Here is a 72,089-nt window from a genome sequence, read left to right as displayed (position 1 = left end):
TGTCTCAAAAAAAAAAAAAAAAAAAAAAAAAACAAATTATTATTAACTTAAAAAAGTTTTTTTTTTATTTTTAAAATTACTTTAAGTTCTGGGATACCTATGCAGAATGTTCAGGTTTGTTACATAGGTATACATGTACCATGGTGGTTTGTTGCACCCATCAATCTGTCATTTAGGTTTTCAGCCTCACATGCATTAGGTATTTGTCCTAATGCTCTCCCTGCCTTTCTCCCTCACCCCGCAACAGGTGCCGGTGTGTGATGTTCCCCTCCCTGTGTCCATGTGTTCTCATTGTCCAACTCCCACTTATGAGTGAGAACATGCAGTGTTTGGTTTTCTGTTCCTGTGATAGTTTGCTGAGAAAGATGGTTTCCAGCTTCATCTATTTCCCTTCAAAGGACATGAACTCATTCTTTTTATGGAATATGTTATTCCATGGTATATATGTGCCACATTTTCTTTATCCAGTCTATCATTGATGAACATTTGGGTTGGTTCCATGTCTTTGCTATTGTAAATAGTGCTGCAATAAACATACGTGGACATGTGTCTTTACAGCAGAATGATTTATAATCCTTTGGGTGTATACCCAGTAATGGCATTGCTGGGTCACATGGTATTTCTGGATCTCGATCCTCGAGGAATCGCCACACTGTCTTCCACAATGGTTGCACTAATTTACACTCCCACCAACAGTGTAAAAGTGTTCCTATTTCTCCACAGCCTCACCAGCATCTGTTGTTTCCTGACTTTTTTTTAATAATCGCCATTCTTTCAAAAATTTAACCTAACAGCATTTAAATGCAATTCAAAAGAAAATCAATTGGTCAGGCACAGTGGCTCATACCTCTAATCCCAGCACTTTGGGAGGCCGAGGCAAGCAAATCATTTAAGGTCAGTAGTTCAAGGCCAGCCTGGCCAACACGGTGAAGCCCCGCCTCTACTAAAAATACAAAAATTAGCCGGGCGTGGAGGTGTGTGCCTGTAATCCCAGCTACTTGGGAGGCTGAGGCAGGGGAATCACTTGAACCTGGGAGGCGGAGGTTGCAGTGAGCCAAGATGGTGCTCCAGCCTAGGAGACAGACCAAGACTCCATCCCCAAAAAAAGAAAAAAAGAAAATCAATTGACTGGACAGGTGTGAAACAAGAACAAAAATATATATCTCTTCAATAGATTTATTTTCTGAACATAATGAGACAGGTTATAATACTTATAAAAATTCTTGCACTCATTAATTACACTTCGCATTGTCTACTTTTAGAAAAGTAAAAGCTGTAAAACACCTAAACGAGGTTATCGCTATGTGATTATATTACCTTCTCTATCCTTCCGCCCTTCGCCCAAGCACATACATTTTAGAATGGAAAAGCAGCATGACAGGAAGCTTCATGCATCAGGCATCAGACACCTAACAAAGAGGTTCATTAAGCTCAACGGTTGTCTTGTACCACATGTGGCCAACTGGAACTGCTGGAGGTTGTGAGCGAGATGATGGAGGTTCTGGTCCCTCTCATGTTGGACAGATTGCTGACAGCCATGGCTGAATGCAGGGAGACAGGAGTGGAAAGCCTTTGTTCTAAGAGTTCTAGGTTTTGCATATGAATACATAGCTGAATTGAAGTGAAAGGTAGAGAAGGAATATGTAAATCTTTGGAAATTTTTGGAAAACAATGTTTTCTTCAATTAGCGCTTTTGTGAATAACAGGAGGCATTAGGTGTCAGGAGAGACTTTTAAAAAAATTGTGCCAATTTGTGGGTAAGGCTCAGAGCTAAGAACAAGGCATTCCAGTTACTGCCACCTCTCAGGACACCTTGGTTCCCACAGGCTTGGTGGGAGTCCTGAATTCAGGAGAACAAACCCTCCCCCAGAATCTTGTCCCACAGTGGACATCAGAGCAGGACCTAGGGTGGAGGAATGGTCACCTAGTTGGGGAGTTCCTGAAAAGATCCTAGTCTTGTTCATCTCCCTAAAGCCAAAGGATATAGCCCTAGGAGAAAGGATTACTCCTGGAGATTGGGAACCTAAACCCTAAAGTTCGGAATGGGTGAGTGAGTACCTCACTGGGAAGTTGCTAAGCTACACACCTGGCAGAGAAGATGAGCTGCTGAGGCTGGAGAAAAGGGAAGAAGAGAACATGGAGAGCTGAGAAAGCAGTCTTCAAAGAGCAGCCATTTCTAGCATGGGTCATGGCAAAGGTCCACGCAATGGCTATGGAGTTAACAGCGCCACAGCAGGAGGCTGAGGTTAAGCCATCTTGCTGGCTCCACCATCTTCACACAAATGCCTACTGAGTAAGGGAATCTCTGCAGAAGGAAGTTTGGTCAGAAGCTGGGGAGAGATGTGACGTCAGTTTGGAAAGGATCTTCCACACCAATGAACTTTGCAGAAACGAGGCCCTGGGCTCGGAAGATCTTGCAAAGATCCCAAAAATTCACTCCTTGAAGGAATCATCATTTGTGCACCTGCCACACGAAGGGAACCCATGGCCAGTCGAGAAAGGGGACTGCACCCACACCACAGGTGGCCGAGGCAAGGGATAGGTCTGTCCTGCTCCTGCTAGAGAAGGGAGGGATGTGTGAATAGAAGGCCTCTCCTTATTTTCAGGGTGCATGCGCATGTGTGGGGAGACACGCGTGGACACACACACACGAGGAGAAAGAGGTCTTTCATTTAAAAGTGAGTGAACATAAGAGTGCAATTTAAACTGTAACTTCTCCCACCCAAGTCATGACAATCAAAAATGTCTCCAGACATTGCTAAATGTCCCCTGAGGGGAAAATCCCTCCAGATTGAGAACCCCTGGTCTAGAGAAATACCTTATCACGGAGTGGCAGCAACTGTTTTTTTTCTTTCATCTGTTACTTACACATTCTATGCCACAAAGTGAAAATTAAAGGGAATAAACCTACTGACAAGTCATGAATGAACAGATGCTTTCTGGCAGAATCGGGAAAAAAGCCAGTGGTGCATTGGAAATTACTAGAATTTCTCCTCTGTGGGAGAATCTTGGCAGGCAACCTCAGGAGGCATGGGACTAGATGTGCTTGATTTTTATGCCAAATATTGATTGATTTTATTAGGTGTTTTTTCAACTAATGTCCAGACTGAGCAGAAAGGCAGCCTGTCTTTGCATGTCATAAAATGAACCGTAGACAAATTTGCAGGTGACATAGAAATAGTGTTAAAATGCATAGACATTAAGTTTTCAGCCTGGGGTCATGTTTATATGTTCTAAATGCTCTTTTCTCCACTTTTTGACACGTAAATAACCATTTTTCAGGCCTAGGTCACACGAAGCCCCTCTGTGGCATGATCCTGTTCCCACAGGAACGTGCTGTCTGTCACTTTTCTGGGCCTACCCAGAGCTCTGCCCTGGCACTCTGTACTTACCTGAACGTATATGCATGTCTTCCTCTAGATCTATGATCTATAAATTTACAATCTTTGTGTCCAGCAGTTAGCACATTTCCAGGCACAGTGAGGTGCCTGATTAGTACTTATTGAATGAATGAATGAATCATCAGCTGAAATGTATGCACATCCATGTTTCAGTTATGCCCCACATGGCAGGGCTCCCTTTTCTCACTCTTACATAACAGAGAAACAATATTCAGTGACACTCATTAAAGCCCCGTACAAGAGACTTTGCTGAAGGAGGGATCTATGGAGTCCCATGGGTGTAGGGCCCATGGCAATGGGATTTCTTAGTGGAGGAGAGAAACTGGGCTGCAAATACAGCATGGGCAAGTGGGAATTTATAACCAAGGGCATGGTGGGGGCCAGTGGATGGAAAATTACTAAGAGGAAACAGCAGGACTGGGGGATTCTGGCTACACCTATTCCCTAATAGGATTCTTGCTGAAGACAGGCCAGGCTGATGAGGCATCACCTGGGGGATGGTGGAGGGTGACAAACCTGATTGGGTATTGCGGGTGATCAGATATTGAGGGCGGGGAGTTCTTACTAAACTGACTTAGCAGGGTTCTTGCTAAACTGCACTTTATGAGGAAGTGCACAGATGGGCCGTGGGGAAGGTTCAGGGGCATGAAAAAATGTTGGTCAAGCCAAGAATCTGTCACCTAAAAGGAGTCTCTTTTTCAGTTGGGATCGGGGGCATGCAGGGGTCTCAGCCTCCTGTCTCCCCAGCTTGGTAGCTGTGGGCTGGTCCACCTTCCTCCTTGCTTTGTGTTCCACGGGGTGCATGGATTTGGTCCCCACACTTCCTGCCCCACAATGACCTCATGTTCCTTTTCCCGGAAGGAACGCTCATTGGCTGGGCCCACCTGGAAACTGAAGCCATCCGCAGCCCACACTGCTGTTTCTTCCACAGCAGCTGTGCCCCTGCCTCCACCCTTACTTACTTGCCATTGGAGCCTTGCTTTGGCCCATGTCTGCTAAGAGACGGTGACCCAATTTCCAGCCTAGGAGCAAAGTCACCATGAAGTCACGCTGACCTTATCACGTTTGGTTTAGGGGGAGCCTCTGACCGAATTCCGGCAATGGAGCCATGAGGAATCTGGGAGCCCCTGAGAAAGAGTTCCGCACCCACATAAAAAAGTGAGAGAAGAGGTTCACAGCTCTCCTTCCACTGGTGCTGTCCTGACTGACGTGAGGTCACCTTCGGACCAGCGAGGAGCGAGCCCGAGGGCAGGACGTGTACTGGGGATGGCAGTGCCAACAGATGGAGGTAGGCGGTTCCGGTAGCACCACAGACCCTGGAGCGGACTGACCCTAATCTGCTCTCTCTTCCAGATCCTTGCCTGTGAGATTTAACTGTTTAAACCAGGTGAACAGGGTTTTCTGTTAACTTACAGGTGACTGTACCTTGCACAAAAAGATTGTTTACTGAAACATTCTTGGAACCATACAAACCCCTCAGTATCAGTAGGTGGGGGTCCAGGGAAGGGCCATGAAGCTGGTATCATGCCCAGATTTAGCTTAACCAAGGAGCAAAACATTCCTGCTTCTGCCTTTGAAAGGAGGGGTCCCTTGTTTCTTTGCTGTTTTTACACTTGAAAAAAATCTGATCAGCAGTTCTTCCTATTGCTCAGTATATACACATGAGGGCAGGTGGTTGGGGGCTGAGGCAGGGTGAATGGAACTATAGGCAAAAAGGAGACCAATACTGAAAATCTGTTGCTGAAGTCACAACTTCCTTTCGAGGTTGGAGACCTCAGGGCTCAGCTCTTGGCTGCTTCGCTGTCCTCTCTCACAGCCTTAAATCCCAGCCAGAGTCTGATGTCTCTGCAGGATTTCCCTCCCGCTGCATCTCCTGTGAGCTCCTGGTGACACAGTCCTCAGCCCTCTCCACACATCCACTCGGATGTCTCAATGTCATGTCCAAGTTAATGTGTTCAAACATGAACTCCTGGTTTTTACTTCCCAAATCTCCTTCCCTTTAAGCATTTCCAGTCTAAGAGGCCGCAAGTCATCCACCCACCCATTCAGGCCAAAATGTCACAGTTGTCCTAGGTTCTTCCTGTTCTTTCAAATTTACATGAAGTTGATCATAAAATCTATAGACTCTGACTTCACTCTCCTTCTGAAATCTTACCCCATTTCACCTCTACCCCCACCTTGGATCAAGTCACCATCTCCTTTTGCCTGGGCTGCCAACACGGCCCCCACCTGGTATCCTTGCCTTGGCCTCTGTCCACCTTCAGCTTATTCTCTTGCAGCTGCCCAGTTTATCTTCCTAACTCATAATTAACATTAAAGTCCTCCAGCATATTTGTATCACACTTGGAACAAAATATAAGAGCCTTTCCTCACTGTGCCACTCTGTGATGTATTCTAAATGTTACATTGCATTGACCTAATGAGCCTGAAAAAAGTGTCATGAGCAGATACATAAGCATTCCTGGATTGGCCGTGGGTACATCAATTCATATGGATACATGGTGCAAATCCTTAGACTAATTGATGTGTCTAGAGAAATAATAATGTAATGATGCACATTCTGGTCGCTGATATTTGAACCTTCCAAACCTCATGTTGAAGTTTGATCCCAGTGTTGGAAGTGGGACCTAATGGGAGGTGTTAGGGTCACGGAGTCAGATCCCTCGTGAATGTCTTGGTGCTGGGGAGTGGGGGTCATGAGTGAGTTCTTGCTCTGTTAGCTCCTGCGAGAGCTGGTTGTTTTTTTTGTTTTGTTTTGTTTTGTTTTTTTGAGACGGAGTCTTGCTCTGTCTCCCGGGCTGGAGTGCAGTGGCCGGATCTCAGCTCACTGCAAGCTCCGCCTCCCGGGTTTACGCCATTCTCCTGCCTCAGCCTCCTGAGTAGCGGGGACTACAGGCGCCCGCCACCTCACCGGGCTAGTTTTTTGTATTTTTTTTTAGTAGGGACGGGGTTTCACCGTGTTAGCCAGGATGGTCTCGATCTCCTGACCTTGTGATCTGCCTGTCTGGGCCTCCCAAGAAAGCTGGTTGTTAAGAGGAACCTGGCACCTCCCCTCTCTCCTGCCTCCTCTCTCAACATGTGATCTGTGCACATTCCACCCCACCTTCCTGCATGAGTGGAAGGAGCTTGAGGCCCTCCCAGGTGCACACGTCAGTGCCATGCTTCTGGTACAGCCTGCAGAACCATGAGTCAAATACACTTCTTTTCTTTACAAATTACCTAGCTTCAGGTATTCCTTTATAGCAATGCAAAAATGAACTGAGGCACTGAGTGACTCAGAGCACCCTTTTATCAGCTACTCTGCTGATTCCATCAGGAACTAAGACCTGTTTTGGTCTTATATCACTGCAGTGAGCCTTGCCCCGTCACTTGTGTGTATTACCTAAACACTAAAAACTAAGTGACTACTTTGTGGGCAAACGTAATATCAATTCCATCAGAGTTACTGGAAATACATTTTGTATTCAAGCTTTTCCAATCACTAAACATTTTCTGTGATATCAGTCCCTGTGGTAATAAACTGTTGCTCATCCAATCTGGGAATGTGATGCATCACTAAAGTCTAATAAAGTTTTGGAAAAGATTCACACATTTCTGAATTTCATAAAGGTCTAATTATTTTGCCATTTCTCTCATCCTAAATATAATTGAAATGCAACGAGTGAGAGCCCACAGGGATTCTCTTAGTGTCCAGACGGGCATTTCTGCTTTTCCTTATGACGGGCTGGACTGTTGAAAATTAATTGGTATTTTCAGCTGTGCCAGGTTGTCAGCCAGCTCACATATATAACTGATGACTTAGTACTCACAAACCATTTATCCTTAAACAGTAATTCCACATTAATAATTTGTTCCAACTCATTTAGATATCAATTCTTAAGCTAGAAAAAATCTCACATAAAATGTAAAAAGTTGACTGACTAGTAACTTCTTAGTCATCTTTGAATAAACAAATCAAGAATGTTGCTGGCCTATATGAAGTACTGCCTGTATTCAGAAAAGTTTCTGGAGTGGCCAGGCATGGTGGCTCATGCCTGTAATCCCAGCAATTTGGGAGGCCGAGGTGGGCGGATCACGAGGTCAAGAGATCAAGACCATCCTGGCCAACACAGTGAAACGTCGTCTCTACTTAAAAAAATACAAAAGTTAGCGGGGTGTGGTGGCACACGCCTGTAGTTCCAGCTACTTGGGAGGCTGAGGCAGGAGAATCACTTGAACCTGGGAGGTGGAGGTTGCAGTGAGCCAAGATTGTGTCACTGCACTCCAGCCTGGGTGACAGAGCAAGACTCCATCTCAAAAAAATAAAAATAAAAATAAAAAATAAATGTTTCTGGAGCATGGGAAATGGCATTTACGTACTAAGATGTAATTCCTACAGATCCAAAATATTTTAAGTTGTATTCTTATTTGTTTACACAGCTTTGGAGGGTTAATAGAGAAAAAATATAAACCTAGACATTTATGAGTAATAAAATTTTACTGTTGAGTATAATTTTTGTTTGAACTAAATGCTTTGAAATACTCAAAAGCTTTTGTGTGTTATGGTGGTTATGGTGTGTGTGTGTGTGTATGTCTAAATTGTATAAAGGAGTGTGAGGAGTGTGAGTCAGTCAACTAACACAAAGTATTTTCTTCTTGTTTTTGATATCAGAGCTATAATAATTCAGTAATAAATATCACGACTGTATGTCAATCTTCTAAAATTTGTTTTATTTGGGAAACAGTGAAAATGTGCAGGAAATACGATTTTCATATCATATGTTCTCACTCATGTGGATGATAAAGAGGTTGACCTCACTGAAGTAGAGAGTAGAATGATAGATTTGAGAGGTTGGGAAGGGCGTGTAGGTCAGGGGGATGGGATAATGAGGAGAGGCTAGTCAATGGGTATAAACATACAGTTAGAAGGAATAAATTCTAGGGTTCAATCACCGAAATATTAGTAGGGTGACTATAGTTAACAATGAAGTATTGTATATTTCAAAACAGCTAGAAGAAAGGACTTGAAATATTTCCAACACATGGAAATGATAAAAGGTGGTGGACACCCCAAACACCCTGACTTTATTATGAAATATCACACGTACCCCATAAATATGTAGAAATATTATGCCTCAATTAAGAATAAAATACAGTTTTGGGTAATTGAGTAAAACAATTGTTTTCAAACTTTGTTTTGGCTCAGGGAGAATTGATTAGAAGCATTCAGCAAGATTTAGCGCTTAGCTATTTTAATGTAACCACACATCTACTATTATTTGGATAATTAGGCTTGTGACAGTTTAAATGGTCGTATCAGAACAGTCGAGAAGTAGAGAGATCTTAAACCTAGTTCAATGATTTGTTTAGTTTTTTGCTTCAGAACATGTCTTTCAAATGAGATGTCACCTGCAAGTTGGATGAATAAAGCAGCTTGAAGCAAACATTCTTGGGGCAGGAAGGGTGCTGGGACCCGGACCGTTCCTCCATCCCCTCCTCTCCCTGTGGCAGGTGCTGTGCTGGGTCTAGGGAGCAGCTTCCTGTGGTGAGAACCTTGGTGCACACTGTCACAGAGACAATCTCTCCCGCTCAGTGACGTGGCCGCTGCAGGGCCCAGCTGCCAGGACTCAGCCCATGGCTTGTTAAGTTTTCTTATTTAAAACATGCTTTTTAAAATCGAGTTTAAATCTAGGCTCCTTGTAATTACCTAGTTAAATAACCTGACATTAGTAATCTTGTATCCACCAAGATACCTGACATGTTAACATGACTTATGTGTAAAGTGCAGTGGTGAAAAATGTAGTTTGTTCTGCTCTTGCTCTAACATATGTAACACTCCTTGAATACAGATATGAATTGGGAAATGGAACATTATTCATGTAATAGATATTACATTCAAGTTAAAACCGCATGCACATAAGTAGAGTATGCACAGGCTCTAAAGGCCAGAAGCAAACAAAGAAACATAATTTGTCAAAGAGATCTTCAATCTGAAAAACAAGAAAATGATGTGGACCCACCAATGAGTAAAAATACGAGACAAAATAAAATAGAGGATGGAGTTTCTTCTTACTTGGAGGAAAGGGGTGAGATCAAGAAGGAGCTCACAGAAGACTACAGAAAGTGAGAATGTTTATTTTTATTTTGTTTTTTTTATATTGTTTTATTTTATTTTTGAGGAGTCTTGCTCTGTTGCCCAGGCTAGAGTGCAATGGTGCAAACTTGGCCCACTGAAACCCCCGCCTCCCGGGTTCAAGCAATTCTCCTGCCTCAGCCTCCCAAGTAGCTGGGATTACAGGCACCCACCATAACACCCAGCTAATTTTATATTTTTAGTAGTGATGGGGTTTCACCATCTTGGCCAGGCTGCTCTCAAACTCCTGACCTTGTGATCCACCCACCTCGGCCTCCCAAAGTACTGGCATAACAGGCATGAATTGCTGTGCCCGGCTGAGAATGTTTATTTTTAAAACTGAATCGGTACATTCATGCTGATTATGTTGTCATTGTATGTAAGTTGTACAGATTTTATGAATATTATTTTGTATCTGTGCCTACTTGATTCCCTTCCAGAGTTACATATGCTATGTAAACTAATGAAAATACTGCTTAAAATATTTTGGATTTGTAGAATACATCTTATGATGTAAATGCAATTTCCCATGCTCCAGAAATGTTTCTAAATTGGTTCTGTTTGCGTCTTTTTGCGTATTATATAAATGGAAGAATATTGCATGTATTGTCATGCAACATTACTTTTTTTTTTTTTTTCTGAGATGGAGTCTGGCTCTGTCGCCCAGGCTGGAGTGCAGTGGCGTGATCTCGGCTCACTGCAAGCTCCGCCTCCCGGGTTCACGCCATTCTCCTGCCTCAGCCTCCTGAGTAGCTGGGACTACAAGCGCCCACCACAATGCCCGGCTAATTTTTTGTATTTTTAGAAGAGACGGGGCTTCACCATGGTCTTGATCTCCTGACTTCGTGATCCGCCCGCCTCGGCCTCACGAAGTGCTGGGATTACAGGAGTGAGCCACCACGTCAGCCAACATTACTTCTTTCATGCAATGTTATGTTTCTGATTTTCATGTACATTGTTTCTCACAGCTGCAATGCATTCTTTTTCTCTACTGTATGGTATTCCACTGGGTGCGTATCTATGATTTATTGATCCGTTCTGTGGATAATGTACACCGAATTGTTTTCATTCATTTGAGTAAAACAAGCAATGTTTCAGTAAATATCTATGTACGGTGCCTTCTGATTCTGCAAGTCCTCTCCAAGATACAAAACTAAGAGAGGCAGATTTGAGTGGTAGGGTATGTATATCTTCTACTATTTGAATGAATATAATATTGTATTCAAAAGTGTTTGTAGCAATCAATACTCCCTCAACAATGTGTGTCTAGGTTGCTCCACATCCTTGTTAAGTCTTAATGCCATCCAACTTTTCAACTTTTGCCAATTGGGTGGGTTCCTGATCAGAAAAGAAGTTAATTGTGAAAGTTTATTATCAATATAATAAACCAGTGGTCACAAACCAAATCTCATAATTGAGGAGGGACATGGTTCTAATTTCACTCAGATACAATTCATTTCAACATTCTAAAAAAAAAAACACAGTTTATGAATGCGAGACATTGGTAGGTTTATTGTCAGATATCTCATAAGGGAGGACAAGCGCTGTTTTGGTGCTTGAAAGAGTCTCAGACTGTACATGCTTCATCTGTGGTTTTCTTCAATTAAGAGCATTTTGCCTGGTCGCATTTTGACTCAAAAACCTCTATGGTACCCATCAAATGAGTAACACACACACACACACACACAGGCACACACACTTTTATCCTATAAGAATGGTACTCTAGGCCGGGTATGGTGGCTCACGCCTGTAATCCCAGCACTTTGGGAGGCCGAGGCAGGTGGATCATGAGGTCAGGAGATCGAGACCATCCTGGCTAACATGGTGAAACCTTGTCTCTATTAAAAATATAAAAAATTAGCCAGGCGTGGTGGCGAGCACCTGTAGTCCCAGCTACTTGGGAGGCTGAGGCAGGAGACTGGTGTGAACCTGGGAGGTGGAGGTTGCAGTGAGCTGAGATTGTACCACTGAGCTCCAGTCTGGGTGACAGAGCAAGACTCAGTCTCAAAAAAAAAAAAAAAAAAGAATACTACTCTATTCTCATTTGGGTTTGCAGAAGGTTGTTTTGCTAGACTGGAGAATCTAACAAATGCTCTTGAGAGGGGCTTTGGTCTAAGGACCTGGAGCCTGAATTCAAAGAAAACAGCTCTGGTTCTGTCACATGCTAGCTTTGTGGCTTTGCAATTATTTTCTCTATATATCTCAGGTTCTATCTCATTAAAATAGAGATATCTTTGCTTACCATGAAGGGTTCCTGGGACAACTGCCGGGGATACAAATATGAATGGTTAACATAGTGACAGACTTAATAAATCATGTTATTGTTATTATGTGAGGGCTTAAAATGAAAGTTGAAGTCACAAGAAAACATCCCCAAAGCACTGAATCATGAATGTGAAAATAGGAAACCAGTCCAGAGATTACTAGAGATGACTCTGATTTCAGGCCAGTGACTTTCTACCATATGAGGCCTAATGATCTTTGGTTATTCAGGTTTGCAGGCTTCCATTTGACCTTGTAAGTTTCCAAAAGCGGAAGTAGTCTTGGCTTCTCTTTCTGACGTAACTTTGCCAAGAGACAATTTTATTTGAGAAAAGAAAAGAACTTTTATCTGAGACATGCAAGTCCTTTTAATTATCAGGCCCAAAGAGACATTAAAATGAGGCAGCAGTCACGTCCTCTTTCCTGCTTTGAGCTCTGTATTCCTCTCGTGGAACGGCTTGCTTTTACCACAGCAGCTATAAATTAACTTAATAACGCCACACCCTACAGCTTGAGGCTGAATAGCAATCATTAACCAATGTTATTTCTCTAAAGCAGTAAGGATTCCTGACAAACCACTTTGTATCAGCCCACTCCCTGTCCCCCATTTTTCGCCTTTATAAACCCACTTGTAACTGCTGCTAATTTTAGTGTATATGGTGGCAACTTCAATCTATGCTCCCGTGTTGCAGTCTCAAGCTTGGCCCAAATAAACTCGACTGATACTAATTTTGCCTCAGCTTCTTCCTTTTAGGTCAACACATTTCTTGCTCTAAGTCACTCTCAAGGTGTTTTATGTTTTATTTCATTTTACTTTTTTTTTTTTTTTGGAGACAGAGTCTCGCTGTATCTCCCAGGCTGGAGTGCAGTGGCATGATCTTGGCTCACTGCAACCTCCACCTCCTGGGTTCAAGCAATTCTCCTGCCTCAGCCTCCTGAGAAGCTGGGTTTACAGGCTCCTGCCAACATGTCCGGCTAACTTTTGTATTTTTAATAGAGGCAGGGTTTTGCCATGTTGGCCAGGCTGGTCTCCAACTCCTGACCGCAAGTGATCCACCCACCTCAGCCTCCCAAAGTGCTGGGATTACAGGTGTGAGCCACCGCACCTGACCATATCAAGGTGTTTTAAAACATAGGTTTCATTGCTATGCAGGTATAGCAAAGTCAAAAAATCAGGAGATGACGGCACTTGAAAAGGCAGCTTGTTACTCACAGTTGGGTGGGGGGGGGTTACACACAGTTAGGGTGGGGGGAGTGGGGGTAGTGGTACTCCATGCCACACAGGGCCACCTGGGGAAGCACCAGGTTGGTCGGGAGGCAGAGGGAGCAGGAGGAAAATGTGGGCCCTAGCCTGTATTGTGATTTCTGTGGGAAAGAATGAGTGAGGCAAGGTAAGCAGATTTAGGATTGGCTATTTGAATAATTTTGGTGGGCTCTGGGGTGTAGAGGCTGTCCAGAGTTGTTTGGTTCCCGTGTCTCAGATGACTTGGTGCAGAGGAATATTGGTTGGATGTCTGAGCCTGATGAAAGAGTGGAGGGCTCTGGGCTGTGGGTTGTCCGGTTTGCATATGAAAGGCGTGCTTCTGGGTGGTGTTTGCTCTCTCTAGGAGTGAGCTTTACCCTTGAGGGGCAGTCCTTCCACAGTCAGTGAGGTCCAAACGCCAGAGCACCAAGAATATAGAAAATAAGAAACTACAATTAATACACAAGGTATCAATGTAATATTGGGTTTCTTTCATTGCATAACCCATTTATTCATTTATTTACTTTACTCTCACCAATTATTCTTTTTTTTTTTAATTTATTTATTATTATTATACTTTAAGTTGTAGGGTACATGTGCATAACGTGCAGGTTTGTTACATATGTATACTTGTGCCATGTTGCTGTGCTGCACCCATCAACTCGTCATTTACATCAGGTATAACTCCCAATGCAATCCTTCCCCCCTCCCCCCTCCCCATGATAGGCCCCCGTGTGTGATGTTCCCCTTCCTGAGTCCAAGTGATCTCATTGTTCAGTTCCCACCTATGAGTGAGAACATGCGGTGTTTGGTTTTCTGTTCTTGTGATAGTTTGCTAAGAATGATGGTTTCCAGCTGCATCCATGTCCCTACAAAGGACACAAACTCATCCTTTTTGATGGCTGCATAGTATTCCATAGTGTATATGTGCCACATTTTCTTAATCCAATCTGTCACTGATGGACATTTGGGTTGATTCCAAGTCTTTGCTATTGTGAATAGTGCTGCAATAAACATACGTGTGCATGTGTCTTTATAGCAGCATAATTTATAATCCTTTGGGTATATACCCAGTAATGGGATGGCTGGGTCGTATGGTACATCTAGTTCTAGATCCTTGAGGAATCGCCATACTGTTTTCCATAATGGTTGAACTAGTTTACAATCCCACCAACAGTGTAAAAGTGTTCCTATTTCTCCACATCCTCTCCAGCACCTGTTGTTTCCTGACTTTTTAATGATCGCCATTCTAACTGGTGCTCTCACCAATTATTCTTTCTTTTCTCCATTTATCAGTTAGTTTCAATTTTTTTTTTTTTTGAGACGGAATCTGCTCTGTTGCCCAGGCTGGAGTGCAGTGGAGCGATCTCGGCTCACTGCAAGCTCCGCCTCCTGGATTTACACCATTCTCCTGCCGCAGCCTCCCAAGTAGCTGGGACTAAAAGCACCTGCCTATTTTTTTTGTATTTTTAGTAGAGATGGGGTTTCACCGTGTCAGCCAGGATGGTCTCGATCTCCTGACCTCGTGATCCGCCTGCCTCAGCCTCCCAAAGTGGTGGGATTACAGGCGTGAGCCACTGCACCCGGCCTTTTCTTTCTTTCTTTTTTTTTTTTTTTTTTTTTTTTTGAGATGGAGTCTTGCTCTGTCACTCAGGCTGGAGTGCGGTGGCTCGATCTGGGCTCACTGCAACCTCTGCCTCCCGGGTTCAGGCCATTCTCCTGCCTCAGCCTCCCGAGTAGCTGGGACTACATGTGCCCGCCACCACGCCCGGCTAATTTTTGTATTTTTAGTAGAGATGGGATTTCACGGTGTTAGCCAGGATGGTCTTGATCTCCTGACCTCGTGATCTGCCTGCCTTGGCCTCCCAAAGTGCTGGGATTACAGGCGTGCGCCATTGTACCCGGCCAGTTAGTTTTAACTTTCTTCCTTCAGAAGGGATGTTAGGTGAGGCCCCTGTGCTGGTTTGGATTGCCAGAAGCAACACTAGTGTAGCAAGTGCCTCTGCGTCCATTCCCATGCCCATGGGGCAGGGTTACATAGGTATAGAACCAGCGGACTATCTTGACCACTAGGCAGTACAGTGGCATTCCTTGTCAACTCCAGCCTTGTCAGAGCGGGTGAAGGTACAATCTCCTCTACCAGTTTCTTAGGAATTGTGACATCAAAGTTTAAAAGTATAGTGACAGATTCTTGTTTTAGGGGCATTCCTATTTCTGGCACCTGCAGTTGCAGCCATTGTCCCAGAACACGGCATCAGGTAGGAAAAAAGAAAGGTGAAGTGATGTGGGGAGCGATTTGCAAAGTGTTGCACTGGTATCTTCTCACTGTGAGAAACACTGTATAGCCACACCAGCGTCCTCCCCTACCTCCTCTTCTCCAGGTCCCCCGGAACGGAGAGGAATCGCGCCAGGGGAGACGTGCCGTTGGTGCCCCTCATGTTCGGTGTGGCCACATACTCAGAGGCATACAAGTTAGCGCTTCATGCTTTTCTCTCTCATGGTGTTAAGTAACACATGTTTCAGCTGCCCATCCCAGTTCTCTACGAACTTACTACTCTGAGAATAATAGCTCTATAAAATGTATTCCATAGGCTGAAGAAATGTGACTCAGTGGCTCAAATTGGTGAATTTATTATGTTATAATAAATAAAAGTATACAGCTAACATGTTGAAAGAAATATTAATCACTTTTTAGTGAAAAAGACCCACATAAATGATGGCAACAGACTCAGATATTACCACATATTTTATTTAATGCTTTATCGGCCAGCATGCACAGCTACAGATAAAACTTGGATGTAGTGAGATGTAATGTCATGAAATCGTATGAAAAGGAAGACAGAAATTCGTCACATAAATGATATTCAACTCGACATGGGTTGTATGATTCACTAGTGTAGAGTGGGTCTTGTGACTTTCAAAAAGAGTTGAAAAATAGGTAGACAACTGAAAGAAAAAATATATTTTGTGGGCAAAGCTATCAAGGTCGTGGGATTAAAGAAGGTTGGGCTGAACTGCCAAATACAATTATGTTGTGTTCCTTTTTCTAGAAAGTCTGTGGACAGTGATTTTTACATTAAACCAACATGTGGTTAATAATAATTGTCAGCAAGATCATTTCTGCAGCATCATTGTATCTGATCTGTTCTCAATTTTTAAAAAAATCATTTTTTCTACATCAGTTTCTCTTTATTTTTCCCTATCCTTCAGAGTGAAACTTTCTTCGTCTCTTTCCAAGAGAAGTCCTGCCACCAGAGCAATGTCACACTTTCTCCTCTCAGAAAAATTTGTAATTTTTCAAGTACTGATGGACTACCTACTATAGAGGTCTGTCACGTGCTGGGCACTGTGATAGGCACCTATGGACGGGATCCTGTGCTGGAAAGTAAGGTACAAGATGTAGAGGGGAGAAAATCATGTATGCGAATAGCTGTAACACAGAACAGAATGGGATAGCTGACATAAAGACACACAGAATGTGTGGGCTGTAAGTGCCTGTTTATGGGGGCAGTTGCAGGAGCTGAGGTTTGATTACGGGCAGGATAAGGACGCAGGCATGTTCTATGGCCCTGCCAAGAGAACAAACGGGCAGAGGCATGCATACAAATATAGAGGCAGCTGCTCCAACTCCTAAGTAGTGTAACCAAACAGCCCAGCCTGAAAAGGCTCTTCAAAACTTATTTCTCCTTTTTCCTTTCTTCCCAGTCTCAAGCTGAAACCTTGAAACAATCTCTAGAAACCTTTTTCCTTAGTCTTAAAATATAGCCTTGAAAGATACTTTGAAACCCCACTTCCTTCCCTTTCTCACCATATTTTCCTTTACCCTAGGCGCGTTTATCTAGCTGTATGGTTGTATAGCCCACACACGTTTATCTAATTCATCTAAGCACATTATGTATCTAGTTATGTGCTGATTTAGAAGTTCCAGGGCCTAACCTTAAGACAGACCAAGCACGGAGCCCCAGCTGCAAAATCCCAGAGACGACCTCAAGGTGGTTAGTCAACAACTCGTCAGTCGTGGAGCCTGCGCTCCAAGTGGACCACAGCTTGAAAGAGGCACCAGAACAAGACAGCAGACCTTGTGCAAAGCCCTCTACCACGGGCCTCCCGGTCCACTTCCCCCCCCCCCTTTTTTTTTTTTTCCCGAGACGGAGTCTCGTTCTGTCGCCCAGGCTGGAGTGCAGTGGCATGATCTCAGCTCACTGCAAGCTCTGCCTCCGGGGTTCACGCCATTCTCCTGCCTCAGCCTCCCAAGTAGCTGCGACTACAGGCACCTGCCACCATGCCTGGCTATTTTGTTTGTGTTTTTAGTAGAGACTGCATTTCACTGTGTTAGCCAGGATGGTCTGGATCTCCTGATCTTGTGATCCGCCCGCCACGGCCTCCCAAAGTGCTGGGATTACAGGTGTGAGCCACCGTGCCCGGCCCCATTTTTCTTTTAACACAATACTTTCTGCTTTTACATAGGATTCTATACATGTTTAATGAACAAAAAAAAAAAATAGTTTCAATAAAAACTTTATTTGAAACGATGAATTAAACGTGTTACCAGCCTCCCAAGTAAGATGCCAGAGACTCCCAACACTGCTGTTTTCTCAAGGATAAGATCCAGTTAACATGGAATCATTCTCTCTTCTTCAACAGCTGCTTACGGTAATTAAAATCTCTTCCTCCTTTTAATATTTTACATAAGAGAACATTTTAAAGTTTTATTCTAAAAAAACAAATGCATGAGAAAGAATGATAGGCTTAAGTGAGTTTTCTCACTGTGCTTGTAGCCCTTCCCAATTTTGTGTTCTGTTTATTTAGGGTGGCTGATGGGTGGGAAGACCAAGGAGCCAGAGCTGCAGCACAGCTGCTGTGCCTGCCAAAGGAGAAGCAGGTGTTCCGGTTTTTTGTTCGTATTCTTTAAGGTCAGTGAACTGGCTGGTTTCCATTTCTCATCTTAGCCTACATCGCTCTTAAAGGTTCTGTCTCACAAGGAAATTGTTCAAGAGCTTAATCAGTGAGTGTGACTATCCCAAGTGAAATGGAGAAATAGACCAGCATCCCTCATGAGCCAGGCACAGTCCTCACTTTTACCATAAAATACTGACATTGTGAATGTAATTGTTTCTCTATAAAGCATCTGCACAAATTCCGTGTCTTAATGTATTAGTTCGGTGTTTCTCGTTATTTGGAAATCAAGCCTGTTTTGATAAGCATGTAAGAAAATAGCATCGTCAGAAACAATGTCAGATATGTCAAGAGCAGGAGAGCGACAATGGGCAGAGCTTTCTTCCAGGCTTTGGGGGTCGTTGACAATAGGCTAGCTGAAAGATTAAAAAGGAAAGGTTATGATGGGTCACCCTAAGGGAGCTGGTAAACTAGTTGTGAGGTAAAATAAGAGGTCTGGGACCAGAGAAACAGAAAGAATGGGACTGATCTAGGCTAGAAGTAAGATCTCAATTAAAAGAACAAAACAAATTAAGGCTCTGATTCCTTCTCTGGAGAGACCTCAATGTGTGCTTGTCAAAGTGCGTTGTTTTTTGTTTGTTTGTTTTGTTTTTTTTCTGTTATGAATAGTTAAAAGTGCAGGGGAAAAGAGATTCTTTTCCTCAGCCATTGCTACGTTCGTGACTGAGGCCCCTATCACAAAAGACAAATAGACAAGAGAAAAGCATAAAACTTTCTAATAAGTTTTACATGACAAGGGAGACTTCATGAAAAATAAAGAACCAAAGAAGTAGAAAACCAGGGTATTGGTCAGGTGTGGTGGCTCACGCCTGTAATCCCAGCACTTTGGGAGGCCGAGGCGGGTGGATCACGAGGTCAGGAGATCAAGACCATCCTGGCTAACACCGTGAAACCCTGTTTCTACTGAAAATACAAAAAACTTAGCCGGGCATGGTGGCGGCACCTGTAGTCCCAGCTACTGGGGAGGCTGAGGCAGGAGAATGGCGTGAACCTGGGAGGCGGAGCTTGCAGTGAGCTGAGATGTGCCACTGCACTCCAGCCTGGGCAACAGAGCGAGACTCCATCTAAAAAAAAAAAAAAGAAAGAAAGAAAAAAGAAAACCCATGTATTTCTTATGCTACATTTGATGTACAGTCATGAAGAAAATATAACTGGACAAGGTGCATAGACCTCATGGTAACACACTGAAGGAAACTTAGCAAGGCTTTTGTGCAGGTTATTCTCTGTGTCCCTGTGTCTTCGGAAATAAGGATGCTCCTTTCCTCTGGGTATAGGGAGAACCTCTCAAATAAGAGTCCTATGACCTACTTCAGAGAACGTCAGAAAATCCATCCTAGGTTTTAGGACATGCTTTTAGGAAGGAGGATCAGGGAGAGTCATAGAGTGATCTTCCAGTTTCCTCAAATGGCAAGGTACCATATTTTATGGTAACATACCCCGGACCCAATTAAAAGAAATTAGCATGTTACTTTTTGAGGGGCAAGGCTTCGCCTGAGCTACAATGTTATGGGTTTTGTAGGGGTGAAAAAGCAATACTTTTTCCTCACCCATCACAAGGGTCATGACTGACACCTTATAACAAAAGACAGATTAATAAGAGAAAAACATAAAAAATTTATTTAACTAAAGTTTTGCATGGCACAGGAGGTTTCAGAAATGAAGATCTAGAGAAAAGTGTGTATTTGTACGCTTAGGTTTGATATAGAATAAACAGTCATGTAGAACTGTGATTGAATGAAAGGGTGTGATGTAATGGTAATAAACTGGGGGGAACTTAGAAAGGTTTGTTTTTCAGATTCTCTTTGACCTTTCTTTCTTTTTTTTTTTTTCTTTTTTTTCTTTCTTTTTTTTTTTTTTTTTTTAAGACAGAGTCTTGCTCTGTCGCTCAGGCTGGAGTGCAGTGGCGCGATCTCGGTTCACTGCAAGCTCCACCTCCCGGGTTCACGCCATTCTCCTGCCTCAGCCTCCCGAGTAGCTGGGACTACAGGCGCCGCCACCTCGCCCGGCTAGTTTTTTTGTATTTTGGTAGAGACGGGGTTTCACCGTGTTAGCCAGGATGGTCTCGATCTCCTGACCTCGTGATCCGCCCGCCTCGGCCTCCCACAGTGCTGGGATTACAGGTGTGAGCCACCGTGCCCGGCCTCTCCTCGGCCTTTCTGAGTAGCATTCCTTCCCCCGGGAATGGGGCGGACTCCTCTGGAGTGAGGGTCTCACAACCTAGTTTCAGGTGATGAGGGTCAGAGAAATGGTTTATGTTTTACACGGAAAGGTGGGACGAGGTCGGAGTGACTTTCTTGTTCTGCAGTTTCCTCAATTGCCAAGGCACCATATTTGGGGGTATCATGTTCTGGTCCCCAACAAGTTATATGGGGTACTGTGCATTTGTTGCCCCTACATAGTTTTCAATATATCCTAATTCATGGGTGCCGCAGAGCACAGACTGTAAGCGCCTGTTTCTGGGGACCTGTTGCTCAATCTCTAAACTTGGCTCATTCATCTTGCATGTAAAATGAGAATATAAATCTCATTAAGAAAAAAATAGTCTTGAGTTAAGAGATGATTCACGCGTAAGATTCAGCACACTGTCTGGCACAGAGTAAGTGCTTTCCAAAATGAACATTATGTTCGATATAATTTCCAAAACACACACTCTTGTGTATTAAAGTCATTGGCAAACATACCCAAGCTTCTTGGCTCACTGATGCGATGAACTCTGCGATTCACATCCTGAGAAGGGTGTGGGCATCACAGGCACAATGCGGCTCATCACAGAGGATTTTTCCAGAACGTAAATGCTACACATCCCTCCCTATGAGAAGATTCACTTTTCTTTCCTTTGAATGAGAGGAGAAATTCTACACAATAGAAATAGTAATTTGAATGAGACAATATACCTTTGAATTCACAATTCAGGCAGACCGTATTCTTTGTCTTCTTGAAGATAAGAATAGTTCTTAATTTATTTTTATTTTTATTTTTGAAGAGCATGAAGTTTAGGAAAAAATATGTGTAAGTGGTAGTTGACAAGTGTTCTAACCCTCTTAAGATATCATTCATTGCCCAAATAGAAAGCGTTTAAGTGAATATCCTTCTCAAGGATTCTGAAGTGCCCTGAGAAGAGGGCAACAATTGTTTTGAGGCGCTTTCTGTAACAGGGAGTATGTGACAGCAAGGAGGGTGATACTGTGTGCTTCCTATGATGGCATGAGCATATGCATTCTCTAAAATATAATCGTAGGTGTATATATATGTATATATGCATGTGTGTATTGTGTAGGTGTGTATTTCTCTAAATATTATCTTAGTGTTCTCAACTATATATAATATTCCATAATCCATTGTTGGGCTCTACAGATAATCAGTTAAAGTGTTGCTTAGTAGCTACATGATCACAAAGGTCAGAAACCCAGTCAGGACCAAATCATGTAGAGTCTTAGAGGCCACCACTAGGAATTTGTATGTCATTCGAAGCGGCCAGGGGAGCATTCCAAGAGCTTGAAGCATGGGAGTGATATGATCTGATTTACATTTTCAAACGATCACTCTTAATGCTTGTAGGTGGAGTTGGGGGATATAAACTCCTTAGGGGGCCACTACATCCCACTACAGGTGATGCTGGCTCAGAGCCCAGAATCTGGTTTAGAGCTGCTGAGACATGGATTGTATTCAGGAGGTGGAGCGCTGTGAGAACTCAGGAGAGAGGAAGGAGAAACAATGACAGGTTTCTGGCTTGAGGATTTGAGTAGATGGCCATTTCATTAACTGAGACAGAAAAGACAGGAGGATGAGCAGTCGGGGTTGGATCCGACTGATGTTGCATTTCTGTGGGGCTGTTGGGGAGGGAACGACAGTGTCACCAGTGCTCTCTACTCACCTGTCACTCAAGGGGGGTAGGTGTCTTCTTGAACTTAATTTAGGGGCTCCTGCCTTTGTGCTTCTTGAGGTTAAATGTGTAGAAGCCCTTCGAACGTATTAAAACGACAGTGCAAATATTAGACATTCTTCGGAGGCCCTGCCTGACTTCCATTAACTTTGATTAGGCTGTGTTCATTGCCAAAGCTTGCAGCCATGTGCTTATTATTCTGCATTTACTGAGGAAATAAGAACGTGACAAGACATTCTGAAGTATCCAGTGACTCCAGTTAAGTTTCTTTGAAATGCACGTGCTCTCCTTTCTCTCCGGCTAGGATGCCTATTTTCACAGTAGGCTGGAGAATACATTGGAAGAAGTCTTTGTCCCCTTGGCTTGGTGTGATCACGGTAAGCAGCAACTCAGATTGTTTGATGCTGCACTGTGAAGAGCAGAACCTGAATTTTCAAAATGGAAAAGTTGCAGCAATTAAAAATTGTGCTGACAAGTTTTGTTTTTGTAACAGTTGGCAGGGCTGGTGCTGATAAGGAAAACAATGACAGGCTGAGTCGTGAATCTGTGCACATGCTTTACTAGTGTTCAGGTGAGAGAGCTCGGTGGTCAAGGGAACTTATAAGTTACAGTATTTTCTTTATGGTTTCTAGCTTTCAGTATTATATCTAGAAAGTCCACATGTAAGCCACAAGGATTTTTCTTTTTGACTTTTTCCTAGCTGTTTTATGTTTTAATTTTCACATTCATGCTTATATGCTTCCAAGATTGGTTTTGAGGTGAGTTGTGACACAGGAGTCCAAACATGACATATTTTCTAAGTGGCCAGCAAATTGTTTCAACAGACAGTGTCTCTCTACATTGTAAGTAGGTCCTGTGGGGCAGGAGCAATCTGTCATGTTCTTAGGGCCTAGCACAGCATGAGGTCCCAGGTATTTGTTCAGTGAATGCCTGAATGAATCCGTGGAAGAGCTTCCTCTTTGCATCTCATGGCTGTGTATGAACACTTATGACTTACAAATGCGAAGGTACACAGTAGCCTGGCAGTTGACTCCGTTTAAAAGATAAGGCCAGAGGCAGTGGCTCATGCCTGTAATCCTAGCACTTTTTGAGGCCGAGGCAGGTGGATTGCCTGAGCTCAGGAGTTCGAGACCAGCCTAGGCAACATGGTGAAACCCCATCTGTACTAAAAATACAAAATAAAAAAAATTAGCTGGGCATAGTGGTGGGGGCTTGTAATCTCAGCTTCTCGGTTTCACTCGCGTCCATGTGAAGAGACCACCAAACAGGCTTTGTGTGAGCAACAAGGCTGTTTATTTCACCTGGGTGCTGGTGGGCTGACTCTGAAAAGAGAGTCAGCAAAGGGAGACAGGAGTGGGGCCGTTTTGTAGGATTTGGGTGGGTAGTGGAAAATTACAGTCACAGGGGGGTTGTTCTCTGGTGGGCAGGGGCGGGGGTCACAGGGTGCTCAGTGGGGGAGTTTTTGAGCCAGGAGAAGGAATTTCACAAGGTAATGTCATCAATTAAGGCAGGAACAGGCCATTTTCACTTCTTTTGTGATTCTTCAGTTACTTCAGGCCATCTGGATGTGTACGTGCAGGTCACAGGGGGTATGATGGCTTAGCTTGGGCTCAGAGGCCTGACACTCAGGAGGTTGGGAGGTTGAGACAGGAGAATCACTTGAACCCAGGAGGGAGAGGTTGCAGTGTGCCGAGATCGCGCCATTGCACCCCAGCCTGGATGACAGAGCAAGACTCTGTCTGAAAAAAGAAAAATAAATAAATAAATAAATCCCAGAATTATGTGAAGTGCTGATTAGAAAGGGGATTGTTTTTGTCATGCGCGTCCGTGTGAAGAGACCACCAAACAGGCTTTGTGTGAGCAACATGGCTGTTTATTTCACCTGGGTGCAGGCGGGCTGAGTCCAAAAAGAGAGTCAACGAAGGGAGATAAGGGTGGGGCTGTTTTATAGGATTTGGGAAGGTAAAGGAAAATTACAGTCAAAGGGGGGATTGTTCTCTGGCGGGCAGGAGTGGGGGTCACAAGGTGCTCAGTGGGGGAGATTTTTGAGCCAGGATGAGCCAGGAAAAGGAATTTCCCATCCATCTGGATGTATACGTGCAAGTCACAGGGGATGCGATGGCTTGGCTTGGGCTCAGAGGCCTGACAGTTTTACCATAGTCTTTCGGGCTCCTAGGATTTTTAAAGTGTAAAATATAATCTAGAGTGACACAAAATTATTCTAAACTAAATGAGAGACAGCGTGGTGTTGTGAAAATATTTAGAATCATCAAACTGCATGTCTGTCATTTACTTGCTGTGTGATCTTGATTTATTCATTATAATCAGTTTTCTTGTCTCTACAGTGAGAATAACAGCACCCACTTTTCAGAGTAGCTCTGAGTTTCAATGAGTTAATATCTGTAATTTACCTAAATGGTGCCTAGCAGGGAACAGACATTAATTAATGTTTGTTCTTCTTCAACTCCTCCCTAAAGCCACATTCTAAAAATATATCCTTTCTTTCACAACTTGACAGCTTGAAACTCAAAAAAAAAAATTGTATATCTTGTGTAAGTACTGATATGTGGGCAATTTTCCATCATCAGAGTGTGGAGTACTTTCTTTTTTTTTTTTTTTTTTTGAGACGGAGTCTCGCTCTGTCACCCAGGCTGCAGTGGCCGGATCTCAGCTCACTGCAAGCTGTGTGGAGTACTTTCTAAGACTGTCTTCTAATGAATCAAATACACTGATCACGAAAGGACTGGTTCATTGCAATTCAGTTATTTTCCATGAGTAACTTCAATAATACAACAAACACACTATTAATGAGCTAATGATGAGCTCTGCATCAGGGCCAGGACTGAGGTGAGCAACTGTCTCATTTGCTTGGTGTGCAAAACTGAGAAGTCACCAAAAAATTCAGTCATTAAGATAAATAGTTAACATAATATTAAAATATCAAAATGAATGCAAAAAATTCATTATGAGCAATATACCAACATTTCAAATGAAGACAAGCTCTAACAAGGCCAGGCTAGTGAGGAACTGATGCTTTCAGGTACTGTGCTAAGAGTTTTAATTTAATTTAATGTAACTTAATTTAGGAGAGCTAAGTAATTAAACATGAGGCCAAAGGACTTAAGAAAGTGGCAGTCTTTTATTGCAAATGTGCACACACTCTCAGGCGAGGTTCTCTGGTCCTCAGGTGTAGGGGGCCAGGGAAGTCGCGCCGGCGCTCTCGGGTGATGTTCTCCAGTCCACAAATGCGGGAGCCGAAGAAGTCACGCCAGCTCCTGCCGGCGGCGGACTTTTATGCATTGGCACTGGAAGGGGGAGGGCAGTGGGCGGGATAAGGGCGTGATAGGGGCGTCTCCATAGGCGTGGCCGGGTAAGTTTCTATCTCTTCGGATTGACATCACCTGGCGCATGCTCAGTTGATCTGCATCTTCCCGGGGCGGGCTGCATTTTCCTGCGCGCGGCAATGTTGGTGAGGAAGAACCCGGAAGCAACATGGATTGTGCGTTCTTGTTCACCTTCCTCCATCTTGCCCTTTCTCCCTCACCCAAACACTAAGCACTGCAATATATACTAGATTAAAGCACATGACATTGCTTATTTTATTTAAATATTTTAATTAAAAAATAGTCACATATCTGCAATTTTATATTGTTCAATCTAAATATTTCCTTATTTAAACATATTTAGTCTGCAGAAACCTTTCGTCTCAGGGATCATTTCATCATAAGACAGTAACTCCTTTAAACTAACTTGTAGTAAAAAATGAAGTGAACTTACAAAAATATAGGAGACAGCTGACTATCAGCCTCTTAAGTGTTTGGAACAGAAGACTGAGGCCCAGGAGCTGAGGTTTCTTTTCTCAGCATCTCTCCAAGTGGCCACCCCTTTCTCTTAGTGTCTCTGCAAAGAGGCTTTTCTGATTACTCCTTTCGGTGAGTCTCCATCATGATGGCTCCTAAAGGGCAGCCTTGGTTCCAGGAGTCTTTTTTCAGGGCCTACTTCAGCATCTCCCATTGAATAATCCATTTGTGGTGTCTCAGGTCACTTCCTGGAAAGGCACTGTGAGGAGCCGAGGCTACACGGTGTCTCAATTCCCCCTGGTCAGGGTCCAATTTGGTTCAGCCCTCTCTGTCTCAGGTACAGGAATGGAGGTTTCATATTAAAAAAAGAAAACCAGGACACAGGCCTGAATTGTCTAACGTCAGTCAATAGAAAATCGGGAAGAAGTGAGCTTGGTCAGACAGCCAGGTAGGGACTGGAACTCATTCTCATCTTATATTTAAGGAAACAGAAAAGCAGAGTTCAGTAGCTTGCTGAAGTCACAGAGAAGAGAGAGATTTGGGATCCGATGGAAGTCTAGTTTCTGTGTGAACTTCGGTGAGTTAATTAATAGTCTTATGCCTTTGTAAACCAAAAATAAAATTCTAAGCCTTCAACTGACTAAAATGGACCCGTCTGTCAGCCAAGGGGGCCCAAAGAAACCTGAAAAACGAGGTCTGGCCAGGACAGGGAGAGTTCAGGTACAACCCACCAACAGTAACACTAAAACAGAGATTATGACACTGACAAAACACAATCTTTGTAACAATAAGATACCACATTTCAACCCAACTCTAGTATAATACTACATGACAGATAAAGAAGGAAATCAAAATATTTTATCCCAAAAGATGTGTCTTTGCCATATTTCGAAATGGCCCTGCAGAGTCATCTTTCGTGGGGCAAGATTAGCACCTATAAACAATCTCCAGCCAGGCACAGTGGCTCACGCCTGTAATCCCAACACTTTGGGAGGCTGAGGTGGGTGGATCACTTGCAGCCGGGAGTTCGAGGCCAGCCTGGCCAACATGGTGAAACCCTGTCTCTACTAAAAAATACAAAAATTAGCCGGGCGTGGTGGTGCCCCAGCTACTTGGGAGGTTGAGGTGGGAGAATCTCTTGAACTCAGGAGGTAGAGGTTGCAGTGAGTCGAGATCATACCACCGCACTCCAGCCTGGGCAATAGAGTGAGACCCCGTCTCAGGAAAAACAAAAAAAGAACCTCTGTTAGCATAACTAGATCTTTCCCCTCCCAGGCCTTCCCAATCCTGAAGACATTAACTGAGGGTCTAGCACCTTTTAAAGATCTGAATAGGAAACATTTACCATCTATTTTTCTCTAAGGGTGGCCACCTATGAGACCTCATCTAGATAAGAAGAACCTTGGTCTCCGTTATGTTAACCCAGGCACTCCTTTCTGTTGATTCTAAACCTTTGGATGGTAACTTAACCCTTTCAACCAATTGCCAATCAGAAAATCTTCGAATCCCCCTATGACCTGTAACCCCAACCACCTTCCATCCCCCACCATCACTTTGAGTTGTCCCGCCTTTCTGGACTGAACCAATGTATAACTCACATATATTTATTGATGTCTTATGTCTTCCTAAATATATAAGACCAAGCTGTAGCCTGACTACCTTGGGCACATGTTCTCAGGAGCTCTTGAGACTGTGCCTTGGCCATGGTCATTCATATTTGGCTTAAAATAAATTTATTTAAATATTCTACAGAGTTTGGCTTTTTTCACCAACACCTCCATTTTCCTATAAAATGTGATAAACGTACTTCTGGAACCCCATATACATAGACAATAGATTTTTGAACAAAAGCACCAAGTCAGTACAGTGGAGAAAGGACAGCCTTGTGACAAATGGTACTGGAACTTTTAGATATACAAAAAAAAATGAACTTTGGTCCATACCTTGCATTATATATAAACATGAACTCAGAATGGTTCATAGACCTAAATGTAAAAGTTAAAACTATAAAATTTCTCGAATGAAACAGAAGCGTCTCTGTGACCTTGGGTTAGTCAAATATTTCTTGGCTAAGGCAACGAAAGCACAATCTGTAAAATAACAAATTAATAAATTGGATTTCAAAAGACACTGGAACAAAAATGAAAAGCCTTGCTACTGACTTGGATAAAACATTTGCAGATTCCATACTCAGGCATATTTTCTATGCCCAGTTAGTGATTTTATAAAGTGATACTGAGGCAGCAAGGCCCAGTGGCTGAGACAATTTTGAAGCCAGACGCCTGGGATTTGATCCCTGCCCTGCCACTTACCACTTATTAAGCATGTGACTTGAAGAAAGTCTGCTAATTTCTATGGCTTTCCTCTTCCCATCTAAAAATGGATAAAATAATAATATCTAAACCTCCTCATTGGTTGCTATAAAGGTGAATTAATATTCTAAAGTGCATAGATCAATGTCTGGCACATAGTAGCCAGGACAGGTTTGTTAAATACATAAAACGAAGCAGGAGGAAGCCTATCTCCACCATCCTCCTAGTGGTGGTACCTTTTTCTCACCTTTCTTAATCTCAGGGGAGAACTGATTTTCTCATTCTGTCTTATTTAACATTTGAGCTCGATGTCTAACCTATAATTTTACATATGATTTATTGCCGTATACTTCTCATTTTATTTTTAAAAACCCCTATGATTTGATTTCAAAAGAAGTAAAAACAAATTAAAGCCTGTTGACCTAAAACTTGCTTCCATGACATCCCCGCTGGGAATGATAATAGGAAATGCTCGTGCCTTGAGATGAGAATGCCGTTGTTTGTTCTATATTGTTTTTTCCTTACTGTTATATAGCCTGAAGACTAAATAAGTAAAATGAAAGTGGAATTAAGAAATATATCTTGTTTACTAGTCAAAGCAGTTCAGAAACTGTATTTCACTGTTAAATCTAGATAGTTGAATTATGTGCCTTTAAGCTATGAAATTTGGTTAAATTAACTTTAATGAAAAAAATCGGAATGCAATTCCATTTTTATCTTCTTCTTTAAATATGGTAAAACAAACCTAACTATTAATACAGCATTGAGATAACTTTGACTTATTAGAATGTAAATGACTCTAGACTGATCTAATGCCTCACATTTAGGGCTAGTTTTAAATGTCTTCTCTATGATTCCCATTTACAAATGAAACTTATTAATATGAGTTATAGATTATTTTCCATTGTGTGCCGAGCAAGGAGATAATCAAGCTTATTTGAATCATACAGGCACATAGACTTTGGAATGATTAGGAGACCATGGCTAAAATTGTGAGTAATACATGTAGAGAAGTTTAAACTTTTCCTCTGGAGGTGTGAAAACTGAGTCATCCTGCCAAAACATACTGACAATAAACAGGAGAAAGGCCAGGTGCGGTGGCTCATGCCTGTAATCCCAGCACTTGGGGAAGCCGAGGCGGGCAGATCATGAGGTCAGGAGATGGAGACCATTCTGGCTAACACGGTGAAACCCTGTCTCTATTAAAAATACAAAAAATTAGCCCATTGTGGTGGTGGGCACCTGTAGTCCCAGCTATTCGGGAGGCTGAGGCAGGAGAATGGCATGAACCCGGGAGGTGGAGCTTGCAGTGAGCCGAGATCGAGCCACTGCACCCCAGCCTGGGCTACAGAGTGAGACTCCATCTCAAGAAAAAAAAAAAAAAAAAAGACTAACAGGAGAAAAACATACAGATTTGCAAATATGTACATCAACATGAGAACCTTATAAATATGAGACTCAAAGAAGGGCCAGACAGCTGAGGCTTAAATAGCATTCTAGGGGAGAGGGGAGATTAGTGTGCAGGTAATTTTGAGGAATAGTAAAATGGTTTTCAGGAGAATTGAATGGACCTGGGAGACAGAAATTGGTTTGTAAATTATTCTCTTTGGAATCTGAATAGGACAAGTTATGGGAAGGTGAGGGGTGGAACTGCACTGAACAAAGGCTGTCACTATGCAGATAAAGTCTATTAGGCAATCTCTTGCAGCTGCCCTCAGAAGAACAGATGAAAAACCTGTCTGGGCATGTTGATGACTTTTAGTCTCCTCTAGAAAGTATCAAAATCCTCCTATTTTGCCCCTTGCCAAGTACTTGTGAAGGGCACTGGTTATAGCATGTGGCATGTTACGGTGTGGCGAGGAGCTGGATAGCAAGGGGGCTGAACATGCACTGATATGATTAGCTTCATCTCTAAAGAGTCAAGTCTCAGATGGAGCAGCTTGCACTCAAGGCACTTTGAAAATGAAGAGGTGATAAAATTATTCTAAGGGTCTCTAAGCCTTGTCAGTCTCTATTTTCTTTATGACAACCAATGGGTCGTTAAGTAGTTGGGATGGGGTCAGTATATGGGCAGAGGGAGGCGCCCTGATGGAAGTACTAGAGGAATTGGTATTGCATCTAGGATGCCAGAATTCTTAAAGGTTAAAGGATTTTAATTTACCTAATAAAAACTCAAAATTTAATTTACTCAACGTTTAACCAAGAGGCATCTTCTGTGCTGAACTAAGAAGCCTAAGCTTTTCCCTGAAAGCAGTAAGAAGCCTTGTAGGGATTTTTAAGTAAAGGTGACAGGGTTAGATTTAAATTTTAAAAGACTGCTATGAAGGAAACGTTAGAGGGAAGCAAAAAAATAGAAGCAGGGAGCATCATTAAATTTTGTTACAACAGCAAAGGTTGTAGCAGGACGAGCCGCAGACAAAACTCCTCAGACACTGAATTAAAGAAGGAGGAGTTTATTCAGCTGGGGGCATCGGCAAGACTCCTCTCTCAAGAGCCAAGCTCCCTGAGTGAGCAATTCCTGTCCCTTTTAAGGGCTCACAACTCTAAGGGTGTGTGTGTGAGACGGTCGTGATCGATTGAGCAAGCAGGGGGTATGTGACTGGGGGCTGCATGCACCGGTAATTAGATCAGAACAAAACAGGATAGGGATTTTCACAGTGCGTTTGTATACAATGTCTGTGATCTATAGATAACAGAACCAGTTAGGTCAGGGTTGATCTTTAACTACCAGGCCCAGGGTGTGGCACTGGGCAGTCTGCTTGTGGATTTCATTTCTGCCTTTTAGTTTCTTCTCAGAATTGGAAAAAACTACTTTAAAGTTCATATGGAACCCAAAAAGAGCCCACATTGCCAAGACAATCCTAAGCCAAAAGAACAAACCTGGAGGCATCACGCTACGTGACTTCAAACTATACTACAAGGCCACAGTAACCAAAACAGCATGGTACTGGTACCAAAACAGAGATATAGACCAATGGAACAGAACAGAGCCCTCAGAAATAATACCACACATCTACAACCAACTGATCTTTGACAAACCTGACAAAAACAAGAAATGGGGAAAGGATTCCCTATTTAATAAATAGTGCTGGGAAAACTGGCTAGCCATACGTAGAAAACTGAAACTGGATCTTTTCCTTACACCTTATACAAAAATTAATTCAAGATGGATTCAAGACTTAAATGTTAGACCTAAAACCATAAAAACCCTAGGAGAAAACCTAGGCAATACCATTCAGGACATAGGCATGGGCAAGGACTTCATGTCTAAAACACCAAAAGCAATGGCAACAGAAGCCAAAATTGAGAAATGGGATCTAATTAAACTAAAGAGCTTCTGCACATCATGAGAAACTACCATCAGAGTGAACAGGCATCCTACAGAATGGGAGAAAATTTTTGCAATCTACACATCTGACAAAGGGCTAATATCCAGAATCTACAAAGAACTTAAACAAATTTACAAGAAAAAATCAAACAACCCCATCAAAAAGTGGGCAAAGGATATGAACAGACACTTCTCAAAAGAAGACATTTATGCAGCCAACAGACACATGAAAAAATGCTCATCATCACTGGCCGTCAGAGAAATGCAAATCGAAACCACAATGAGATACCATCTCACACCAGTTAGAATGGCAGTCATTCCAACCATTGTGGAAGACAGTGTGGCGATTCCTCAAGGATCTACAACTAGAAATACCATTTGACCCAGCCATCCCATTACTGGGTATATACCCAAAGGATTATAAATCATGCTGCTATAAAAACACATGCACACATATGTTTACTGTGGCACTTTTCACAATAGCAAAGACTTGCAACCAACCCAAATGCCCATCAATGATAGACTGGATTAAGAAAATGGGGCACATATATACCATAGAATACTATGCAGCCATAAAAAATGTTGAGTTCATGTCCTTTGTAGGGACTTGGATAAAGCTGGAAAGCATCATTCTGAGCAAACTATCACAAGGACAGAAAACCAAAAGCATGTTCTCACTCATGGGTGGGAACTGAACAATGAGAACATTGTTCAGAGGTTTATTCTGAACCAATAGGAGTGGCCGAGGCCTGGAGAAAACATGCACCTGAGAATGCTTGAGTAAGTGGTCCCAAGGTGGCTGGGTTGGTTTGGTTTTATACATTTCAGGGAGGCAGGAGTTACAGGCAAAGACATCAACACATGGAAGGTATACATTGGTTCGGCTCAAAAAGGGGGATTATCTTCAGGATAGGTCTTAAAGGTTGTAGGTGGATTTGGGGGTTCTATAATTTGTGATTGGTTAAAGGAGTAAAGGCTAACAGGGTGAAACCCCGTCTCTACTAAAAATACAAAAAATTAGCCGGGCGTGGTAGCGGGCACCTGTAGTCCCAGCTACTCGGGAGGCTGAGGCAGGAGAATGGCGTGAACTTGGGAGGCGGAGCTTGCAGTGGGCCGAGATCACACCACTGCACTCCAGCCTGGGCGACAGAGTGAGACTCCGTCTCAAAAAAAAAAAAAGAATTTTATATTTAGTTTACAGCCTAGCATTGGTCTGTATTATATACTCAGGAAAGCTTCTGAAATAGTCTTGGACTGGTTTGGTGAGCTGGGATATGGAAAATGGGCCTGTGTCCTGAACGATGCACTTGAAAGTGGAATATAAGACTCTGTAAAACTCAAAGCATCTGTGAACACAAAATTCAATTGACTTGATTTGCGGCAGGCTCTCTCCACTGCTAGCAATTACAATTCAACCTCAGTTACGCATGATGTCCACAAGAACATTGTGGTGACCAGCAGAAACCAAGCTTCACTTGAAGAATAAAGGTTGCAATTTTGCAAAGGTCATGTGTTACAGAAATTTTCCGTGAGATGAGATAGTTTTAAATATTTACGGCATGGACCTAAAATACACTTGAGCTCTTTAGGATGAAGGAATCTATTATTTTGTTGATAAGTGAGGAATTTAAATGGCCACTAATTTCTTGCACGAATAGCTCTGCACGTTTTTCTCCATGTGTTTGTAGCACGTACCCTTATTGTTCAAACAACACTAAGGGATGTTTTGTGGGCACATCTTTAGAATTGTACATTAAAATTCTAGTAAATCTTAAGGCCTAGATGATATAAAATCTGAAGTAATCTTGCTCAGCAGAAATTATCAATAAACCTTTTTATATTCCACTAAAAATAAAGAACAGAGTTAATAATCTTGACGTTTTTATTCGTGCAAGTTGAAAAAGTTCCTGTGTTTTTTTCTCAATCTACTAAAGATCTAAATATTTTGATATGGTTTCAGACTTACTTTGTACTGAAAGTGGTTTTTCTCATTTTTGTTGATAGAAATAAAAACATCAGTAGGAGGGGAAGGAGGAAGGAGGGAGAAGAAAGAGGGAGAATAGGAGGAGAAGAGGAAGAGAGGAAGAAGTCATGAACTGCCCTCCTGCATTTTGCATCAGGTAGAAAAGTCGGTTGAATGTTGGGAAGAACACAGACAGTAAGTACATAGATTTTCATGTAATAAAAACACCCATTTTTATCAATGCAGGAATGTGCATTTTTTAGTCACCATAAGAAGACAGAGAGCCCCTGGGGCCACCCTTTGGTGTCTCCCAGCTTCCAATGGCAGTCAAGCTTGTAGCAGAGGGACCTGCGTCCCACCTGGCGCTCATCTCCACACTGCCCTAGGCTTGGTTAAAGGAACTGTTGTTCTTTAAGTTCCCAACAGCAACTGTGCAAATGTTCCACGTGCCCTTCAGCATGGGGTAGTTCTCCTATGCACAGCAGCAAACACGATGGTTTAAAACAGGGATAACTCAGTAGATTACCCCTGATCCATCCAACGCTGCTTTATCATCTTGTTATAGTTTCTGGGTGGAGCCTATTTTTCCAGTTTTGGCTGCTCTGAGCCAGAAGGATGATAGTAGGGCAGGAGAAGGGGAATCAGATTGATATTTATCGAGGGCCTGACATGAGCCCGGCACTGTGAAGACACTCTCTACATCTGTTATCTTACTAAATCCTCAAGTCAATCCTTTGGGACAAGTGTCACACTATTTGTAAATGAGGAAACTAAAACTCATTAAAAATAAGTGACATGTGCAGATCATATAGATAATACACAGTAAGGATTTAAACTCTGGTCTCTTTGGGACCAATACCCATCCTCTTAACTGTTTCACACTTTCTTCCATGTAATGTAGAAATATTTGACTTATTAATCATGTGTTCCTTTACAACTTCTGAATGGGATCTGAGAGAAATATATTCATATGCCTCATATATGATAGTTAACTAGAAGGCGAAAATAGAACCATTTAGACAAAAGAGAAGATGATTACATATGAGGCTAACATAGTAAGATCATGAAAATTAAGTTTAGTTTCTCATCTCCGGTTAGACAAGAGGAAGGGAGGTGTGGCAGATCCATGGCTCTTCCCTTTTCTCAGGGCAGACCTTGGGTTATGATCTGATCTCATGTGGTTCTCCAAGACCTTCAGGGAAGCCTTTCTTCTGTTTTGTTAAGTTTGAGGTTATTTCTTAATTTGTTTGTCATTTTACTGATAAAGAAGCATAACAGAAATTTATTCTACAGAAAAGGACACTGATTAAGAAAACGCAGTGCTTTTATCAGGGATTTTCTAGGATAGATGAATAGATACTCTATAGTTGTTACTTCAGCTCGTGAAAAAAATTCAAGGACCTGTTATTAAATCGTAGTTTATTTACTTTTAAAAGTAAATAAATCTAATGCAGACCAAGTACTTTGCTATTCAGTGGTCTAACAATGAAAAGAGACAACCTAAAGAATATCCAGCTTGTATGTTCCTTAGGTCAACATGTGTAAAGAACTAGCAGGTTGGAGGCATTATGTTTTACCTCCACGCAACCTCTTGCATTTTGCAGGGATCAATGATTTAGGTACCAATGCCCCTTTGTTTTTTTAAAGGGACAAAATACAACCACAATTTTCCTGAACTATGGATTTTAGACTGTAGTTATATATAGGCTAATTTAAATATTCCAAGTAAAGCATATAAGAAAATATAGTTAAAATAGCATGATAATAATTTGACAAGTAAACATCACTGCACTTTCTAGAGCATCCATCTGTATGATAAATTATATGGTCCACCCTATTTACCAGGTCCACCCTAATAACAACCCCCTCTTAGAAGACTGTATTATCCTGGTCTTTCAAATGAGGAAATTAACATAGCGTTGAGATCCCAACCAAAAAGTCTGGCCTCAGAGCTGGCGTGCTTAGTCACATACTGTGTGGCCGCTCTGCATTTTAGTTTTATTATTATGATCTGGTTATAAGTGAGTTTACAAGACACAAAGGGAGAAGAGTGGGCATAAAAATAGAAGCCACGATCTAGAATCACTCATTCAAAATATATGGTTACTATTTCACTCTTTCCACAGTCACTTAGAAGGCACTCCCGATACATTTTAGACTTAAGTCTTAGAATAGTATTAGATTTCTGAGAAAATGACAGTGTTTCCTCTTTGATAAAAAGAATCTTGTATTAATTATGTGTCTCCTTTGTTTTTACTGTTACAATAAAGTCTTATGTCTTAAGGACGTCCACAACGCCAACCCCTCCACAAGTCCCACCTTCAGTATCTTCTTACCATTCTGGTTGACATTATTTCCTGCTCCTAATTTTTAAACTTAAATTACTGAACCGTTTTTAGGTGCTTATCTATCTGGTCAAGTGACTTGGAAATGGGGCAACAAAATAGAATGATAGATTGGTTTGCATAGGAAAACAGACAGAAAAGGAACGACAGCAATACAGGACCAGATGGATGCTTCCCAGAAGCAAAGAACAGGGGCCGGCGCTTACAGGAGTACGTGGGGACTGATGGATGAAGTTCATTATGGCTTCCAGAAGAGGAGCCAAGACACTGATGAGTGAAGTAACTAAGAGCTCTGATGCTCTTAGTGAGCTAAGGTCCACCTGCTGCTAAGATTACCTCAAAATATTGAGCTTAAGGTAAAACTCCAGTTTTAGAATAATATTAAACATAATTTGGCCGGGTGTGGTGGTGGGCACCTGTAGACCCAGCTATTTGGGAGGCTGAGGCAGGAGAATGGTGTGAACCCGGGAGGTAGAGCTTGCAGTGAGTTGAGATTGTGCCACTGCACTCCAGCCTGGGCGACAGAGCAAGACTCTGTCTCAAAAATAATAGTAATAATAATTTGATTAAGGATGAGCTGTGAAATAATGAATTCAAATGCTGCTAACTGAGCACTTCAGTTAGTGCTCCTTAAGGCTGTGAGAACTAGGCTCATGCTCAGTTCCTCCTGGGTGCTGTAAAAGGAACATAAAATCTCTGGACCCCATGCTCGCTAAGCCAAAGGGAACAGTCAAGCTGAGAACTGGGTCATGCAAACCAGCCTCCCATTTAGTTCCTAAATAAGACAGCTACAGATCTAAAAGGATACATACCTCCCTCACAATTTGCTCTAAACCAAATTCTTTGTGGGTCCCAAGATCTTTACCCTGAAACAGTTCTGTCGAATTTCGCTCAGATAATGCAAGTGAAAAGCTTATCTTCACATATCCTGGAACAAAGGACAAAGGACAGAACTAAAATTTCCCCCCACCCGCCCCCCCCACCAAAGGAAGCATATCTGATTGCCTCCTTTGGAAAGGCTCATCTGAAATGGAAAAGATTGTAACTGTTTGTGTCTCAACTATCTGTGACCTGGAAGCCCCCTCCCAGCTTTGAGTATTCCTGCCTTTGTATCCAGTTGTTCTGCCTTTCCAGACCCAACCAATGTACTTCTTATATATATTGATTGATGTCTCCTGTCTCCCTAAATGTAAAAATCAAGCTGTGTCCCAACCGCCTTGGGCACATGCTCTCAGGCCCTCCTGAGGCTGTGTCACGGATGTGTCCTCAACCTTAGCAAAATAAACTTTCTAAATTAACTGAGACCCATCTCAGATTTTCTGGGTTCGCAAGTGCATATCTGACTACTTCCTCTACTTTATGTTTATTTTATCTTATGTAAAAATGCAGATTCACTGAGTGTGAGATGAATGCATAATTGACTATTTCTCTACCTCTTTGACGTGTGAAATGTGGATTCAGTGGACACTGATCAAAGACTCCACAGAATGCAACTGCTTGCTGCTTTTCTCTACCCTCCCCCTTTTTTCTTTTCTTCCTCTTTCTCCCACTGCCTGCTGTTCCCCTTAAATACTAAAATTCCCAGGCTCTCTTCGGAAAAAGTGTGGATCACAGATTGTTCTTGTGGTTTTGTGTTCCTTTTTTCCCAGGTGCATTCTTAAGCTTGTCAAAATAAACCTCTAACATTATTGAGACTCTCCTCAGTCCTTTTCTTTGACTGGTCAGTGGTGAAAGTTCGTTGCATGGGTCAACTTCTGTCTCACTCCGAGGCTTCCTCTGGCTGCTTTCAGTGCCAACACAAACTGCTCCCTCTCACCTGTTTGCAAACACATTTCTTCTGTCATCACTATCTCTAGGATTTCTGTTTATTGCTTTTGTTATGGCCACTGTCTGCTTTCAGGCATACAAAACCCCAGTTTCTTCTCTGTGTGGTTTATATATAAGGTGAACAAGGGAGTCTGATGGGTTGGAAAGTCACTGTCTGATATGAATGATCCAAACCTTTGGCTAATGAGCAACCTGGTGAGAAATAGTGGCAATGAGAGTGCCATATGAGCTTAATAAAAAGTCTGGGGTGACACGCCCAAGGATTTGCTTCTAATTGCATTTATCAGACAGGGCAGTGTTGAGTGCAGATAACTTTAAAAGGGGCAATTACCCAGCCTGCTAAACCTGCTATAGGTAAAGGAGTGTGCTGGGCAAGGTGCCAGCACATCATATAAAATGATCGTTGTAGATTAAAGAAACACAGGCATACCTGATACCTGATGTATCAGGGCCATGGGCATTTGATACATCAGACCTAAAAGAATAATACATATGCTTCAGACCAGTTGTAAGAAAATTTACTTTTCTATATAGCAGGCTCTAAAGTGCTTTTCTAGGAGGCACAGATGCCTCACTAGAAAACTAAAGAAGTTCTGAAAAAAAGCTAATATGATACTTGAGGGCATGTCTGTTTCTATGTCATCTAAGTTATAGGAAGAGGAAACAGCCTCATTTACGAAAGTGTGAATTGGAAGCCACTGAAAAATGTGACTGGATAGGATGAAACACTTGTGTGACACTTTAATAATGGGTATTGGAGAGCTCCTCATTATTTTCCACTGCAGTAAAGTACGACATGTGGCAAGATGTCAGTGTAGCATTTACGTATGCTGTGCCACTCTGCTGCAGAATTTTAAATAAGGAAGTGTTACCTGAAAGCTGGCAAATTGAAAGATAAAGAAAGTTGACTTTTGTGGAGTACCTGCTTTGTGCTAGGCACTGGTTTCCAAATTTTGCTGCTCAATGGAATCATCTTGGATCTTTAAAAAATGTTGATGCCTGATTCCCATGCCTAATATTTTGACTTCATGGATGTTGCGTGGAATCTGGAAGCTGGGTTTCTAAAAGCTTCCCACATCATTGTAATGTGCAGCAGTTTGGGAATCACCCTACCACGCTATTCCATTTCTTTCTTTCTTTTTTTTTTGATAGAGTTTCACTCCTGTTGCCCAGGCTGGAGTCGAATGGCACGATCTCAGCTCACCGCAGCCTCCACCTACCAGGTTCAAGCAATTCTCCTGCCTCAGCCTCCCAGGTAGCTGGGATTACAGACAAGCACCACCACGCCCGGCTAATTTTCTATTTTTAGTATAGATGGGGTTTCTCCATGTTGGTCAGGCTGGTCTCAAACTCCCGACCTCAGGCGATCTGCCCACCTTGGCGTCCCAAAGTGCTGGGATTATAGGCATGAGCCACTACGCCTGACCCAGACCGTTCCATTTCTACCCATTATCTCACTTAACCCACAGTGAAGCCTCTTGTTACAGATGAGGTCATAGAGGCTAGATGACCCCAGAAAACTTGCCTAATTTTGGGTAGTGAAACAGGCTATAGTTTCTGATCCTGCAGCTGTAAAACTCCAAAGCTTGGGTTCTTCTCACTCTTCCACACTGGTAGAATTCAGGGACTATAAGGGAAGAAAGGTTTTCTGTTTAATTTTCCTTGTGCTGGTAGCTAGCAGAGAATTGTAATTCATTTAATAGAGGAAAAAAACCATATACATTTACTGGGCTATGTTATTAAGGATTGGGGTTTGGTTAAGATCAGACAATGAAACCCTTTATAAATTTCCAAAGATTTGCAGGTCAGACCACACTACACCATGTTTCTGGGAGCCCAGAATGCAGAAACAAACATCAAAGTTCTCTTGTAATTTCATGGAAATATTCCATGTTAAAATTGTATTAAATTCAAAAGGTTAGAGTAGAAAATGAGAAGTATACACTTCATTAATTCTCAAGTTCTATATTTGCCAGAAACTTATCTCACCTTCATTAAAAAAAGGTACCTTATTACTTGATTTCAGAACAATTATAAAACATACTATGGGACAGGAGAAGTGGCTCACGCCTATAATCCCAGCACTTTGGGAGGCTGAGGCAGGCAGATCATGAGGTCAGGAGATCCAGACCATCCTGGGCTAACACGATGAAACCCCATCTCTACTACAAATACAAATAATTAGCCGGGTGTGGTGGTGGGTGCCTGTAGTCCCAGCTACTCGGGAGGCTGAGGCAGGAGAATGGCGTCAACCCAGAAGGCAGAGCTTGCAGTGAGCCAAGATCACGCCACTACATTCCAGCCTGGGCGACAGAGTGAGATTCTGGTCTCAAAAACAAACAAACAAACAAACAAAAAACATGCTATTACTATGACATCCTCAGTAGTGATTCAAAATCAGTGTTACAAAAAACAAGTAAAATGAATTTTAAAAAACAAACAAAACATGTTGAGCTGGGAAAACAAGAAACTGAGATTGAAAATACATCCTAAAATAAAATCCTGTGTAAAATTCAACAGAAATAAGAAGATACGTTTGGTACTATACAGAGGAAAAATAAAATAGGTAGGAAAAGAGCTTTTCAGACCAAAATAAAGAAGAGAAGAAAATGGAGCGACGGTCCTGGTAGAATGCCAGAGTAATCTCTTCAGACGCCGTGATCCTCTGGGGGCGTTCTCTCCTCAGGCATCTGAAATTGAGAAAGGAAGGTTGCATTCCCCATCCATATTGTAGTACTTGGTTCTCTATCTATGTTTAGATGTATGCTACCCATGTCCAATATTATTGAACATATAGATTTATATCTTGCTTTTTCTATATATATGTCATGTCCATGTTTGACAAATGCTCATATTTATTACATTTAATAACAACAGAAGCTTATCACTTCATGTTGGGTGTTAAAATTTTCTTACTCTTGGATATTTAGGCTATTTTCACTTTTTTGATGTAACATTGAACATCTTGTAAACATAATTAAAAAAAAAAAAAAAAAACAGCCGGCGGGCGCGGTATTCACCCACCGAGTGAGGTTGGTGCTCATGATTTACAGCCACTTCTAAGAGCAGTTTTGCAGACCTGTCAGCATCCTCTTCCATTTCTCCCAGGGCTCTACCATATCTTCACCACCCCGCAAAAGATCTTGCCTTTCATTCACAAAGAAAATCCAGAAAGTCTCTCCATTGTCATGCTCTAAAACAACCAACTAACCACATCAAGACATTACCCATATTTGCATGCGATCGCGCTCATGTTCTTGTCCAAGGGAAGGACCCTTCTGCTCAATGTCAGTCCATCCTCACATTGTTTTCTCAGTCATAGTCAAGATGCTGTCCAATTATTAACATCAGTCTTCCCTTTCATGTATTTTTAATCTTTTCAATTTATAAACATGATCACAATTTTTTTCCTATGAAGAGAAAAAACAATTCTACATTTCAGACCTTGCTTTCTACCCACCCACTCTCTCCCTCAGCCATGGCCATTACCTCTTCAAGGCCAAACTTCTCCAAAAAAGTTTTCCATCACTTCCTTGTCAGGCCTCCACCCACTTCCTTGGGTCTATGCACTCTTATAAACATTGAAGCCATCAATTCCTCAGTAGTCAGATCTGAGCTCATCTGACTGGAATTTTCAGGGGTTAACATCTTGTTTACACCTTTCATCTTGTAACCCTGTCTTTCTCTGGCTTCCGTGATACCGTTTTTCCACACCCTCTTCTAAGGTCTCTAAATGTGCCTCCTTAGTCTCCATTGCTAACCATTCTTCCTGCCTGCTTCTTGAATGCTGATGTCTCTCATGTTCCATCCTTGAGCTTATTTTTCCCAATGCATTCCTCTGAGTAATGTAAACAAGTGCTTTCCAATTTTAATGTACATATAAATTACCTGGAAATCTTAAAATGCAGATTCTTATTCAATAGGTCTGGGATGAAGGATGAAATTATGCATTTCAAACAAACTTTCAAATGATGTCCATGCTGCTGGGCCATACACTACACTTTGAATAGTGAGGATCTAAACTACTCATTGGTCTCAGTTGGCGATAACCCCAAATCTCTGACCAGCTCTATCTCCTAAGCAAATGCTATACAAATAGTTAAGCACCAGAGACAAACATCTCAAAAACATATATGCAAAATTAAACTCATTTTCTCTGTTTCCTCAATCAAATAATTTGCAGACACCCTTGTTTTAATAAATGGCGTTATGTCCCTTCAGTTACGTAAGTCAGACCTGGAATTACCCTGGGCTTTTTTTCACTATCTCTCATGCCACTCATCCTCTACCTCAATATTCAGTTAATAAGAAAGTATTGGCCGGGCGCGGTGGCTCACGCCTGTAATCCCAGCACTTTGGGAGGCCGAGGTGGGTGGATCACGAGGTCAGGAGTTCGAGACCAGCATGGCTAAGATGGTGAAACCCTGTCTCTACTAAAAATGCAAAAATTAGCTGGACGTGGTGTCAGGCACCTGTAATCTCAGCTGCTCGGGAGGCTGAGGCAGGAGAATTGCTTGAAGAGGTTGCAGTGAGCCAAGATCGTGCCACTGCACTCCAGCCTGGGCAATAGACTAAGACTTGGTCTTGAAAAAAAAAAAAAAAAAAGAAAAAGAAAAAAGAAAGAAAGTACTGCTTACTCTGCCTTCTTAACATCTCTTAAACCCATGGGCTCCTCTTTATCCCAGGCTACTGCCTTAATTAACAACATCAATATCTATTTTATGAATCATTTACAACAATTTGCAAACTCGTTTTCTTGCCTTTACCATTGCTCCTCTCCAGACTCTCTACATTAGGAATATGCTTTTTAAAAATGAAAGAATGACAAAGTCACTGTTTCAGGAGAGTGTATCCAGCAAGTGACCAAGGAAGGCATCAGGCAAGAGACAATGGAGCTTGAGTTGGTCATTTTTGGACACACGAACCGGGAGAGGCGGAGGGAGTGTAATGATTTCCATTTTATCCCTGTGCCTTAACACAGACCACAAAGTCCTTGAAATCTTCCCTTTGCTAAACCTTCCTTCTTACAACCTAAACTTCCGCCATGTTTAGAGCTCCCAAGGTCCTTGTGCTCATCAGTCACCTCCTCTGTAAAGCGTCTTCTTATTGGCTCTTTCCATTGGAATTCACTCTATCTGCCATACTTCTCCAGCCAGTTAGCCTTTTTAACATTGTTGTTATAAAAACTGTAGAAGAGGAAATTAGTACAGAGAAAAGCAACAGACTAGCAAAAATCAGGGGACTGGGGAGGAAGTAAAGAGCTCATCTTTCTATCCCCAATTAGAATCAGCACATTTAAGAACAGTTGTGAATAGAAACTCTAGATTGCAGCCATTCATGAAAAACCCTTCATTTTACATATGGTAATCTGAGATTCATAAATGACTCACAACTTACAGGATTCCAAATCTAATCAGTCCCACATAGGACTTTTTACCTCCAGTCCGGTGCTCAGGTGTTTCCGTTCTCCTGCCCATCACCCATTACAGAGGAAGTACGTTCATCTGGGGATGCTCTTCTCCAGGAGATACCTGCCTAAGCATTTGTGCTATGCGGATGCTTTCATGCATCTAGAAATAGTTTACCGCCAGTGTAATGCGCATTTTATTTCAGTGTAGAAAATAGTTTCTAGACTCTCATGTCACATTACTTTTGGCAGGGGCTATCGTTGGAGAGTTCATCATTCTCTGAAAGCCATTGGTTCTTGGTTCTGTTTCTTTTAAAAGAAGAGAACTCATTTAATTTAAACATGTAATAATATCCAGAACAGGTTGCTTTTCCGGAAACTGTTAATAGAGTCTGCAGAGCTAGACAATGATTAACATGGGATTATGATTATGCAAATTTTTTTTTTTTTTTTTTTTGGACGGAGTCTTGCTCTGTTGCCCAGGCTGGAGCACAGTGGCGCGATCTTGGCCAACTGCAAGCTCTGCCTTCCGGGTTCACGCCATTCTCCTGCCTCAGCCTCCTGAGTAACTGGGACTACAGGCCCCTGCCACCACACCCAGCTAATTGTTTTGTTTTTGTATTTTTAGTAGAGGTGGGGGCTTCACCCTGTTAGCCAGGATGGTCTCGATCTCCTGACCTCGTTGGCCTCCCAAAGTGCTGGGATTACAGGCATGAGCCACCGTGCCCGGCCGATTATGCAAATCTTAAGCATTATTTCGAAGGTCTTTATCTTGTCTTCTCTTGGATAGACATTAAGAGGTAAACAGGGTTCAAAAAACCTAGTTTACAAAAAGGGAAGACATCAGAATTCCATGAAGAGATTTTGGGAATGTGCATCTTGAAGCACTATTCTTGTATTCATATGATCTTGGAATCTGTTTTCAGAAATTGTTCCCATGTGATGAGCATCATTAGTTAAGAATCACTCCCAGAGAATTTAAAGCTATATTGATCAAAGTGGAGGATCTAGGACATGATGTAACCATTGGTTTTTGATTCTGTATCAGATCCTTCAGTGTCACACTCTATTGGCCAATAGAGTTAGGGGCCAAGGGAAAACTTAACTCTTTGCCTTCAGTAGATTCACTGAAAAATCAACTAGCAAAAGGCAGATTAGTGAGATAAATGGCATATACATTTACTAGGGTATATGAGAGAATCACAGAATGATTACTCCACCACAAATTGGGATACAGGTGATTATTTACTCTTATTAAGGGAAAGAGAAGTAGGGATGAATGATTTTAGAGGTGTAGTAAATAATTTTGGGGGAGACTCAATGGGTTTGAAGAACATACAGTGACCTCAGAGCAAGTTTTTTTGGCCCACAGAGAAGACAATGGTTTGTGACAAAAATCTGTCCAGATGGGTTGGCAGACTTCAATTTTTCTTCCTTCAATATGATTTCAGTTAAGGAAAACTCAGGGAGAAGACCAGAGATAATTGTTTTCTTCTATGTTAGTTCCATACTTTAGGCTTACAAAGAAACTTCAGAGAACAACTTTATCTTGTGCTTGGGGAGAGAAAGGAGAGGAGGGAAGGTCAGAGACCTTGAAACTTCTTCTGGAGTTCATCATGTCAAAGCCCTGTATGTTGGTGTATGGGTTTCTGAGCCCCAGTAGAGAGAAAGGCAGATGTTAGGGACCGAATCACTCAATCCTGATGATACTATTTAATTCCTGAATCCAGAAATACTCTGGATTAGAAAATATATCTTTTTACTTTTCATTTATATGAGCTGGTCAATTTATCTTCATGTTTAAGTTAGGTCTTTGTTTAAGTTTTGTCCTTTGCAAAAGAAAGTAATGGCTTTTATGGTTTCTTCAGAAGGCCTTTCCTTTAATTCCTTGAAAAAGTATAGAAATCTGGAAAAGAAGCCTTTTGTTTTTAATAGCTTGACAATTATATACCCAAGTTGTTTTGTTTTATTTTCGTTGTTTGATGTTCTCCAATTTTCTTGCATTTGTGGTTTGTAGTCTATTGCTAACTTCTGGAATATTCTTGCCCATTACTTCTTCACATATGTCTTTCAGATTCCAATTTTATCTGTACTAGATTGTTTAATAATATAGAATAGATATCCTTGGTTCTTGAATGCTCTGTTCTATTTTTCCCCATTCTTATATTTCAGTTTGGGCAATTTCTATTGATTCCCTTCTTAAGTGCAAGATTCTTTCCTTGGATACATGAAGTCTATTGATGAGTCTATCAAAGGAATTCTTTATTTCTGTTACTAAAGTTTTTATTTCTAGCATTTCCATTTTATTCATATTATAGTTTCCATATCTCTGCTGAAATTACTCATCTGATTTTGCATGGTGCCAGTTTCTTCATTAGCGCTTTTACCATATTAATTACAGTTGTTTTTAAATTTTCTATCAGAAAATTCTAACAAACACTTGTGTCAGAGCTGAGTGGTGGAGTGTGGTTTTGATGATTGCTTGGCCACTTGGGAATGAGTTGTTTCTTGCCTTTTTGTGTGGCTTGTGTGGATTTTAAATCTAGACGGCTTGTATTGAATACTAAAGACTGGGGTAGGGAGGCATTGAGCAATGTAAGCATTGAGCATGTACAAGGCACCGCATTGTAATGAGGCATGATTTTCTTCTTTTGATTTTAAAATTTGTACATGCTCAATGCTTACATTGTGCAGTTCAATGTTACTACAGCTTTTTTTTTTTTTTTGCATTTTAAAAGGAGAAAAGCTCAGCTCTTCAAGCACATTGGGGCAACCCCAGAATGTTGGCTGCAGGCTTCTAAAGGATGATCACTGGTTGTTTCACATATTTGCCATTTTTCTGGGCAAAAGCAATTCCAATTCCTCTGAAAACTTGTCTCCAGGATAATTCTCTGTCCTCAGACAGAAGAGATACAGATTGGAACCCACATGGACCTGATTCAACCAAGTGCTCCTTCAACGAGAGGGGCACGATGGTCTATCATCTGCTGACTGCTCAGGATTTGGATCCATCTCCGAATAAAGAAGTGAAGGTAAGAACTGAAACTCCTGGATATATGCAAACAGTGGTCCTTGGAGCACTCTCCCGAAGTCATCCCAGGCATTCATGGTGCGAGATTGTTCTGCCTTTGTTCCTCTGTTACCACTTCTGCATAGCTGGGTGGTGTTTCGGGTCTTTCAGGAGTGGATAAACTGAGCCAGTTTATATGCATGCTACGCTGCCTGCTTACATTTGAGGCTCTGGTACCCAATAGATGGAGAGGAATGGTGCTGATGGCCAGTGGCAAATTAATAAATAAGTCCATAGCTCCAGGAATATCCACATATTCCATTAGCGAATATTCCACACAGATCATACCACAGTGGAGAAGAGAGGGAGAAACTGGGGGAATTTTCAACAACTTGCCATTCCGCGTCTCTCTTTCCAGATGACAAGGATTCCTCATGCAAGTTAGCCACACACTGTTTTAATTCCTTCATGGAAGGTCTGTGTTTGGTAATGGCTGACTTTGGCACCAGCATTTGGGATGAGCAGTTCTCAGTCTCAGCAAATATTTGAGTTGATTCACCCGTGGTTTAGCCCTTCCTTTCAATTTTGGCACTTACGGATATTGAGCCTCAGGTAGAAAACCAGCAACCTAGCGTCTTTTCTTCTGTGCCTGCTTGAGGTGACAGTGATGAAGGAGTGTTCATATTTATATACTCAGAGACTGTAAATTCCTTCTTTGAGGTGACTGTTAGTAGCCAAGGCCTGTGAGATTCAGCTTTCACACAAGAGTGCACACACCACGACTGCCTTTGAATGAGGTAGCAAGTGGTGTCTGTGGAAGCTCAAAGCTGAATGCATATTCATGCCTTCCTGAATGAATAGTGTTGAAACCTTCTTTGGAATTATTGTCCTCTCTTTTGTGTCCAACTAAGATATCTTTATGGTTGAAATATTCTACTTCTTCCATGTAATTCCGTGTACAGGCAATATTGGTGCCAGTGTTTCTAGATTCAGCCAAGTGTATTTCCAAGTGTCCTCTTGCATGAATTTTTAAGAGATTTTACTCTGATTTTGCCAATTTCTTCTCCTCCTCCTCCTCCTCCTCCTTCTTCTTCTTCTTCTTCTTCTTCTTCTTCTTCTTCTTCTTCTTCTTCTTCTTCTTCTTCTTCTTCTTCTTCTTCTTCCTCCTCCTCCTCCTCTTCCTCCTCCTCCTCCTCTTCTTCTTCTTCCTTCTTCCTTCTTCCTTCTTCTTTTAATGGAGTCTTTCTTGGTCGCCAGGCTGTAATGCAGTGGCACTATCTGGGCTCACTGCGAGTGATTCTCCTGCCTCAGCCTTTCAAGCAGCTGGGACTACAGGCATGCACCACTATGCCCAGTTAATTTTTATTTTTTAATAGAGATGAGATTTCACCATGTTGACCAGGATGGTCTCGATCTCTTGACCTCATGATCCACCTGCCTTGGCCTCCCAAAGTGCTGGGATTACAGGCATGATCTACTGTGCCCAGCTAGTAACTTCTAATTTCACCCTTCTTGAGATAATATCTCCACTAGAATACACAGGGATATTGCTGTCATTAAGATAGTCAAAGCTCATTGTCAAACTTTTCTCCTTTCCCAACACCATGTTTCTAACAAAGTCTACAAAAATATAATGTAAGACAGAAAAGATGATGGCATATAAAATGTGATTTTCACTTAACACTAGTATCTTTGTCATGCAAAATTCTTGCAGGTTGAATCGGTGATTCTTTATAAATAGTTCATTGGTCTCAGTCTGTCATCCAGGCTGGAGTGCAGTGGTACCATCATAGCTCACTGTAACCTTGAACTCCTGGGCTCAAGGGATCTTCCTGGCCTCAACCTCTTCAGTAACTGAGACTACGGCTGTAAACCACTATGCCTGGCTAATTTTTAATTTTTTTATAGAGATGGGGGTCTCATCATGCTGCCCAGGTTGGTCTCGAACTCCTAGGCTCAAGTAATCCTCCCACTTCAGCTTCCCAGAGTGATGTGATTACAGACAGGAGCCACCATACCTGGCTGAGATTTCTTAAAAAGTCAGGGCAGCAGAGCTGTTGCTCTGTGCTCCTGCTCATCTCAGTGGTTTCCTTACAAACACCCATTAATTCTTTCTCTTTCCTACTTTGCCAATGGATGCATTTGAACAAATAGGGGAAAGAGTTTTAGAAGGAAAAAAAAAAAGCAAAGCACATTAATTTATTTCCACATTTAACCCTCTTTACACAAGCAGTTTATGGGGCTTAATCCTTTGCTCCAAAGCCTTCCTGACTGGAAATCCTTTTCCTTCTGACTCGGGCTGCCTTTCTGAGACATTGTATTCCTTTTTTTTATTTTTATTTTTTGAGACGGAGTCTCACTCAGTCGCCCAGGCTGGAGTGCAGTGGCTCGATCTCGGCTCACTGCAAGCTCCGCCCCTGGGTTCACACCATTCTCCTGCCTCAGCCTCCCAAGTAGCTGGGACTACAGGCGCCCGCCACCACGTCTGGCTAATTTTTTGTATTTTTAGTAGAGACGGGGTTTCACCATGTTAGCCAGGATGGTCTCGATCTCCTGACATCGTGATCCGCCCGTCTCGGCCTCCCAAATGAATAAGCTAAACTTTCTAAGCTTCAGTCCTACCATATGTACATTGGAAATTATAATAGTGCCTTCTATGGCGTTTAGTTGTAATGTCTGGTGTAGAATAGATGCTCTAAAAAACATTATTATTATTATATGCTGAAGGCCTGACATCTCATCTCAATTTTTTTTTTCATTTAAAAGAATATATATTTGCAGAGACAAGATCTCACTATGTTGCTCAGGCAGGTCTCAAACTCCTGAGCTCAAGTGATTCTCCCGTCTTGCCCACCCGAAGTGCTGGGATTACAGGCATGAGCTGCCATGCTTGGCTCACATCTTATTTTCATTGTGTTCAGAATACAATACAGGGTTGCATATAAGAGTATCAAATGAACTATTCTCATGCTCCCCTTGCTGATGTGTGTGCATATCTGTAATCTACTTTATAGGGGGGATAAAGTCTTGTCTGGGCTCACATCGGAACTGACAGAGTTGTCTCTTCATTAGAACTGGATGGTCTAGTTTAAAACTACACTGTAGAGATGTGATGTGGCCTTTAGTTATGGCACTTAAATAGTGGGTTTAACTCATCAAATTTCTCTAATAACACTAATATATTTAGCTAGTCCACAGAAATACATATTTTTGTAGATTTTTTTTTTTTTTTCGGAGATGAGATCTTACTCTGTTGCCCGGTCTGTAATCTGTAGTGCAGTGGTGCAATCATACCCACTGCAGCCTCAACCTCCCAGGCCCCAGTGATTCTCCCACCTCAGACTCCTGAGTAGATGGGACCACAGGCGCATGCCACCATGCCTGGCGAGTGTTTTTTTTTTTTTTTTTAATAGAGGTGGAGTCTCACTATGTTGCCCAGGCTGGTCTTGAACTCTTGGGCTCAAGTGATCCTCCCACCTTGACCTCTCAAACTGCTGGGGTTATAGGTGTGAGCCACCACACCTGGACATGTAGATGTTCAATAACAAGAAATGTAAAAAGTAAAGGTATAGTATTAGAGAAAATTATCTATTTTTTAATACCTCCAGACTGCGATTATTCCTTCAGCTGCGAGAAAACGTAAATGCACAATACTTGCAAAATGCGATGACTTCCTGTAATGTGGCATCACAAGCAAGCTGTGGCTTTTCAGAAGATACATTTACCCTGTGACCTTACAGCTCTACCAGGTGGGACACCCCAGAGATCCTCATATTTTATGTCTTTTTAATAGTTATTCCCAGACATCATTTCTCTGCATTTATTTTCAAAAGTATTAATCAAATTTAACACTCATCTTCCTGGCAAGAACAGTCAAGGGTCTGAAATTTCATACTACTTACAATCGAACAAGTTGGGCTGCCACTGTCATGGATGCTGCCAAAAGAAATAAGACTCCCCGGTCAGAGACAAAGAAACGTTATTATTATTATTATTATTTTATTTTATTTTATTTTTTGATATAGAGTCTCACTGTGTCATCCAGGTTGGAGTGCAGTGGCGCAATCTCGGCTCTCTGCAAGCTCCGCCTCCTGGGTTCACGCCATTCTCCTGCCTCAGCCTCCCCAGTAGCTGGGACTACAGGCGCCCGCCACCATGCCTGGCCAATTTTTTTGTACTTTTTAGTAGACACAGGGTTTCACCATGTTAATCAGGATGGTCTCGATCTCCTGATCTCGTGATCTGCCTGCCTCGGCCTCCCAAAGTGTTGGGATTATAGGCGTGAGCCACTGCGCCTGGCCAAAAACGTTATTATTTGTGCACCAACAAACAGCGTCAGCAACAAGGTATCAGTTGTCCTTGCCCTCGAGTCCCACGGGAAGGACATGGATGGATTTAGATGGATCCATGCACATGCATTATGGGATAGGAGCTCTGAGCTCAGGGAATGCAAATCCCTTGTAAAGATCCCTAAATATGCCTAGTCTTTGTTCCAGGAGACACCAACATCCTTGAAAAGATGGTCAAAACAAAGGGCAGTCTGTGTCTGCTCCTAACGTGTGCGGAAATGTGAGGGGCCCATGAAAACACATCACACAGTACTTTCCTCTTATAGTAGACAAGTGAGTCTGTGTGCACATGGATGAAACACTTTATCAAAACTAGTCAGAAATTCAGACAAAATTTAATTCAATCAAACAACTGCATGTAATAAATACTATTTTTGTGTGGCTACCAATGACTCACAAGTCCAGCTGCTTCAAAAACATCCTAATTCTCTAGCCCCATCACAGTCCAATTCAACATAACCTGTGGGGAGGGGCCTGGCCTCAGTATTGTTAAAGCTTTCCAGGTGACTTTCATGAGTAATCAAGTCAGGCTGACAATCACTAAGCCAAAATAAGCCCAGTACTATGAAAGGTCTTTTCAGAGACACAGAAGAAAAACAAAACAAAACAACCTAAAGTAAACTTCATGACACAGTGTCTATAAATGAGGGAACCTACAATCTTTGGCAGGAAAAACTTCAATGAAACTCATTTTCTTGCTACGCTGACCAATTATTTTACCAAAATAAGTCATAACATAAGATCTATTCCTCAGTTCCTGTGTAGATAGAACCTAAAATCTGGGGAGAGGCAACTAATTTGTTTTTTTTACTCACTTGACAACTATTTTGACTAAAGCATTTAAGGCTTGTGGTGTTGATTTTTGTTTAAAAATGTTTACCAATTTTTCAGGAGATTGAGACCATCCTGGCTAACACGGTGAAAACCTGTCTCTACTAAAAGTACAAAAAATTAGCCGGGCGTGGTGGCGGGCGCCTCTAGTCCCAGCTACTCGGGAGGCTGAGGCAGGAGAATGGCGTGAACCCGGAAGGCGGAGCTTGCAGTTAGCCAAGATCGCGCCACTGCACTCCAGCCTGGGCCACAGAGCGAAACTCCACCTCAAAAAACAAAACAAAACAAAAAATGTTTACCAATTTTATAAAAGACATTTTTTTTTGCAGTTTTCCAGCAAAATCTTACAAGCAAAGCATGTTTTCTTTCCCCTTATCTCAACCCAAATGGTATGCTATTTGTCATATTTTCTTTTTTTAAAAAGTTTTGTTTTAGATTAAGGGGTACATGTGAAGGTTTGTTATGTAGGAAAATAGATTGTTTCATCACCCAGATACTGAGCCTAGTACCCAATAGTTACTTTTTCTGATCCTCTCTCTCCTCCCACCCTTCACTCTCAAGTAGGTCCCAGTGTGTGTTGTTCCCCTCTTTGTGTCCATGTGTTCTCATCATTTAGCTCCCAATTATAAATGAGAACATGTGGTATTTAGTTTTCTGTTCTTGCATTAGTTTGTTAAGCATCATGGCCTCCAGTTCCATCCATGTTCCTGCAAAAGACATGATCTCATTCTTTTTTGTGACTACATAGTATTCCATGGTGTATATGTACCAAATTTTCTTTATCCAGTCTAACATTGATGGGCGTTTAGGTTGACTCCATAACTTGGTTACTGTGAATTGAGCTGCTGTGAACATATGCATTCATGTGTCTTTATGACAGAATGACATATATTCCTTTGGGTATATACCCGATAATAAGATTATTGGGTGAAATGGTAGTTCTATTTTTTAGCTCTTTGGAGAATCATCACACTGCTTTCCACAATGGTTGAACTAATTTAACTCCCACCAACAGTGCATAAGCTGTTTGTGTTTGTTTGTTTTTTGCCCCACAACCTCACCAGCATCTGTAATTTTTTGACATTTTAATAACAGCCATTCTGATTGGTGTGACATGGTATCTCATTGTGGTTTTGATTTGCATTTCTCTAATGAACAGTGATAATGGGATCTTTTTCATATGTTTGTTGACCACATGTATGTCTTCTTTAGAAAAGCATCTGCTTATGTCCTTTGTCCACTTTTTAATGGGATTGTTTGTTTTTTCCTTATAAATTTGTTTAAGTTTCTTATTGATGGTGGATATTTGACCTTCGTCAAATACATAATTTGCAAATATTTTCTCCCATTCTGTGGGTTGTCTGTTTACCCTGTTGATAGTGTCTTTTGTTCTGCAGAAGCTGTTTAGTTTAGATACTATTTGTCAAATTTGCTTTCATTGCAACTGCTTTTGGCATCTTTGTCATGAAATCTTTGCCCATTCCTATGTCCAGGATGGTATTCCCTAGGTTGTCTCCCAGGGATTTTATAGTTTTAGGTTTTACATTTAAGTCTTTAATCTATCTTGAGTTGATTTTTGTATATAGCGTAAGGAAGGGGTCCAGTTTAAATCTTGTGCATGTGGCTAGTTATTTACCCCTGCACCATTTATTGAATAGGGAGTCCTTTCCTCATTGCTTGTTTTTGTCAGCTTTGTTGAAGATCTCATGGTTGTAGCCATGCAGCCTTATATCTGCACCCTCTATTCCTCTATTTTGTTCCATTGGTCTATGTGTCTGTTTTTGTACCAGTACCATGATGTTTTGGTTCCTGTAGTTCTGTAGTATAGTTTGAAGTTTGGTAACATGATGTCTCCAGCTTTGTTCATTTTGCTTAGAATTGCCTTGGCTATCCAGACTCTTTGGTTCCATATGAATTTTAAAATAGTTTTTCCTTGTTCTGTGAAGAGTATCATTGGTAGTTTAATAGAGTAGCATTGAATCTGTAAATTGCTTTGGATAATACGGCCATCTTAAAAATATTGATTTTTCCTACCCATGAATGTGGAATGTTTTTCCATCTGTTTGTGTCATCTCTGATTTCTTTGAGCAGTGTTTGTAATTCTCATTGTAGAGATCTTTCACCTCCCTTGTTAGCTGTATTCCTAGGTATTTTGTTCATTTTATGGCAATTGTGAATGGGATTGTGTTCCTGATTTGGTTCTCGGCTTGGCTGTCATTGGTATATAGGAATGCTAGTGATTTTTGCACACTGATTTTGTATCCTGAAACATTGCTGAAGTTGTTTATTATTTTAAGGAGTTTTGGGCTGAGACTATGGGGTTTTCTAGATATAGAATTATGTCATCTGCAGACAGGGATAATTTGACTTCTTCTCTTCCTATTTGGATCCCCTTTATTTCTTTGTCTTGCCTGATTGCTCTAGCCCGGACTTCGAATATTGTGTTGAATAAGATTGGTGGAAGAAGGCATCCTTGTCTTGTGCCAGTTTTCACGGGGAATGCTTCCAGCTTTTGCCCATTCAGTATGATGCTGGTTGTCGGTTTGTCATAGATAGCTCTTATTATTTTGAGGTATGTTTCTTCAATCCCTGGTTCACTGAGAGTTTTTAAAACAAAGGGATATTACATTTTATTAGAAGTCTTTCTTCATCTATTGAGATAATCGTGGTTTTTGTCTTTAGTTTTGTCTGTGCGACGAATCATATTTATTGATTTGCAAATGTTGAACCAACCTTGCTTCCCAGGAATAAAGCCTATTTGATGGTGGTGGATTAGATTTTTGATGTGCTGCTGGATTCAGTTTGCCAGGATTTTGTTGAGAATTTTTGCTTCCATGTTCATCAAGGATATTGGCCTGAAGTTTTCTTTTATTTTTGTGTCTCTGCCAGGTTTTGATATCAGGATGCTGATGGCCTCATAGAATGAGTTGGGGAGGAGTCCCTCCTCTTCCCCATTTGTTGAAATAGTTTCACTAGGAATGGTACCAGCTCTTCTTTGTACAGCTGGCAGAATTCAGTTGTGAACCCATCTGGTCCTGGGCTTTTTTTTTTTTTTCTTTTGGTCGGTAGGCTATTTATTACCTATTCAAGTTTGGAGTTCATTATTGGTTTGTTTAGGGATTCAATGACTTCCTGACTCAGTCCTGGGAGGGTATATGTATCCAGGAATTTATCCATTTCTTCTAGGTTTTCTAGTTTGTGTGTGTAGAGGTGTTCATAATATTCTCTGATCGTTATTTTTATTTCTGTAGGGTAAGTGGTAATATCCTCTTTGTCTTTTCTGATTGTGTTAACTGGATCTTCTCTCTTTTGTTCTTTATTATTCTAGCTAGTGGTCTATCTATCTTACTAATTTTTTCAAACAGTTAGCTCCTGGCTTTGTTGATCTTTTGAATAGTTTTTCATGTCTCAATTCCTTCAGTTCGGCTCTGATTTTGGTTATTTCTTGTCTTCTCCTAGCTTTGGGGTTAGTTTGCTTTTGCTTCTCTAGTTCTTTTAGTCATGATGTTAGGTTGTTAATTTGAGATCTTTCTAACTTTTTGATGTGGATTTTTAGTGCTGTAAATTTCCCTCTTAACACTGCCTTAGCTGTGTCCTAGAGATTCTGGTATGTTGTATCTTTGTTTTCAGTAGTTTCAAAAAACTTCTAGATTTCTGCCTTAACTTCATTATTTACCTGAAACTCATTCAGGAGCAGGTTGTTTAATTTCCACCTAATTGTATGGTGTTGAGCAATTTTCTTAGACTTGAATTCTGTTTTTACTGTACTGTAGTATGAGAGTGTGGTTGGTATAATTTCAGTTCTTTTTGCATTTGCTGGGGATTGTTTTATGTCCACGTGTGTGGCTGATTTCAGAGTATGTGCCATGTGGCAATGAGAAGAATGCATATTCTGTTGTTTTCGGGTGGAGTATTCTGTAGATGTCTATCAGGTCCATTTGGTCCAGTGTTGAGTTCAGGTCCTGAATACGTTTGTTAATTTTCTGCCTCAGTGATCTAACACAGTCAGTGGGTGTTGAAGTCTCCCACTAATATCGTGTGACAGTCTAATTCTCTTTGAAGGTCTCCAAGAACTTGCTTTATGTATCTGAGTGCTCCTGTGTTGGGAGCATATATATTTAGGACAGTAATGTCTGTTGAATTGAGCCCTTTACCATTATGTAATGCCCTTCTTTGTCTTTCTGAGTCTTTGTAGGTTGAAAGTTGCTTTTTTTCTGTTTTCCATTTGCTTGGTAGATTTTCCTCCATCTCTTTGTTTTGAATCTACGGATGTCATTGCATGTGAGGTAAGTTTTTTAAAGACAGCGTACCATGGGGTCTTGCTTTTTCAGTCAGCTTGCCACTCTGTGCCTTTAAATAAGGGCATTTAGTCCATTTCCATTCAAGATTAACACTGATATGCGTGGATGTAATCCTGTCATCATAATGTTAGCTGGTTATTTTGCAGACTTGCTTATGTGGTTGCCTTATGGTGTCACTAGGCTGTGTATTTCAGTGTATTTTTTTTTAGTGGCTGGTAACAGGCTTTCCTTTCCATATTTAGTGCTTCCTTCAGGAGGCTTATAAGGCATGTCTGGTGGTTTAAAAAAAAAAAAAAAAAAAAATCCCCTCAGCACTTCTTTGTCTGAAAAGAATCTTATTTCTCCTTCACTTATGAAGCTTAGGTTGGCTAGATTTGAAATCTTGGTGGGAATTCCATTTATTTAAGAATGTTGAATATTGACCCCCAACCTCTTCTGGCTTGTAAGGTTTCTGCTAATAGGTCTACTGTTAGTCTAATGGATTTCCCTTTGTACCTTTGTAGGTTATCTCTCCTTTCTCTTTCTCTGCCTTTAAGATTGTTTTGCTTCATTTCAAGCTTGGAGAATCTGATAATCATGTCTCTTGGGGATGATTTTCTTGTGAAGGATTTTGCAGGGTTCTCTGCATTTTCAGAATTTGAGTGTTGGTCACTCTAGCTAGGTTGGGAAAGGTCTCATGGATGAAATCCTAAAATATGTTTTCAAGTAGTTTCCATTCTCCCGATCTCTTTCAGAGACACCAGTGAGTCATAGATTTGGTCTCTTTACATAATTCCATGTTTTTCAGAGGAGAAGTTTTTTATTCCTTTTTACCCTTTCTTTTTTTTTTTTAAATTTTATTTATTTATTTATTTTTTGAGACAGAGTCTCACTCTGTTGCCCAGGCCAGAGTTCAGTGGCTTGATCTCGGCTCACTGCAAGCTCCACCTCCTGGGTTCATGCCATTTTCCTGCCTCAGCCTCCCGAGTAGCTGGGACTACAGGCGCCCACCACCACACCGGGCTAAGTTTTTGTATTTTTAGTAGAGACGGGGTTTCACCGTGTCAGCCAGGATGGTCTCGATCTCCTGACCTCGTGATCTGCCCACCTCGGCCTCCCAAAGTGCTGGGATTACAGGCGTGAGCCGCCATACCTGGTCCACTCTTTCTTCTTTATTCTTGTCTGGCTGTCTTATTTCAGAAAGCCAGTCTTTGAGCTCTGAGATTCTTTCCTTGGCTTGGTCTACCCTGCTGTTAATACTTGCCATTGCATTGTGAAATTTTTGTAGCATGTTTTTCAGTTCTATTGGGTGGGTTACATTCTTTTCCCTACAGCTATTTTATCTGTCAGCTCCTGTATCATTTTATTGTGCCTCTTAGCTTCCTTAGATTGGGTTTCAACATTCTCCTGAATCTTAATGATCTTCATTCATATCCATAGTCTGAATTACATTTCTGTCACTTCAACCATCTCATCTTTGCTGGGGAGGTGATGTGGTCATTTGGAGGGAAGGAGGCCGTCTGACTTTTGAGTTGTCAGGATTCTTGTGCTGATTCTTTCTCATCTTTGTGGACTGATATTTCTTTAATCTTTGAAGTGGTGTCCTCTGTGGCTAAACTTTATTTTACTTTATTCTATTCAATGACCTTGAGGGTTTGGTTTTGGTACAAGGTGGGTTCAACTGATTGGTTTCATTTCTGGAATATTTTAGGAGACTAAGGCTCAGCTCAGATCTCCCAAACTCCATGCTCTAACTCTGGGGGACTGGTTTCTGGCCCAGGCTTTGTCTCTGGCCCCTAAAGGTTAGGAATCTGATGTGCTGGAAGGACCAAGATGCTCCCAGACCGCTGGTCACAACACTCTGATGGGTGGTGCCAGTCAAAGTGCTTCAGAGGGCAGTGGCAGTGAGATCCATCCTGGTTCACACCTTCAGCAGCAGCAGCAGTGGCAGCGAGGTGTGGTGCACACTCACTGGCTGCAGCAGGGAACTAGTGGCTGCCAGCATGCTGGCCTCCTTGTGGGCATTCATAGCAGCAACTACGGCATCACGGTGCAGGGGTTGAGGGATGTGTGCTCCCCTCCCCCACTCCCGTGTCTTTGTGCGCATTTGTGCCGGTGGCGGTGTTAGAATGGGAGTGAAGCACTGGTGAGCACAGGACTGTGTGCGTCCTCCTTGCACATTCACGTGGGTAGTTGTGGCCGCTAAGAACAGGGGTGAGTCCTCTGTTCTCTGTGCCTTTCACACTGGTGGTAGTGTTGGTGCAGGGGCAGGGCGCTGGCAGGGGCGGGGCTGGCAGGCTTCATGCCCACCCATCAATGCTCCATCAATGCTCGGGAGGGTGAAGTGCACTCAGGATGGCAGCAGTAGCGTGGCACACACGCTGTGGTGGGAAAGGGGAGGCAAGGTCCACCCGCACACACATGCACTGGCAAAACGATGTGGGGGATGGCCATGGGCTAGTGCATGCAGGCAAAGTGGCATGGAAGAGGCTGCAGTGGGGACAGGGCACAGTTAGGCTGATGCGTGTACATAGTGGCCACTCTACAGCAGTTCTCTGCTGGTCAGGCACAGTCAGCCAGCACAGGAACTATGATGTGGGTCCTCAGGAGGTAGCCCCCACGGCACCCTGCTGTGAAGCTGCACTGCAAGCAGGTGTGGCCAGGCTGGGGCCCCAGGAGGGGCGAGCAGACTGAAGGATGCTCAGGTCGGGCTGGCCCTGTCTCATAGACAAGACTGCCCTGCAGAGTTCAGGTCTGACAGTTCCCCTAGGGCTGAAGTCTCCTATGAGAGTAAGTGTAGCCTAGATCAGTGGGTGTCCCTGACCATACTCCACTACAGATGCTCCCACACCAAACCTTCTGGGCTTTGCACAGTCTGGAGTTCTACCACAACACTTTTATAAGCAGGTCTCCCTGACAACTCAAGTGTCCCTGGTCATTGTAGGGTCTCTTCCTGTCAGGAATTCAGGGGCCTGTGACAAGAGGAGGTTGCACCTTGCCTGTTCAACTCACCTCTCCTCCAGGAGTTTTTGGGGACCAGGAATGAGTCCTGGTGCACGGTTGCCCCTTGCAGGGTTCCCAGCTCCCTCCCCCTTCAGCCCAACATCTCTTTCTTCCCCGTGTCTGCCTCTGTCTGCTCTCAAAGAAGTGTCTTCCCTCTGTCTGCTCTCAAAGTGTCTTCCCTCTGTCTGCTCTCAAAGTGTCTTCCCTCTGTCTGCTCTCAAAGTGTCTTCCCTCTGTCTGCTCTCAAAGTGTCTTCCCTCTGTCTGCTCTCAAAGTGTCTTCCCTCTGTCTGCTCTCAAAGTGTCTTCCCTCTGTCTGCTCTCAAAGTGTCTTCCCTCTGTCTGCTCTCAAAGTGTCTTCCCTCTGTCTGCTCTCAAAGTGTCTTCCCTCTGTCTGCTCTCAAAGTGTCTTCCCTCTGTCTGCTCTCAAAGTGTCTTCCCTCTGTCTGCTCTCAAAGTGTCTTCCCTCTGTCTGCTCTCAAAGTGTCTTCCCTCTGTCTGCTCTCAAAGTGTCTTCCCTCTGTCTGCTCTCAAAGCCTTCCTTCTGAAGATCTGCCGGGAGCACACCAGTCTTCCCAATTTCCTGGTCCCTTGGTGGGAGCTGTTCCTCTTGGCTGTGTCTAGTCAGCCATCTTCCCTCATATTTTCTTCACACAAGTTAACAAGGGTTATTTTCACATTGTAATTTCATCCATTAATTGACATTTAAGAGAAAACACATCAGAGTATGTGATAATCTGCTAATATTGCTCCCAACGATCACATACGTTTTGTTGTTTCCTTCAATAAAGACAGTGATAGCTCCACATCATTGTTCTGATTTTATCAGATCTATAGGAGGAAAACTGTCAAACTGTGATGAAGGAATTCAGTGAAGATCTAAATAAATGGAGAGTTATTCTAAGTATATGAATAGAAAGACTCAATATTGTGAAGATGTCAGTTCTTTCAAACTTCATCTATAGATTAAAAGCAATCCCAATAGAAATCCCACCAAGTTATCTAGTGGGTATTGACAAACTGATTCCAAAGTTTATATAAAAAGGCAAAAGACCCAAATTAACCAACAAATGTTAAAGAAGAACAAGTTTGAAGGACTTACACTGCATAGCTTCAAAATCTATGATAAAGCTATAGTGATCAAGACAGTGTGGTATTGGTGAAAGAATAAAAAAATAGATCAATGGAACACCAGTGGGCCAAAAAATAGACCCGCATGTGCATAGTGAACTGATCTCTGACACAGAAGCAAGGGCGATTCAAAAGAAAAGATAGTCTAATCAACAAATGGTGCTAGAATAACTGGTCATCCAACATGCAAAAATATAAATCTATACACAGACCTTACACCTGTCACAAAATAAGATCAAAATGGATCACAGACATATTTATTTATATTTATATTATAAATAAATTTATATTAAATATATTTATATTAAATATATTTATATTTATATTAAATATATTTATATTTATATTTATATTAAATATATTTATATTTATATTAAATATAAAGTGCAAAACTATAAAACTTCTAGAAGACAACATAGGAAAATATTTAGTTGACCTTGGTTTTGGTTATGACCTTAGGTACAACATCAAAATACATGATTTATCAAGAAAAATTGATAAGCAGGACTTCATTAAAATTAAAACTTCTGTGTAAGACACTGTTAAGACAGTAAAAAGACAAACCAAAGATTGGGAGAAAATCTTTGTATAACACATATCTAATAGAAGACTAGTATCCACAATACATACAGAATCCTTAAAATTCAACAAGAAGAAAACAAAAAACACATTTAAAAATCAGTAAAAATCTGAACAAACATCTCACCAGAGAAGATACGCAGAATGACAAGCATATGAGAAGATGCTCCACATCATATGTCATTGGAGAAATGCAAATTAAGATAACAATGAGATAGTACTACACACCAATTAGAATGGCTACACTCAAAATACTGACAACAAATGCTGGGGAGGATATGGGTCAACAGGAACTCCCATCCATTATCGACAGGAATGCAATATAGTATAGCCACTTTAGATGACAGTTTGGCAGTATTTTTCCTTTTAGTGTTTTTTTTTTTGGAGACAGAGTCTTGCTGTGTTGGCAGGCTGGAGTGCAGTGGCAAGATCTTGGCTCACTGCAACTTCCACCTCCCGGATTCAAGCAATTCTCCTGCTTCAACCTCTCGAGTAGCTGGGAGTACAGGTGCCCACCACCACGCCGAGCTAATTTTTGTATTTTTAGTAGATACGGGGTTTCACCATGTTGGCCAGGATGGTCTTGATCTCTTGACCTCGTGATCCACCTGCCTGGGCCTCCCAGAGTGGTGGGATTACAAGCATGAGCCACCATGCCCGGCCGATAGTATCTTACAAAACTAAACATACTCTTACCACATGTTTCAGCAATTGCAGTTCTTAGTACTTACCCAAAGATATTGAAAACAAAGATATGTTTAAGCAAAAAATTGCACACAGATGGTTATAGCAGCTTTGTCCATAATTGCCAAAACTTGGAAGATGACTTTTAATAACTAAATGGATAAATAATCTGTGGTACATCCAGACAATCAAATATTATGCAGTGATAAATAGAAATAAACTAGCAGAGACATGTAAAGACATTGAGGAAACTTTGATGCACATTGTTAAGTGAAAGAAGTCAATCCGAACAGGCTACATACTTTAGGACCTCTGGGGGAAGGGAGAGATGAATAGGTGAGGCAGAGAGGATTTTTTGGGCAGTGAAAAGTATTCTGTATGATACTGTAATGATGGATATGTGTCATTGTGTGTTTTTCATAACCTATAGACTGAAACAAAAAGAGTGATCCCTAATGTAAACTACAGACTTAATAATAGTGTATTAGTATTGGCTTATCAATTGTAACAAATGTACCAGGAGATGTTAATAGTAGGGGAAATTCCTACAAGAATCACCCACTCCCACCCTCTCATTTCACAGATGAAGTCCCGTGACCCAGAAATGCAAAACCCTCTGTTGCTGTTTGATCCTACTGGAGACAGCCCTGACTCTTCCTCTGACCCCTCTTCCTTGGGGTCCAGGGCTCTTTCTGCTCCTCTAAACAGTCACCTCAGCAGAGCCTCCTGGCAAGCAGGATTTAGTCTACACCAGGCTTCCTGCATGCCACTGTTTATTTTCCTAATGAAGACAGAAAATGTGGTGTGAGAGCAGCAGCGTGTTAGGTTTTTCAATTCTAATGGGAAGAATAAAAAACTCACTATGATGCACTAAAGAGCCATTAGTGAAAACAGTTTAAAGTCCCTACCTCAATTCCCAAGAAGGCTGACGGAGAGAAACGGCAGCTTCAACATTTGCACTTTGACTTGCCTCTCTCCATGGGAACTTCAGATTTCCTTCCGACAGCTAACACAATCCTAAATTCCTACTGTGACTTTCAGGGATTACCAAAGACAGAATGTTGAATGCATTGTATGGTTTCTATCTTCAATCATAGGAGCCATTCTGCGCTCTAGGAGTAGCAATGAGATCCAAACCCAGGAAATAGGGCAATATCTTCGATTAACATCATTAGCCCTCAGGAATTTTTTTTTTTTTTTTTTTTTTTTTTTGAGACTAGAAGCAGAAGCCTGCTTCATGCCTGGCTGCCTATCAAAAGAAGAAATTTTCATAAATCTATAGCTCTGCACAATGAAAACGGTTCCTTTCACCTCTGCTGAATCAGCGTCTGGAGCATCAAGGACAGGGGAAAAGTTCTAACATTAACTTTATTCTTCTACCTGCTGCTAATCAGAGTGCAAGCGAGAAGTCGCTTCTCAGGGCCAGTAAAGCAGGGAAAGAAATCACTGGCGCTCCTCCCCAATCTGAGGATCAAATAAACAGCCTATTTTACCTCCAGCTGCTAAGGGTACGGCTTGAGCTACAGAGAGCTCATTAGAAAGAACAAGAAAGTTAGAAATTTGAGCTTTGGGGGGAAAATGTCATTCTTCAAATTCCCTACCTTTTTTTTTTTTTTTTTTTTGAGACGGAGTCTCGCTCTGTTGCCCAGGCTGGAGTGCGGTGGCGCAATCCCGGCTCACTGCAAGCTCCGCCTCCCGGGTTCACACCATTCTCCTGCCTCAGCCTCCCGAGTAGCTGGGACTACAGGCACCCGCAGCCATGCCGGGCTAATTTTTAGCGTTTTTAGTAGAGACGGGGTTTCACTGTGTTAGCCAGGATGGTCTCGATCTCCTGACCTCGTGATCCACCCGTCTCGGCCTCCCAAAGTGCTGGGATTACAGGCGTGAGCCACCCCGCCCGGCCCAAATTCCCCTTTACTCTTTAACTAAATGCATATCCTTTTTAGGGGCCAGATGGGATGGGGAGACCTGTTTTGAACCTTAGGACAATAATAAGAGCTTAGATATTTACTAACGGAATGAAATGGTTTGTCTGAAAGTTGCCCAGTTTCACGACTGTTGTCCCATAAAACCAAAGAGAACGATGTTTGCCACGTGGTAAAAGCTGACTTCAGCTGACATCTCCTTCCTTCATTCTTTTTCAGCTCACACACCTCCCCATCCTCTGAATTCCCACAAAGACTGTTATCGCTGGTCTCATAAAATGATACCCCAAAGTATGATGCTTTGGCATCCAGAGTGCTTTAAACTAAAGGAGATTGAAGGCCCCAGAAGCCAAGTTTCCCCCTGACCTTCTCCTGCCCTCCTGTCTCCCACCCTCTACTTCTCCCCTGAAGTGAGTCCTGGAAACAGAATTCTTCTTTCCCAAAGCAAGCCATGACACCCTGGAAATATCACTCTAACCTTCCCTGCCTTTCCGTGTGGCAGCTGGCCATGAAGAAATTCTCTGACCCACCTTGTTTGATAGCGGATCACAAGACCCTGGTTCTAGAGGGGTCCTGCCTTATACCGAGGGGAAGGAATGGCACACAGAGAGGCCAAGAAGAATCTGAAGAGATGTCCAATCACCTTTGCACATGGCTGCCCGTTCTTCATTGAGCCTAAGCATTAAAATAGACAGTTTCCCCTGGGTCTTTGGGTCTTCATTTCTGAAGACTCCATGTCATGTAAAACTTTGATTAAATAAATGTATCCTGCATTGCTTTTGCTAACCTGTCTTTTGTTGTAGGAGTGTCACCCATGACCCTTATGATGGGTAAGGAAAGATATCACATCTTTTCTACTCCTACATTATCATACTGTGAAATTTTATTATATGCTGTCTTGCCCTCACAGAAAGAGAATGTTGGAGTTTGAAAGAATCCTGCTAATCATGAAATCTGGTTCTTTATTTAACAGAAAGATTCCCAGAGACATGAAGTGATTAGTATTGTTTCACAGAGAAGCAGAGTGAGAGTCAGACCCTGGGGCAGTCCAGGCTCTGCTGTCTTTGGAGGTGGGGATTCAGGTCTCTCCAGTGGGGTCGTGAGGTCCCTAAGAACAGGAGCCAGGCCTTGGGCCATAGTCTCCTGCATCCCTCCAGAGCCTGCAGCAGGAGCTGGGTTCAAGGATGCCGCTGAGGGAGTCCACGTGACTGATGTACACTGCTCTGGAAGCACCATTCTGGCAGACTAGCCCTCTTCTTCCCATACAATCCAGGCAGGTTATTTTAGATCGTCCAGATTTTTCTAGATAATCTTGTAACATATTCACATTCAACATACATATATAAATTCACACTTGGTATGGGTAGGAGAACTGTGCAGACTTCAGTAGAATTTATTTCTTAAACCTTTCTGTAGATGGTCATTTAAGGCCAGTAAAATGTTTTCGATCTCAGGGGTTAAATGGATTCAAAACAGAAATCAGTAAAGCTGTCATTGCGGATTTCTGTAATAGAGAGGCAAGTACAACAGTTGATTAATAACTCTATCCCTTTATATCTATAGAACATATAAGGCCACTAGCTACCCCTGGACCTCAACACTCCACATTCCCCATTTCAGAAATCCAGGAGGACACGTGGCACTGTGAGGGGACCACAGAGACCCTGTGTCTCCTGTCTAGTCGATGCCTCTTCACTCGCCCAGCCCCTGCTTCACAGAACAGGCATTCTTGCTCCAAAATCTCTTGCTCATTAGCTGCCCCTATCCTGCTGCTTACACAGGTTTTAACCTGTGAGTCACCCCACACCCTCCTGACATCTGCTTTTCTCAGGACATGCAAAATACAGGCTTGGGATTTGAGCATTTTCTATGCACAGGAAAACTGAAATTGAGATTCAGGAAAGCGACTTATTGAATTTGATAATTTAGATGTGGATTAAGATTGTAGGTGTTATTTTGAGAGGGCCCCAAGCAAGTTTCAGATATACCTTTTTTTGAGAAAATGTGTGAGAGTCTATTTTGCTCTCAGTTCTCTGCTATTGTTAGGACCCCAGTATTCACCTGCCCGCTTGCACTGCAACTCCAAAGGAAGCTTTCATCTAAAGCTTGGGAGAAATGATTTGCTAATAATCCATCACTGTGGTTTTTATTATGTTTCCAACCATTTTCTATTTTATGAGCGGTTATTTTAATATTAAAATTTTGTTCTTCAAGTATCACTAGCATAACAATATTATCAGACACTTTGGGAACATTTGTGATGTGTGTTTTGTTGTTTGTTTTTGTTTTCTTTTTTTTTGAGACGGAGTCTCCCGTCTCGCTCTGTCGCCCAGGCTGGAGTGCAGTGGCTCGATCTCGGCTCACTGCAAGCTCTGCCTCCCGGGTTCATGCCATTCTCCTGCCTCAGCCTCCCGAGTGGCTGGGACTACAGGCGCCCGCCACCAAGCCCCGCTAATTGTTTGTATTTTTAGTAGAGACGGGGTTTCACCGTGTTAGCCAGGATGGTCTCGATCTCCTGACCTCATGACCCGCCCGCCTCGGCCTCCCAAAGTGCTGGGATTACAGGCTTGAGCCACCGCGCCCGGCCTAGAAGTTTAAGAAAACAGAACGTTTTTTAAAGTCACTATACTATGACATGTCCACAAAAATGTTCAATAGATAGTTCCTCCGAAGTAATTTTCATAGATGAACAAAATGATGACTGTGTATAATCTTTTCCGTGTTCTTTGCAGATGTGTTAATTCACAGGCGGTAAAAGGGAAAAGTTAACAAATGCAAAGCATGAGAATCCCACATTTCAGTTTACACAGATTCTCACTAATCTATCCAGTGGGAATTCATTCTTCTTTCCTCCCCACTTTTTTTTGGGGGGCCGGGGGGGACAGTCTCACTCTGTCGCCCAGGCTGGAGTGCAGTGGTGCCATCTCAGCTCACTGCAAGCTCCGCCTCCCTGGTTCACGCCATTCTCCTGCCTCAGCCTCCCGAGTAGCTGGGACTACAGGCACCACCACCACGCCTGGCTAATTTTTTGTGTTTTTAGTAGAGATGGGGTTTCACTGCAGTCTCCACCTCCTGACCTTGTGATCCGCCTGCCTTGGCCTCCCAAAGTGCTGGGATTACAGGCGTGACCGACCGCACCCGGCCTTTTTTGTATTTTGTGTTTTTTTGGTAGAGATGGTGTTTCACCGTGTTAGCCAGGATGGTCTGGACTCCTGACCTCGTGATCCACCCACCTCCGCCTCCCAAAGTGCAGGGATTACAGGCCTGAGCCACTGGTGCCCAGCCTGATAATTTTCTTTAACTTTTAACTTCAGTGCTACATGTACAGATTTATTACATAGGGAAACTTGTGTCATGGGCGTTTGTTGTACAGACTATTTCATCACCCAGTTATTAAGCCTAGTACCCATTAATTATTTTTCCTGATCCTCTCCCTCCTCCCACCCTCCACCCTCTGAGAGGCCCCAGTGTTGTTGCTCCTTTCTGTGTGTCCATGTGTTATCATCCTTTATCTCCCACTTATAAGTGACAACATGTGGTATTTGGTTTTCTGTTTCTGGATTAGTTTGCTAAGGATAATGGCCTCCAGCTCCATCCATGTTGCTGAAGAGGACATGATCCCACTCGTTTTTCTGGCTGCATAGTATTCCATGATGCATATGTACCACATTTTCTTTATTCAGTCTATATGATAAATATTTTTTTTTTTTTTTAAATCTTGAGTTCTAAATTCTCTCACTCAGTCTTAAAGACAAGTATGAATAAATTACTATTTGGTAATATAACGAAGGTTATAAGGAACATTTTAAGGTAATTTTTCAGAACTATTTTAGAGTATGCTATTAGGAAAGTATAGTCTCTCTCAAATTTAACAGGCATTTTACCAAGCACATTTTTATAATTTGGAGATCAAGATTTTTCCCAGGAGCAGTATCATAGACTCTAGTAACATGAGAGCAAGCATGAGAACAGTGTGTAAAGCCAAAGTCACCATCTCTCCTCCCACCCCCTCTTGGTATTAGTCTGTTCTCACACTGCTATAAAGAGCTACCTGAAACGGGGTAATTTATGAAGAAAAGAGGTTGAATTGACTCACAGTTCCACAGGCTGTACAGAAAGCATAGTTGGAGAGGTCTCAGAAAACTTACAATCATGGCTGAAGGCCAAGGGGAAGCAAGCACATCTTCACATGGCTGGCAGGAGGGAGAGAGAGAGCCAAGGGGAAGGTGCTGCCACTTTCACACAACCAGATCTCATGAGAACTCACTCACTATCCTGAAAACAGCAAGGGGAGATCTGCTTCCATAGTTCAATCACCTCCCACCAGGTTCCTCCTCCAACACTGGGGACTACAATTCAACATGAGATTTGAGAGAGAACACAGAGCTAAACCATATCAGACCCCTTCTTGTCTATTATCCCCAGTGTATCCACAGTTATCTTTGAGATGGAAGCCTAATCATGTCATCCACAGGTCAAAATGGTGTTAATGGGGTACCATTATCTCAGTGGTGTCAAGGACTTCTGGTTATTCCAATGCCCAGGAGATAAAGTCCAAAGACTTAGCTAGGCCTCTAAAGTCCTGTATGGTCTTTATGTGTCCCCCCAAGTCACCACGCACAGGGCTTCCCACTGTCTGCTCACTGTACTACACCAGTCTTCACTCAGGCCCCCAACACTCCTTGCTCTCCTCCCACAATGATTTCACATAAGCCAGTTCTACTTTCTGAATTGCTCTTCTCATTACAAAAACTCTCACGTTAATTTTTTTCATCCTGCAGATCTCAGCTCAAATGTCATTCCTCATAGAAGCAATCCTGACTCCCTAGAGTAAGTCAGGTTCTGCTATTTTGTGCTTTCAATGAATCATATGTCTTTTTAAAATCACTAATCACAGCTTTAATTTTGCCAATATTTGTGTATTTGATTAAAGTAGTTCTCTCTGAATAGATTATATGTTCCTTGAGGTCAAATCTATGCCTAATTTGCTCACCTCCTTACCCCCAGCACCACATCCTGTCCAAAACATTTGTTGGGAGAATAAATAAATAATTGTTGAACACTTTTGTGAGTTGAGGCCTTCTTGGTAAAGGGAACATGGTTGTGACCTGAAGTCAGTGCTCCCAAGGGGCTCTATTCCAATGTAGGGAGACTATTTCAAACAAAAACATAAACATGTTATAGGTCAATTGAGAAAAAAAGGCAGGTCCACAGGTAAGAGAGTAACCCATGGGTAGAGGAAATTCAGCTTTACTTTGGTCATAGAAGGTGTTCCCGAGAAGCTATCTGAGTGGGAACTGTAAAACTGTGAAGCAGCAAGCCATGGAGCCCTCAGACCAGATCACAAAGGATCCTCAAAGCATGAAAATAACTTTAACTCTTATCCTGAGTCAAATAAGTACTTTTTAAAAGGACATTATTGGCTTTTTAAAAAGACCACTCAGGTTGGTCTTTGGGGGAATCTCTAACAAAAGTTAAAGCAGTAAGATTATTTGGGAGGCTCTTTTTAACAGTCCAGGTGGGGGAACTTGCATTCTGGATGTGTTTTTAAGATAGATCCTACAAGATATGCTGATGGAGTGGATGCAAAGTGTGAGAGAAATAGGAGTTAATGGCTGTAACATTTTTTAGTCTGGGAAAATGCAAAAGTGGAATTCACAGTCGTTGATATTGGGAAGTTTGGGAGAGGTGCAAGTGTGAGAAGAGGGAGGTAGTGGTTAAGAAAAACTCTGTTTAAATGAATGAGTGAACTATGTAAGTAAAAAAAAGTCTGGAATTTCTCCATATATGAGGATACCAAACCTCATAAATAACCTATGGCATTTTGGCTCAGTTCAGTGGTTTGAGGGCAGGTCTGGTGGGAGGAGGTTCTGCACTGAAATCTTGACACTGTACAATGAAGGCACTGGACATTCAGTGCGAATGTCTTTGAGCCAAATGTTAAAATTTTAAGAATTTTACCAGCTGGGTATTAGACATATCCTTTGCAATAAAAGCCATGGTGAGGGAATTTATGCCATAGAAATCAGCAAATGCTACAAATCAGGGGTTTCATTCCTTTTGTTTGAGAGAGCCCATTTAGCTTCACACTACCAGCCTCGTTATTTAAAAATCAGTCCTTTATTTTCAGTTAAGATTTACACATGTGGAGAGTAAGATGCTAGTATATACCCAAATAGATATAGCCACTATAACTATTTTAGTAATGGTGACAACAAGAAAATGTATCTTGGTCAACCATGGTTACAGGTAGAAAATTTTCTCCCCTTAATATTTATCTTAAAAAACCTTTTATTAACAGGTTTCATGAGATCAAAATTTATGTAAAATTAACTGCACATATATAGAGTATACAATTTAACAAGCATAGGCACATACATACATCCATGAAACCAACACCACCCTCAAAGAGAGGAACACATCCACCACACTCTCAAGGTTCCTTTATCCTTTGGCAATGCTTGCTCTTGTAATCACTTTGTACCCACCCATTATTAGGCAACTATTTACTTCTTTTCTGTCACTGTAGATTGGTTCAAATTTTCTAGAATTTTATATAAATACAATTTTTACAATATGTACTTTTTTGTCTGCCTTTTTTCACTCACAAGATTTATTTTGAAATTAACTCATGTTGCATTAGTAGTTCATTCCTTTTAAATATTAGATTACTATCCCATTGGATGGTTACACTACAATCATTTATCTATTCAACAGTTGATGAACCTCTGCACTCATTTCTTACTATTAAAAATAAAGCTGCCATGAACATTTGTGTACAAATAGTTGCATGGACATTTGTATTTATTAAGCTTTTTTATTCTGTAGTATTAATGCTTTGACATCTTGGTGCCTTACTGACTCCCTGATACACTTTTTCTTCAATAGGAATGTAACCAAGTGAGTAATCAAGACAAAATGTGAAAGCAGTTTAATATTTTCCTAGGCTTACACAAGAATTTTTCTGTCTTATTTTTAAACTATAAGAAAAAGTACTAAAGATTAATTTATTCAAAAGTTGGAATTTTCTCCTTTATTTTTGCCAAAATATCACACCTGAAGGATTTTGTTATTATAAATGTTGAAAGGTGCATTTTTATATTCCTATGAAATGTCATAGATATGAAATACTACATTCTAGGGAATATTTTAAAACAAAATATGACAGCTTTTCTAGCATTAACTATTCATGGCTATAAAAAAATTAGCATTATCTTTGTGCTTGGCTGCTAAGCTTTGTGTTGAGATAAACTAGATGTTAGGCATGACAGCCAATTTACAATTAACATTTTAACTATCATATATTTGCTCAAGGGTATATTTTACCAAAAATTATGTTTTTAATGTAGGTTTCAATTTTCTTCCAAAATGAGCTAAAAGGATATTTTTTTCTTGTAATCAGAAAAAGAGAATGTGATAGGTTTAATTTATATTGAGTAATAAATTACAGTAGGCAGGTTTTTGCTTGCTATCTGTCCTTCATTGATACATTAGTCAATTGATTCATGCATACTAAATTATCAGTTAATGTATTCTGGCCCACAACATATTCAAAATGCTTTAGACTGTGAAGGTTCTTTCTATATAACCCTAAAAAAGCCCTAGTCTAGGAGAAAATGTGCATGCCTTGGGCATGACATTATATTCGTAAAGAGATGTGACTTTTTAAAAACTCCCTTTTTATGAAATTACTTTCTCTACTAAACTGTTATGAAAATACTACCAATTTTAACTAGAGAAAGAAAATCCAGATTTGAGAGAATGGACAATATTTTTTATTCAGTTTACTTAAAATCTACATAAGATTTCTGAAACTGACTTAGTCAGCTCAAATGACAAATTAAACCAAATGCAGAAAAGACAGATTCAAGGGCATGAAGGATGAAATACATGGGCCTTGAAGTCAGGAAAACCAAGAGTCTAACAGACTTTTTCCAACAAATTGGGTAACATTAGAATGAGACATGTAGTGTAGTGGTGTAACCATGGTTCACTGCAGCCTTGACCACCTGGACTCAAGCAATCCTTCTGCCTCAGCCTCTCGAGTAGTTGGAACTATAGGCATGTACCACCATGCCTGGCTAACTTTCTAAAAATTTTTTGGTGGAGACAGGGTCTTGCTTTATTGCCCAAGCTGGTCTTGAACTCCTGGGCTCACACAATCCTTCCACTTCGTCCTCCCAAAGCTTTAGGATTACAGACGTCAGCCACTACACCTAGCCTGAGGTATTTTTTTTTTTTTAATTTTTCTTTTTTTTTGAGATGGAGTCTCACTCTGTTGCCCAGGCTGGAGTGCAGTGGCGCAATCTCTGCTCACTGCAAGCTCTGCACCCGGGTTCACACCATTCTCCTACCTCAGCGCCCGCCACCATGCCCAGATAATTTATTTATATTTTTAGTAGGGACGGGGTTTCACCATGTTAGCCAGGATGGTCTCGATTTCTTGACCTCGTGATCTGCCTGCCTCGGCCTCGGCCTCGGCCTCCCAAAGTGCTGGGATTACAGGTGTGAGCCACCGCGCCTGGCCCTGGTCTGAGGTAGTACTTTTTAAAATAATTGGTCACCATAATGTAGAGCATAATTAATGTGCTATCTGCTAATCCATATGGATTGCAGGCCTTATCTGTGCTAAAATATACTAAGGTGAGCCAGAGCAAGCAGTGGCTCCTGGCCTGCTGGAGGATAGTCCCTGCCCTCTGTCCCTATGCCAGGCCTGAGCTAGCTCCTGTTGCTCTCACAGCCAGGTGACAACTGCATTTGCTGGAACCAACATGCCAATAAGTTGTTTTATTCAATCTACCAACTCTGCCCCAGAAAATAAAAAGTTTATACTGTGTTCTTTCACAGTATGATTTTCTAAATTAATTCAACAGGAAATAAACAACAGAAATAGTTTACCACAACAAGTAATGCCTTATAGTGACATTTGTTGTTGTACAGTCACTATTAGCTCTTAGAACCAAAAAATACCCAGATATTGTGACCTAAAATCTAATCTTTCAAGATGCTTCAATAAAAGAATTAGCAATGCCTCGGTAAATGTGGTATCTGCTGCATTTCTACATTATTTTTGGAGATTTTAAATGTTTACCAGGTTAAGGGTTCAAAGAAGACTTTTGTTTCAAATTAGCATTTACCGGATGTAATTGACTCTAGACACTTTTTTACATAAAATTTATTAGCACACACATGGTGGAATTAGTTCAGAAGAAAAGCACATCTGTAAGTAAATGTTCAGCACAAGCAGGCCAAATATGAAATATCTCAATTTATATCCAACCAAACCTCTAGAAATCAGTTACAATCTGGAACTTGCTCATTTAGTCACTTTAATAACCTCTTTAAAGATCTACATTTTTTCAGAATTGCATCTATCACCTGGTAACTTTTGAAATCATTTTATACATTTTATATTTAAAAAGTAGGAGACCATTTATTTGTTTTTACCTACAGATCATG

At 41.7% G+C, this 72,089-nt stretch overlaps 1 pseudogene; it reads right to left on the bottom strand.

Moving 5' to 3' along the window:
* Nucleotides 1-45,794: 45,794 nt before the first annotated feature.
* On the bottom strand, nucleotides 45,795-47,455 carry LOC126937924 (arrestin domain-containing protein 3-like; annotated as a pseudogene).
* Between the last annotated feature and the right edge of the window lie 24,634 nt (nucleotides 47,456-72,089).

Source organism: Macaca thibetana, chromosome 15 (genome assembly GCF_024542745.1).
Source record: "Macaca thibetana thibetana isolate TM-01 chromosome 15, ASM2454274v1, whole genome shotgun sequence".
In the NCBI taxonomy this organism is placed as follows: Eukaryota; Metazoa; Chordata; class Mammalia; order Primates; family Cercopithecidae; genus Macaca; species Macaca thibetana.
This window is presented reverse-complemented; position numbering and strand designations above follow the sequence as displayed.